The sequence below is a fragment of the Pogoniulus pusillus genome, chromosome 30, assembly GCF_015220805.1.
Source record: "Pogoniulus pusillus isolate bPogPus1 chromosome 30, bPogPus1.pri, whole genome shotgun sequence".
NCBI classification, from domain to species: Eukaryota; Metazoa; Chordata; class Aves; order Piciformes; family Lybiidae; genus Pogoniulus; species Pogoniulus pusillus.
Window position 1 is genome coordinate 2,515,166 of NC_087293.1, and position 53,294 is coordinate 2,568,459.

Consider the following 53,294-nt stretch of genomic DNA (forward strand, 5'->3'; position numbering starts at 1 on the left):
AAGAGGAACAGAAAGGAACAATGCCTTTGGCTGTAGTGTGGCATGAAACCCAGTTCCACCCTGTTTCATTGTTGAGAGCTTTGCTTGAAGTCCAACGGTCCCTGATCAAACTCTTCTCTTTTTGACTCTGAATGGTTAAATATCTTCTGAATAGTGAAAGCTCCCTGCTACTTCCCCAAAACTGCCTCTCATCTTCCTCTCAGCACATTTTCCTGAAGTTCCTTCCCTTTCTACCTAATGAATTCATGTGATGGAGATGTGTGTGATCCTTCAAGCTTTTCATTTGATGCAGAGGTAGCTTATCTTTGTACGTGAAGGCTGAAAACAAGAGCCCTAAAGAGTTCTAAATCTGATTGCTCAGAAAAGAACAAGAAATACCTTGTGGATTTTCAGCATTTTTTCACCTAAGAATGCAGAATTAATCCTTTCATTTATCTTGTGAGCCTTGTGTGTGCTCGGCTGCGTTAGCTGCCAGCTCAAGTAGTGCTTCTCCATGCCTCCTTCAATTGCTGCTTGGGCTGGGCTGACCTCTGATCTTGCTGAGTTCCTCTCTTCCACTGAGCTGCTCTTCCTCAGGGTTTTAACACTTTCCATGTTGGTATTTTTCTCTGGAGTCTTTTGCTCTGCTATGACTGACTTGATGATTTCACTTCTTTGCTTTCGCTTTCTTTATCTTGCCTGGCTGTAGATTACCTGCACCCTCATAGCTCAACTTCTGTTTGCTTCTGTAAAGCTGAGCTGAGGGCACAGCTGTGCTTAATGGAGCTGGGCCAGGCTTGGAGGCAGCTGACTCCTGGACTGCCACTTAGAGCCACTGACTCTAGGGGAAACAAGCTGGTGGTGCAGAGCAGCTGCTTTCCTGTAGCCCAGGCTAGCATCGAGGAAGGCATTGCACAGTGTAGCAGTGCTCTGTGAGTTCCAGCATACAATTTTAATGCTGACCCTGTACACACAACTCAGAAATAACAGTGGAAAAGGAAGGGTACTCTGTGGCCATGATGGAAGCTTCAGCACATCTGAGAAATAATTCAGAATTCAGGATTTTATAGCAAAAAAAGATAACCATTATTAAACCCCAGTGCTGTAAGAGAATGCCACAGAAGTTGTTCACTTGTGCTTGTTACTGAAAGGCTTGAGATGCACCTTTTAGGGATTTTTGTTGTTGCTGTTGTTGTTAGCTACAAGACTGAAATGGCTTCTTCTGGAGATGTTTTTCTGCCTTAAAACTGCAAATGCAAAAATGCTGAATATCCAGAATTTTGGGTTGAGAATCACTGATTCCATTACAAATGAACTGGGAAGGGTTTTTTGTCAAGCCTGTCTCCCTGGTCACATGATTTCAATAGCTCTTACTGAAAGGAAATGTTGACTATCAAACCCAAACCTTTCCATCTTCCTGGAAGTGTTAGAATTCATAAATATTCTAACTTGTCTTTGAGACATCATAGAGTCAAGAGTTCAAATTTTAGACTTTGTAATGCATTCTGTGTTTTTAGCAAGGTTTTTGTTAGTGTCTGTACATGTGCATAATTTTGCAGGCTTTTTGAATAGGGATGGCACAGGTGTGGAGGGAACACAAACCTTTGCAGGCCACTTACACACTCAAAAGTACTGCCGAGAAGATTGTTGCTGTCACTATGGCTACATGGTTTAATGCTGTGTTTTCTCTCACTGCAGCAAAAGTGCAATGCTCCAGGCAAAAGTGTGGGGATAAAAGAAAACAACACAACTGTGGTCATTTCTGAAGCATTCTTTTGCAGTTAACCTTAATTGATACACTGGAGTTTGAGCGCCTGTTTGGTATTTGGGGAGAGCTGTACTGAGCTGTTTTTACAGCTGCCTGGGTGACATTTCTCCAAGTATAATAACTGTTGTTCCTGCATGGCAAAGGTCTGCATAATTCACGTGTGCTCAACTTAATCACTGGTTTTCTTCTTGTGACAATAAATGGCATTGTACCACAAGCAATATATCCTGTGTCTAGTTAGTAGTGGAAATAACTATTGCTTTGCAGCTTTTGTTGCCATTGCTTTCCAGCCACTAGCGTGGATCATGTGCAGTGACAGTTGCTTCAAGACTATTAAAGATCTCTGGAGGGGGGTGGTGGTGAAAAACTGGGTCCTGAGTGATACTTGTCTGTTTTCTGGCTGCTCTACTTTGAAGCAGGTGCTGCATTAAGCTTAGTTTCTTCTGAGTCTTATCATCAATCCATCTAGAACTAGAGTGTTTCTCTGAAATTGCTCCTTCACATTCTTCCTCTTGAGAAAGGCCCAGGCTCAACAGCAGCATCCTCAGAGCCAAGGATTATAAGAGAGTAGAAAGGCTTTATTTCCCTGCTTGATTTAGAGATGCTAAGCTGTGACAGCCTTACTAGATCACCACACTGTAAAAAGACTTGTGGAATGCTGCAACTGGTTTGCTCACCCTCTACTTAACTGGAGACCAGATAAGACCACATGGACAATATGCAATTCATGGGAACTCTCTAGTCTTAAGTTCTGTCCCTCCTGGCCCCTAGTAGCAATTTTGCTCTGGCTCTGCACATAAACCAGCCCTTCCCAAAGAGGGAAGCTTTGGTTTTACTTTCTGGGTACTCAGGAGTGCAAGATATTAAGACAGTTGTTGTCCCCACCACTTGCATTTGACTGCTAGTGTGTAGTGTTAACCATACTAAAGTGTCACTGTACAAAACTTTTAATGCTGTAGAAATAACAGGGCTGAAGACTTTGCTCTTCCCATCGTGTTTATCCCTCCTTGCTCTCAAAGTCTGTAGAAAAATACCATCTTCAGTTATAACTAAATAGCATTTCTACATTTTCTGTGCACAGTTCTCTCTGCTTCCTCCTACTCTTCTCAGCTGTGACTTCTTTTACTGCTAATGGTGTTCTAAAACTGTGGTACTACAGGTGTCATGTGCTAACTTGTAAATAAAATTACTGTAAAACACACAGTTAAGTTATTTGTGGTGCTGCTCTCTAAATGTGTGACACTGTAAACCTTAGCTGTGCTCTCCTGAAGGACCAATGCATTGCAGTCAGTGATTGCAAAGCCAGCGTCTGTGCCTTTTACAAGCAACTTTTCGGTGACTAGCCTCCCCAGCAATCTGCTCCTAGTAACGAGTTCCAGACAACTACAGCACTGACAGCTATTATTTCAAGGCAGGAACTTTGCAACATGATTTGCTAGATGACAGCAAATCAACACTTATGTCAAACTGATTGTCAGTGGAGCAATAATACATTTTTATGTAAATCTTCCTCACAGTTTGTGTAGCAAGGGGAGAAGGCGAAAGTGTTCACGGGTGGAAGCTGAGGAGGAAACTGTTGCTGGGGTAGTGTTTTGTCCTTGGAGCCTATCAGCTCTAGCAAAGGACTGACTTGTTTCCTATCCAATTGAGCGGGTGGTGGAAGAGGTCTGACCTGCATAGAGAACACAAAGTGCTATGTTTTAGTTAAAAACCAGGCACATAGCTCTGCCCTGTTGCCTTCGTGGTTGGCATGCGGTCAGAAATGGAGCAGACAGTGCTCTGTGGCTGGCCCCAGGGGTGTGCAGGCAGGAGAAAAGGTAGGGAGCTGTGGGGATGTTGTTATGAACAGCATTCTCTTTTCCTTGCAGAAAGTGGTCCTGAGGAGCTCTAAGGAACAGTCAGATGTCAAGCTCTTCAGAACAGTTTTCCTTCTTGTATGCATGTGTTGTGGTGGGCCTGTTGTTGCTTGGTGTAGCAGTAGGCAAAATGGAATGTTTGAGGGTTTTCCTGCTGTTTCTTCAGAGGATAAATGTTGTGGGCAGTCCTGTGGCATACTTCAGCAAAACATTCCAATGGCTGAGTTCTCTGCAGTGACAGATAAGCAACTTGTCATTCCCAGCTACCTGAGGCCACAGTCATCTGCTTTTTGTGTATGCAGGTAAGTCACCTCCTCATCCATGCCATGGGAACAGGCTGGTTTTGAGCTGCTTGCCTGAGCAGCGGTGGGTGTGGAGGGAAGCAGAGGGGAAGGCTGTCCAAAGCACGCGGTCCTTAACACTGTTCCTGCACCATGGAATCATCCTCTGCAGTTCACTCTCCCCTGCCCTCTGGCTTCACTCCCTGTTTTTTCCTGTTGGTGCAGACGGAATGGTGTTGCTTGTCGATGCCTTGTCTGTGACCAATTAGATTTGTCTCCCTTTTCCCCTCTAAGTTCGTGTGGCAGCAGAGTTCTTTCCAACTTTAATTCTGAAATCAGTAGTTGTTTCCCCGTTTTTTGAGTGTGTTACTGGAGCTGAGTGTTTTGCTAGGCAAATGACACTTCCTGGTGAGACAGCAGTAGCAACCTCGGCAAGCACCTTTGCTTGCTTGCTTTGGTACAATGGAGTTGACAGCTGAATCAGAACAGACTCCTTGCAGTGTCATCACACTGATCTGGAAGAAACTGGTTTTAGAAAACTGCCCAGGTCCAGCAAGCATTCTGTGCTTTCATTTTAAGGAATAATTGTCCTAATGATCTGCAGTGCAAGCACAGTGATGTGAAAAGACAGAGGTCCAGTGACAGGCAATCTGCACTTGCACAATGTCTAGTTTGGGGTTCTCCTGAAACTGCCCAGGAAGGAGAAAGCAATTAAGAGAGCTGTAGCTCTTCTAAAAGAAGCTGGTGAGCCAAAAAGTGCTCTGAGGTGCTGCCTACTATTGCTAGCTATGTTCAGAGTTTAAGCAGTGCCAGGTAAATGAGCAAAGAGCAAGTAATGTGCTCCCAGCCTGCAAGATGCAGCCAGCCAACAGCTGGGCCAGGTTCCTTCATCTGCCTCAGATACTGCCATAGCCACAGCTGATCTGTAGAAGGTGCCTCTGTTAACACCTGTGGATTTGACTACAACTTCCTACTTTTATCAAGTAATTAAGAAAATTGCTTTCCATTCAAATCAGTCCTTTATAGTTGAAGGAGAAAGAAGTGACCCTTCTCTCCCAAGCAACTGCTTGAGAGTCCAGTGCAGAGCTCAGAGCCACAAAGATGATTAAGGGAGTGGAACATCACTTATGAAGAGAGCCTGAGGGAGCTGGGGCTCTTTAGCTTTGGGGAAGAGGAGACTGAGCAGTGACCTCATTCACGGTTATAAATATATAAAGGTGAGTGCCAAGAGGTTTGGAGCCAGGCTCTGCTTGGTGATGCCCAGTGACAGGACAAGGGACAATGGGTGGAAGCTGAGGCATAGGAAGTTTAATGGAAACATGAGGAGGATTTTTTCTTCCCTGTGAAGGTGACAGAACACTGGAACAGGCTGCCCAGGGTGGGTCGTGGAGTCTCCCTCTAGCTGATCCTGCTCTGGCAGGGGGTTGGACTGGCTGAGCTGTTGAGCTCCCAGCCCCTGACATTCTGTGATTCTTTCAATGTTGCTGACAACTGGACATGACCATATTTCTGGTTCTCAGCTCTCTATTGTTCTTGTAATTCTTCCCTTTATTCTTCCTTTTAAAAGGGACGTTGAGATGCTTGAGCGTGTCCAGAGAAGGGCAACGAGGCTGGGGAGAGGCCTTGAGCACAGCCCTACGAGGAGAGGCTGAGGGAGCTGGGATTGGTTAGCCTGGAGAAGAGGAGGCTCAGGGGTGACCTTATTGCTGTCTGCAACTACCTGAGGGGTGGTTGTGGCCAGGAGGAGGTTGCTCTCTTCTCTCAGGTAGCCAGCACCAGAACAAGAGGACACGGCCTCAGGCTGTGCCAGGGGAGATTTAGGCTGGAGGTGAGGAGAAAGTTCTTCACTGAGAGAGTCATTGGACACTGGAATGGGCTGCCTGAGGAGGTGGTGGAGTCGCCGTCCCTGGGGCACTTCAAGGCAAGGTTGGACGTGGCACTTGGTGCCATGGTCTAGCCTTGAGCTCTGTGGTAAAGGGTTGGACTTGATGATCTGTGAGGTCTCTTCCAACCCTGATGATACTGTGTGATACTGTGATAAATCTCCTTCACTGCAACTGTTACACGCAGTCTTTGTGAGCCTGGTTATTTTCAAGGTGTTTAAGTGAACGAGGAGGCAAATACCACATGGAAATCTTTCTCTGGAAACAGTTCCACTTCAAGTGGATCAAACACTTTCTCAGAGCAGGAGCTTGTGGCCTTTTACCATAAGGGATAATTGAGTTTATTTACAGAAAGCATATTAAATGAAACACTTAGTGGAAAGAACAAACAGGCTCCAACAAGTAAACTCTTTTCAGAATAAAATGTCCTTCCACAGTAGCTATTGAATGGAATCTCTGACCAAAGGAAAAAACCCAACAATAAAAGCAAACCAACAAACAGGTACTAGAAAGCAAAAATGTCTCAGAAGCAAAGTGCTTGAATAAATGATATTTTTGCATGCAACAGGATTGTCTGAAGATAATGACTATAACCTTGTCGGTCTCTGTGGGTAGAGAGGTGGGCAGCAACAACGAAGCCTGTGGCATTTCTTCTATAAACATTTCTGTTCTCAAATTGCCACACACCTCCTTGAAGAAAAACAGCAATTAGTTAACCAGCAGAGTCCATTTCAGCTCTTAAGGTGCTTATTCAGGACGTTCAAGTATTGCACCCAGAACAGATTCATGATGGCATCTTTGTGTTCAATTGTTGGAATTCTGGAAGCATGTGTGCTGGGTTTCGTTGGATGCATGAATCAAAGAATCACAGAATGGTAGGAGTTGAAAGAGACATCTGGAGGTCATCTAGTCCACCTCCCACCTCCTCTTCTCCAGACTGAGCAGCCCCAACTCTTTCTGTTCTCACAGCAGAACTGCTCCAGCCCTCTGATCATCCCAGTGGCCCTTCTCCGGACACTCTCCAGCACATTCACATCCTTCTTGTAATGAGGGCTCCAGAACTGGCTGCAGTACTCCAGGTGGGGTCTCGCCAGAGCGCAGTAGAGGGGGAGAATCACTTCCCTCGACCTGCTGGCCACACTTACCCGGTTGCAGCCCAGGATCTGGTTGACCCTCCAGGCTGCAAGTGCACACTGCTGACTCATGTTGAGCTTCTCGTCCATCTGCACCCTCCAAGTCCCTCTCCTCAGGGCTGCTTTCCAGCCAGTCACTGCCCAGCTTGTATTTGTGCTTGGGATGTAGTAACACTTTTTATCCAGCCTCTCACTAGAAACCTTGCCTCCATGAAAACCCAAATAAAAGCTGTTAAAGCACAACCGCAGCTCAGACCGTCAGAACTCCCCTGCCGGCTGCAGTAAGGCAGAGATGTTGCAGCGCTTGTGGTCTGTAGTCTTGCCATCTGCTGGTGGGAAGTTGCCACGAGTGCTGCTTGTGCAAAACCTCGCTGGACTGGATTGTTACCGAGCAAAAGTGATAAGAAAAATAATACCTGGAGTGTTCTGGGAAATAAAATACAAATCTCCAACGTCTGTCAAACGCTAACCAAGTGACAGTTTAGAGCAGAAATTGACCTCTGAACTGCTAGGGAATACATTGTATATGGTTCTATGTGGCAAGTTTGGGGGCTCTCTTTGTTTTGCTTTGCTTTTATGTGCGTTCCTTTTTATAGCAGAGTGAGTCTCACAGTATGTGTGCAGCATGCACTGTGACTGGTCAAAGCAGTAGAAAAGGAGATCAAAAGAAAATGTTGTGGGGGCACTAGTTTGATCATTTCCCCCCTTTTCCTCTAGTTTCTGGTGTGATCCAAGCAATTCCAATCACCTGGGATTAAAGTGCACCACCATGTTAGGGAATGAAGCACAGAAGCAAGGTGAAGCAGTCTTAATATAAGTACTAATGATAACTATTAGGTTAGCCATGATTGTCAAACTTTGTATATCCTGTTCTGCACATCTCCATATCTGCCTGCCTCTCTTTGCACATACTGGCAGCAACTCAAGCTAAAGGACTGTAGCTACAGTAGTGTAGCTTGGTCATGTGAAAAATCAACTTTCCTAAACTGCTGCTGGTGTTTTAACCCCTCCTGCTTATATGTGACTTTGCTTCTGTCTGGCAATAACGTCCAAGGGGCTCCAGAATCTTGTTTGTAGCAGCAAAGAAGTGTTTTGCAGGAGGTTTCTGGATTCTAATGCTCTGGAAATCTTGCTGGTTCTAACAGGTATTCTGAAGGCTTTGCAATGGCTTCCATGTGCTGCCTCCTGCCCTGCTCAGATGTTTTATCTGCCCTGCAGTTATTTGAGCTGTCAGAAGAGCAGACACCACTCCCCTGAGTAAATGTGAGTTATGTTGTGCTTGTGTGCTCCTGCCTGAGCAGCTGGTTCAGTCCTGTCCTGTGCCTTGCTGAGCCATGCAGAGTTGTCAGGCAGTGATGGCTGAACAGGACCTTGATAAGGATACCAAGGACTACTAAAGCAAAACCCAGGATGACAAGTGGGTTTCAAAAAAGCAAAGGGCAAGGGCACCTTTGGCAGTTACTGTGCACAGTCTGCCAGCACTGACTTTTTTTGTTTTTTTAATACACTTTTGCAGAAAAAGATTCTGCAGACTGCAGCCCACAGGGAAAATGGGTAAGATACACCTGAGCACCACTTGCTCAAATCTTCAATACTGATTGAGATGGCACTGCAATATTTGCACTTCATCTTGCACTGCCAGCCAACCTCCTGCCCCAGCACAATGCAGAACTCAAAGCAGCAGCAGTAATTGTGACTGCATGCTGTGACATACACCAGGTAACTTTCATGCACTGTGCTGGATGCTGCTGTCTGGAGCAGATGTCAGATGGTCTTACAGCTTCCTCCCACCCAGCCATTTAAAATGCTGACCATGCTGTGATCACAACAGACTGGTCACCTGATTCCTCTCCTGTCCTTTCTCTGTCCTGCCTCACTGGGCTACAAGCTGCACTGGTGACTCTGCCAGGCTCAGAAAAGAGTTTGACAACCATATAAGTACCAGAGCAGAACAGAGCAACTGTACAGCACAGTACACAGCACAGTTTGTATGCAATGTGTGCACAGTGCCTTCCAACACAATGCAGGTAATCTAGCAAGGAATTCTTCATATGAAGCTGTAGTGCAGCTGTAAACAAATTTGATTTATCAAACACATATGATGTGCAGCAAAAAGACTGAGACCTCAGTACTGTTAATATGCTACATGCCAGGCTTGAAAACCTGCACTTATTGTAAGATTTCTGAGCACATCTGCAGGGGATGTCGAACAGAACTGTAGATCTGCAGTGTGCTCCAGCTTGGCGCTTACACTACAAGGTAAGGCTGCTTTGTCGCTCGCTTCTGGGTGTCATGGATGCTCTATAAGACACAGCAAGAGAGAGTGTTCTTTCCAGGCATATTTTGCTGGGGCCTGTGACCCCTTGGGAACAGGCACTTTCTTTGTTTCCACCTTACATGGATTAGGGGATACGTCTTTCGTACTAGGACTGCCAAAATAGGTGTGCAGCTGGGCTCATCCTGTCATGTAACCAACTCTGTACCAGTTTCTGGAAACACAGCTTGTATTCTCTTGATCCCTGACAGTATTTTTAGAGGTGAATGTAATTTCCAAAGTGACAGTTAGAAGCTCTATCCAGTAATATACAAGCTGATATACAACAGAACAGAAAAGCCAGCATGCCCTGTCAGCTCACTGCCTTCCTGCTGTCAGCACTGAAGGTGCTAGAAGTGAACTACTTTCTTTTTTTGCAGTCTGACAAAAATACAAAGTTGTGCTATGCACCAAAACATGAACTTACATAATGGATCTGAAGAAGGGACTCACTGAGCTGTGGTCAGTGAATCCAGTGTTTGGTGGCCTTCTGTATTTTCTGCTCTGTGTTTTAGCCTTTCCTGTACTGAGTTCATGGTTTGGGTGGCCAAGCTGTGAAATCAGGACAGTCACCGAATAGTCTTCTTCTAGTTTAGGGATGGCAGGAAGAGGTTAGCTGACAGGTGTCTGCTCTTCCAGTCAAATGCCAGCATTTCTTTTAACGGCAACCACATTAAAAATATTTCCCTTAGAGAAGGGGAAAAAGTGCTGCCGAAATAAACACCACTCTAGTTGTGCTTATATTGTGGTCGAAACTCCAGGCAATTCTTGAAGGTAAGCGTCAGGCACTCTGCCTGGCCAAGGTGTCTAACAATGAGGAGGAGAATGAGGATGCAAACAAATACTACGTACCACGGGGCAACAGGCAATGTTTGCAGGAGTGAATCTTGTATTTAATCAGTCTCCACATTTTCCTAGTGCCAGAAACTTATTTGTTCTGAAAGCTATAAAGGAATTTCACCGTTTTATCAACACTTAAATAAGGAAGCCAGCAAGAAAACGCAACCTGTTAGAAAGCACTCAGGACAGTTTCAGCCACGAGGTGGAGCTAGTACAGTACCAGAGACATCCCACTGGCTGAAGGAAATCTTGGATGCTATTTTGTCTTTACATCCTTCAGCAGCTTTAAGAGGATTGTTCGCTTCTCAATTACTGAGATAACATTGGAGAAAGCAAACACCAGAAATATCTAGTAGGTAGAGCACAGAATTCATATATAAATCATTCTGACCCACAAATGCAAGTCTTGCAACTAATCCGATCAAGAAAAAAATCAGTGATGCTTCTTTCTTCCTTAGAAAGAAAGGCAGGAATAGGCAGGTATTTATGCTATTGAAGTAGGAACAATTTTGCAATGCCTTTGGGGATCCTAATGATGGATTAAATTAATGCCTGGCAAGTAACCAAATAAATAGATATAATCTTCAGACTGTCTAAATAAGAAAAGAACAGTTCTGTGCTTGACAGGGAAACAGATCGCTGCTGGAATCCACAGCTCAAGAAATGATTTGATAACTTGGAGCAGGATTTGAGCAGAGATAGAGAAACAACTTAGAAAATGAAAAATATGGTTTATAAAATGCTCAAAAGGATGACTTGCTCTTGTCTCTATGGTGAGTCCTACTGACTCCTTAGTCTTACAGATGGAGGAAAAGCAGATGAAAGATAAAGCTAAAAACATTTGAAAGATAAATATATATTTGTCAAGAAGAGTAATTAATGATTGAAACTGGAAATTAAAACTTGTAGAGGCAGGATGTTCTAGGATATCTTCCTAAGGGATGTTCTGGTTTAAATGACAAGTAATATCAGCAGTCACATGGCAAGTTGTACCACATGATTGCAGTAATCCCCTTGGCCCTATTTATCTGTGAAATGATAGAATATGCTTGTTCTGGGTACACAAATCTGGATAGGAAGTCTGAGTGGAAATATGAGTTCTAAAATGAGAAACACACCTCTAGGAGGAAGGGAGGGAAAGAAATAGGGTAAACCTAGCCCTAAGCCAGTAAAAGTTGTCTTTAGCCAACTGTTTTGCATGTAAGCAAGTGTAAGCAGAAAGTCTTTTTCCAAAACGTGTCAACAGAAAATTTATCTTTGCTTTTCAGCAGCTTGCAAAGCACAGGTTTGACTCCTCAGGTAAGTAACAGCTGACTGAACAACTAGCCAGGGAGGCTGCAGCTCCATGAAACAGATGATGATTCTGTATAAAGGTGGATTTTATAGCACTGAAGCTTTATATAGTTGTTTCTATTCTACAACCTTTTTCTTTTGCTTCAGAGATGTCTTCTCATTCTTTACTGCTAAATACAGACAAAGCATTTGGTTTAGTGGTCTAAAATGCTGTGGCACTCATAAAGTAGTTAGCCTGCATGTGTTGTTGTGCTGGTTTGTTGTGCTGCCACTCCTGTTTGTGTGCTAAATTGAGGTTCACGTTAGAGTGTGCTGTGTAATTTACTTACCAAGAGTCAATAGCTGGAAAACTGATGATGCTGTTTCAAGTCTCATGGTAAAGTGCAGCCTGAATCTTGCCTACAGTCTCAGCAGATCTTACTGGAGGCACATCCCAGCACCTGTCAGAGGTTCAGAATAGTTCTGTCTTTTCTGTCTTTGGATATGATCTAAACAACCCCCCTCCCAAAGCACCACTACTACTCTTTCAAACATGAGAGGGAAATTACAGAACTACCGGGCTAGCTCTAGTTCAATGGCAGCTTTTGTCCATCCCAATCCAATCCAATGTCCATTCAATGCTCTTTCATAATCAGAAATTCAACTCAAATACTGAATTCTGAAACAGGTCACAGACAAATGTTAGGACCACCTACCATTTTCATCCTGGTTTCCACCTCTAGTATGCTTTCAAAACACTATCAAACTCCATCTGTATTTGACAGATAAAATGTTTCTTTCCCATAAAGACCAACATGAAATTGATTGCCAACAGACAGTAACGTTTGGAATTCAAGAGTTAGAACTAGAGAGACAATGTTCAGCTCATACCACTGTCTAATCTACTTTTAATTAAAACAGAAATACCTTCTAATCTATACTTTCAGTATCACAGTATCACACAGTATCACAGTATCACCAAGGTTGGAAGAGACCTCAGAGACCATCAAGTCCAACCCTTTACCACAGAGCTCAAGGCCAGACCATGGCACCAAGTGCCACGTCCAGTCCTGCCTTGAACAGCTCCAGGGACGGCGACTCCACCACCTCCCCGGGCAGCCCATTCCAGTGTCCAATGACTCTCTCAGGGAAGAACTTTCTCCTCACCTCCAGCCTAAATCTCCCCTGGCGCAGCCTGAGGCTGTGTCCTCTCGTTCTGGTGCTGGCCACCTGAGAGAAGAGAGCAACCTCCTCCTGGCTACAACCTCCCCTCAGGTAGTTGTAGACAGCAATAAGGTCTCCCCTGAGCCTCCTCTTCTCCAGGCTAACCAATCCCAGCTCCCTCAGCCTCTCCTCGTAGGGCTGTGCTCAAGGCCTCTCCCCAGCCTCGTCGCCCTTCTCTGGACACGCTCAAGCATCTCAATGTCCCTCCTAAACTGGGGGGCCCAGAACTGAACACAGCACTCAAGGTGTGGTCTAACCAGTGCAGAGTACTGCTTTTTCTTCCTGAATCTTCTTTTGTAGCAGTCTAAAGCATATTAGAATGAGTCAAAACACTTGACTCTCCTATTTTAGGGCTTCACTTCTATGGTATCTCACCTTTGGGTCCTAGTTGGTGAATCCTACAGTTCCAGAGACTGTAACTGGCTGTGTCAGACATTTACACAACTGGCACAGTTATAAATCCTCTCATTAGAAAAATGCTGTTGTTAATTCTATGGAGAGAGATACACACATGGCCACACACTACAATTGCCTGCTCTGCTCTTGAGCCTCTCGAAAGACTTTCTGCAGAGATGACAGCTAGCAGGAAAAGCAGAAATGACCAGTTTCAAAGCAGAAGTGACCACTTACCAAACTAGGCGAGCAGCTGCTCACGGTCCCTGCAGCTGCTTTAGAGGACAGTCAGAGGTTCATGTATCGGCATCATTTTCTCTCCACAGCTTGGCTAATAGAAGAAACAATTTTCAGAAACAAATATGGCTGTCACTTGATATCCATTTTCTGCTTAAATCACGTGCTTATATCACAATAATTCTTTTTGCTTGCCTTATATTTTTGGTTAACGTCTAGAAGTCTAAAAACCACAAAATCTGAACCATTATAAACTCCTAGCACTGTTACCCTGCAGTCCAAAATTTGTAGAGAAAGTAGATACTTAAGTATTTATAGAATCAAATTCTGGAGAAAAATGAAACAGAATAAAATAAAATAAGCTTGTCTACTAATGGATGCTGAAACTCCAAGCTATTCTAGCTAATTCCCTGATGAGCTTCTCTGCTTTAGGTAAGACACTTGTATATCTGTCAGTCTGAATATCACAACAGTTTAGTTAACATCTGGTTTTGCTATTTCGAAAGTCACCCAAAAGATAAGGGTAGAACATCCCCAGTGATGGTGGAGATAAAAAAGAGCACTTCAGATTTTGCAGCTGAAAAATCACCCTCTGGAGGTGTGTGTTTCATTGCTCTGGTTAAGGAGAGAATATATAGTCCTGAATTAGGCATCTAGCGTTGGGTGAGAGACTATTTTTCCACCTCGCAGCCATTTATATGGATATGAACAGATGCCTACATCATATCAAAATCATTATTTGTTTGATTCACAGCCTCCCAACAAGTCCCTCTGCCTGTGCTTCACTTGAGGATAGCTAGAGACATCCAAGTATTGCAGGACAGCAGATCATACCACTTGATGTTCCCTGATCCACTGAAACAATTGCTTCACTGCACCTTTTCTGGGTTTGCAGGTTTTATGCTGGTATGTATAGAACAATTTAATACTTACTCCTACTGATTTAAAAATTCATCCCAAATGAAAAGATTCTGATTGATTTGCTCACCTGAAATACCTCTCTATACATGCAGTGCCAGACAAGTAGCTAAAATAAGTTGTAACAAGTGCCAGTATAATTTCTGACCTAGCAGCATGATGCTGCTTTGCAATAATGCATAATGTGATGCTTTCATATTATATAATCAGAAGTTTGATATTAATTTTGTCAGCTATTTCTGTATTATACTCTTCAGGCCAGCTGCTGCCATGTGCCAAGTTATAGACACATATTTCTTTTCCTGGGGGAATTTTGGGGAACACAATGTTATGAAGTAAGTGTGGAGTAAGTGGGAAGAACAAACTTTTTTTTTTGTTCTCCCCATTACTGAGTTCACATTTATGGCAAGCATATAGGGAAAAAAAGATGTTTAAAAATCCTTCTTTCAGTAGTCTTCTTTCAGCTAAAATGGAGAACAAGGAGCTTGACCATTCTAAGATCAGTCAACAATTTTGTTAAAGTTTGGTTAAGATTCTCAAAATTTTGAGGCTTAGCAGATCCTGAAGAAGCAAAGGAAGGGATTATCCTGACATTCCTGCTCAGTTTACAAGCCTTTAATGGTCTTTCCTGCCTCTACCTGCTGTGTTTTGAGTTTGTTCTATTTTCAGAATGGCTTTTTATGATTTTGGATAAGATTCACCTACCAGTTCTACTTCTAATGTACAGAACCACAAGGCAAATGATTCCATGCCATCTCTCCAATTCCCTTAAAGCAGTGGATTCCAGAGCTACAGACCATAGTCTTGATTTGAATCCTAACAAGCAACAGCAACACCAACCACTGCTATTACAGAATTGTATTTAAAGAGAAGTGTCACAATACAAAGCTCATACAACATGGGCAAGAGCTGTCAGTGTCAAAATCAGTCCCGTTAAAATGGAGTGTGATATAACTAGGACACTAATCAGGATTTAGTAGTAGAATACCATCTACTTTACTAATCAAGATCAAAACTCCACTGTGCAAGGAACACTTCACCCTAAGAGTTAGCAATTTAAACAGTATAGAAATTGAGATGCAATCATTTAATTTCCTCTGGGCTTGTTGTTTTAAGTTATTTCACTGTTTCAGTGGACTACACACAGTACCTTTCAAGTGCATCATGCTGTATCAGAGGTTCATTCATACAAGTAACCTTAACCTGTTACAGAAAGCACTGAATATATTCTTGGCATGTCTATATCTTAAGAAAAGGAGGAAAAAAAAGAGAAAAGAGAAAAAGATGGTATTATAAAAGTGCAGCTTGTGTATTTGTTACTAGGGAAACAAACAGCAAAGAGAAAGAAACCCTCAGTGTCCCTGTCATTTGGATCTTTCAGTGGAGAAGCAGAGCTTGTATTAAAACAATGGAAACATTGTTCAGCTTTCAGAATCCTTTGCTGTCCTCACTGAATGACAGACATTTCTTTCTCTTCCTTGTCCATCTTGGAAGCTCTGAAAAGGAGAGTCACTTCTACATACACAACTGGACTGCTTGGGGGACTTTTTGTAGTCCCCATGTACATTTCAATTCCTGCTTCTGTGTAACTTGGTCTGTTCCTCGCACCTAATCAGGACCACAGCATGTCTCTCAAGATAAAGAGGAGAAACCTGGCATTGCATTCACACCTGCAGAAAAGCATGTAAAGCAACACGAGCTATTCTGAGTTGGCGTTTTGAGTTGGTACTGGATCAACGAGACTTGAGACAGTGTGAGGCACTGCAGCACTTGATGCACCTGAGCACCGGGAGCCTGTGCAGCTACGATCCGTGAAGAGCAGCGCTGCGCACATGTGATACTGTTGCCTTTGAGGTTCGGGGGTTAGATATTTGCCACCGGTTTCAGTGAACCAGCGAGGTGTCACTTCACCTAAGTCGTGACTGACCGGATTGATTCGGTCATGTCAGTCATGACACCTCACTGTGTTGTGGGTTGGGAAGACTACCTGCCGAGGTCAATGTTTTTACTGTGACTTTCTGCTCATTACTTAATATTCCTTGTTCCTAATGCTCAAAAAGAGGATGAAAGTTGGAACTATGGTAAACATACTGTGGTATAGTGCTTGGAACTTGTAAAATACAGTGTAAGTACCAACTATTGTTAAAAGGTCAAAGCAATTACTTCTGAAGCATACATGCAGAACTATTTGTATAGGCAACTGTATGGCGGCTGCATAATTAGGGTATAGAATCACCCGTATCAGATGACAACAGCCACCCAATCTAGTCAGGTATCTTTCAACTAGATAAAGAAGGGTGGGCTAAGAAGTCTCTCTTGTCAAGGGAGGGTAGTAAGGACCCCTCCAAATGAAGAAACAGCATGTTAAAATGTTGTAAAAGCCCTTTATGGGATAGTTTTAACGTTTAATAAGCTGGAGCTGTTTTCAAGAAGCATCTTGAGATTTATGTACTCTTCTGTATCAGATTTCATGTAATTTGTCTGCTAACCTCTGCTACGGCCCCACCTCTTTGTCTGTTCAGTTATTATCTTGCTGTATGTCTTTGTATTACCTAACTCACCTGTGGGAAATGGTTAAGGAAGCTTTATTCGGTGCACTCTGAAGTGTAGCTAAGTTAGAATTGTCAGTGGCATCCTGGCCTGCATCAGGAATGGTGTGGCCAGCAGGAGCAGGGAGGTCATTCTGCCCCTGTACTCTGCACTGGTTAGACCACACCTTGAGTGCTGTGTTCAGTTCTGGGTCCCCCAGTTTAGAAGGGACATCGAGATGCTTGAGAGAAGGGTGACGAGGCTGGTGAGAAGCCTTGAGCACAGCCCTACGAGGAGAGGCTGAGGGACCTGGGGGTGTGCAGCCTGGAGAAGAGGAGGCTCAAGGATGACCTTATTGCTGTCTACAACTACCTGAGGGGTGGTTGTGGCCAGGAGGAGGTTGCTCTCTTCTCTCAGGTGGCCAGCACCAGAACAAGAGGACACAGCCTCAGGCTGCACCAGGGGAGATTTAGGCTTGAGGTGAGGAGAAAGTTCTTCCCTGAGAGAGTCATTGGACACTGGAATGGGCTGCCCGGGGAGGTGGTGGAGTCGCCGTCCCTGGAGCTGTTCAAGGCAAGGTTGGACGTGGCACTTGGTGCCATGGTCTGGCCTTGAGCTCTGTGGTAAAGGGTTGGACTTGATGGTCTCTGAGGTCTCTTCCAACCTTGGTGATACTGTGAGACTGTGATACAGCTACCAACAATACCCAGGCTATGGGAAACAATGGGGAAATTGCAATAAAACCCTGGCAGGAAATAGTTTCTCACAGACCTTTGTTTCCTGCTGTTTTGTCAAAACATATTTCTTCTTTATTGTGCAAGTATGACTTTTTTTGGGTACACTTCTTCAAGAAAAGTCATTAATTTGCCGTTTAGAAGAAAGAAGCAACTGTCAAAAAATGGATAAGCATGTAAATGATCTTTTTCAAATGGATGGGCAGAATGAAACCAGCACATTGTTTATTGATTGTGGCCTCTAGCTGAATTGTAACAGTTTCCGTCTCTCTAGCATTCTGTGAAGCATCAGGGCCCCTGCAGGGGAAAACTGATGGAGATTGGGTGTGGGGGGAGGATGTCACTGCTGACAAGAAACGGAGGTGAAGAAAAATCAATTGGTGTTGCATTTATGTAGCATGACAAAGGAGCCCTGCCTCAGGGCACAAGCATAAGTGACAGCTTCTTCACAGGCTTCGCCGGTTTCCATGTCTGTACTCTCGGTCTGTGGCAGTAGAAGGGTACAGCCAATATCAGCTGGGGGAACACGATCACTGCCAACAGACCTCAGGTGCTTCGGAAACCACTTGTATGCGTGTTGTTGATTTCCTTAACCCTCTAAATCGTTCTTTCATACCTTAAGACCTGAATACATTCTATTTTTTTTCCCTAAGTAACGGATTCTTACCGAAACTCCCTCTCCGGACACAAGTGCGCTGACCTATCCTACTGATCTTTCCAGCTCCAACTGGGCTGTTTTTCTTAATGCGTTTTCCTACAACACCGAACTTCTAACAGACGCTTGCCGTCCTTCAGGCTTTTACCTACTTTCAGCAGAAACCTGGAAGATAAATACCCTCTGAAGAGCACAGAGAAGTCTGAGCAACCCTGTACCGCTTATTGCAGCGACTTCCTATGACAGTCTCTCTGAAAATACCCCGGCATGAAACCACAGCCGAGCCGGCTGCTTCGGCGGAGGGTTTACCTCACGTCGGCTTTATCCCCCGCCCCGAGCAGCCCGGCTTTCCCCGCTCTCCTCCGCGCTACAGACTCAGGTCGGGCCACAGCCCTCAGCGCGCAGCGGCGCCGCTTCCCGCCTCACCGCGCCGCGCGCCCGGAGCGGGGACAGGCGGGCGAGGGGAGGGGGGCGCTCGGTGCACGCGCCGCGGAGCACGCTCTCGCCCGGCCTGGCTGCGCGCACAACGGCTGGCGGGGCGGGGCGGGGCGAAGGGGAGGGGTTGGAGTCGGGCCCCGCCCCCTCCGCGCAGAGCCGCCAGGGGAAACGAGGGAGGCGGAGCTCCGCGCGCCCCCAGCTCGCGCGCGCGCCCCCCGCAGCTTCTTGCCCCGCCCCAGGGGCGTGGCGGGAGCGAGGGCGCGCGCGGCGATTGGCTGGCGGCGGCGGTGGGAGCGGGTTTAACGGCTGCGGCACCCCCGCGCCGGGGGAAACAAAACAAAGGCGGCGGCGGGCCGGAGGGTGCGCGGCGCGGTAGCAGGATGCCTCGGCCGCCCCTCGGCCCTCAGGGCGGCGGACGTGCGCCCAGCCCGCTCCTATGACCGCTGGCTGCCGCCGAGAAGGTACCTTCAAGGCGAAAGAAGCCACCCCCACCGCCGCCGCACCTCCCCTCTTTGTTTTTCGATGAGGGCCCGGCGCTGAGCCCTTGCTTGGCCGCTACGTGAGGACAGGGGGTCCCGTCTCCCCTTCTGCCCTTGCCCCGTACGGGAAAGGGGCCTGGGAACGCGCTGCTGTTCGGAGTCCGGGCTGGGGAGCGGAGCCGGCACGGCGCAGCGGTGAGTACCGGAGCGTGCGGGAAGCTGGCGCCTTCCTTTTCTTGGGCTGAATTTTTTGGGGGGGGCTGGGGTGTGGTGTACTCAGATGATAAGGAGGCAACTGCGAAAGGAGCCCCGCGTTGCGCCCCCGGTCCGGGGGCCGCGATTTCCTGTGTGCGCGGGGCGGGGGGCCGCCAAGGCAACTTTGCTGGCGGGAGGAGGGCTCGGGCGCTATTTATAGCGCCTGGAAATGACGGCAGCGCTGCCTGCCTGTAGTCTCCTCGTTACAGGGCGGCTGGCGATGATTTACATAATTGAGGGGGGGGCGAGGCAGAGCTCGAGCTGAGGTCCGGTGGGTTCGTCGCTCGCTCTCAGCAGGTCCCCTGCCCGGGGTCTGGCGGGTTGGAAGAGAGCCGATGCGTGTTTGGGTGGCCGCGCTTAGCTCTTCCTCGGCAGCGTGCCGGTGGTCTGGGGAAAAGGAGTCGTTCTCATGCCCGCGGGGCTCGCTGCGAGTGGGAGAGAAAAGCCTACGGCGTCACCCATCGCGGCGGCTTTGCGCTCCGGCCCGAGAAGAAAAACGTAAACGTGCACGGAGCAGCTGCTCCCTCCGGCCAGGGAAGCCGAGCGCTCTCTCTCTGCCGGTTAACTTTATCTTTGAATCTTTTCTCTTGCTACTTCTCCGTATCTAAAATGAAAGCGAAGCTCCAATGTATTGAACTTTGTGGTGTTTCCCCTGCTGAAGCAACCAATGGCAGCTTGCTAAGAGTGTCTGCATAGGCTTTGTCCCGCTTTGTGGCTCTCCGCACTGAAGCCCGTTTTGTCGCTCCTGATGTTTGAGCCCAGAAAATACCACGACGCATCCTTTCTCACACCTTTTATTTCTCCGCCGCGCTTGCCCGCGGCTCCGAGCAGCGGTGTGGCTGGCTCTTGCGGTTCCTTTCCGCAGACAAGTAATCCACTTGCGTTCGTTTGCCCTGCCCGGTAGGCAGCTCATTGAGCGAGCGGATCCCGCCGCCCCCGTCGCCTCCCCCCGGGGGTCCCCCCCCGCCACGCTTACCGGGGTGTTTGTTTACACATCCGGGAGCCGCGCGGGGCGGGGCTGCCCCCCCGCCCATTGGCCGCCCGGCGCCCCGCCCCGGTGACGTGCGGGCGGCGGGACGCGGCCCTGAATTAATTACGCCCCGCACAAGCCGCGGTGGCGGCCTCTGGGCGTTCGGCACAGTCCCGAGGTGCGCGGCCCTCTGCGAGCAGTCCTTGCGGGCGGGCTGCTGGGACAGCTCCCCGGTGCCTGCAGCGCCGAGCTCTACGGCCCGAGTGAGGGGGGCGAGAGGTTTGCTTGTGCAGGGTCCTGCTGTACCGGGTCTTGCAGTACCGGTCGGTGCTTCCAGTGGTTCCCGTTGGTCCGTCCTAGGCCGGTAGGTAGAAATACAAGTCACCCGAAACAGAGGCTGGACAGCTGTTTAGGAAGGACAGACGGCATCGTGTCCTCTTGTTTTGGCAGTGAAGTTTGCCGTTTCTTTCAGCTTGTTTCGATCTTAGGAAGCGTAGTTGCGGTGTGCGTGAGCAGAGCACAAACCCTGCTCTTGCACGTATGTGAACAAGGTAGTTGTCTCAGGTTTGTACACGGCTTTGCACAGAGTATCGAACAGCTGCGGAACCTGCTGCTGCTTATCACCATCGGAGGGAGTGTGGCTGCATTTCCTCGCCATAGAGCAACGATGAAACGGTTCAAGATTCCAGACAAGTTCTGTAGTTCTTACAGCGTGTATCGGAGGTTTAGGACTGCCTTCTCTTTGAAGGGGGTTATGTCAAATACAGCTTTATCCAAAGTTTTGAAATTCTTTTAATTTCTATAGTTGAAGGACTCAGTATATCGAGTCTGAAAGAGTCCAGATTGCCATTGAAAGTGTGAATTAAAAAAGTTTCTAGGGATGCCTGGCAAAGGATATATTTTCCTCATATTCAACTTGAACTAATTTAAGTGTGGAACTCATATTTCAGTTACTGATCTTCGTTCTGAAGCCCTGGGGTTTGGTTTTGTTTGCTTCATTTCTGTGAACTTAAAAAGACACAAATGCTGTTTAAGAGCTCAAGCAAGAAAGCTCACATTTAACTTCAAGGATTATAATTCTTGGGTTATCTTTCTTCTGTAAACTATTACCTCCAATAAATATGGCTTTCATATCTAGCAGTTATATAAGAGTAAGCTATTTTCTCCAAACACTGCAATCATTCTTCCCTTTGCAGTTACAGTTCTTTGGACAATCTTTAAGCATCAGTCCTTCATGTTAACTGGGTTAATATTTCAAATGCATTAATATATTTCCCTTATCAAATGTATTTCCTCTTCAAGGAGTAATAAAAGCCCTCTCTTTGTGTAGGTATGCTCTTTGGATGGCAACTTGTTCTCGTTGTTGCTTTGTTGGTTTGCATATGCTCAGTTGCATGTTTTGTTTATGGCCTTTGTGATTCTTTGTGCTAAGAAATTTTCTCATAGCAAGTCCTTCAGTAGTTCTTGAGTCCTGCTGCTGTAATAAGCTTAAGATTGAGGGGGGAACACCCAAACCCTTTAAATCTTGCTGTAGTTGTCTCTTGTGCTAGGCTTGCTGTACAGATGACTTCCTTTGCTGCACCATGCCTGCTTCCTACAAGTAGTCTTTATGTGGCTTTCATTATCTGCTCTATTTGTATTACTAGTATCCCACTGCCAGAGGAGTGGTTAACTGCTGCCCTGCACACAGTTTACAACGGTGATAAGTGTTTTGCATGCTCGTTTTTAGTAGCTGGATCAAGATAGTGTAAATATCTTACATTGGCTCTTGTTTCTGTTTGTGCTATTGACCTACTCCATCAGTCACCTGATAGCTGATGACATAAGTGACTGTGGCAGTGTTCATGTTGGGATTGCTCATTACCCTGACACATGTGGTGTGGTAACTGATGGCCTCTGACAGACTGCTGGGTGTTGTTGCAAATATTTAGTATCTGTAGTTTTCAGGCAGTCTCTTAAAAGGTTTGCTTTCCAGCATAGCAGGGAGGGATGGCCTTCACTGCTCCTGTGTGTAGTGTCTGAAAGGCACTCTGAGGGTTAAGCATGCAATTAGGTATTTTCTGTGTAGAATTCAGCTCTTTTTCTACCTGACTCTGATTTTCAGTAGTACCTATTAAGACTGTTCTGGTCAAGTGAGGAAGTGTCTAACTGGCTTTGATTAGCACACTGGTCAAATAGGCTTTTACCTAAAGGTGTTCTTCTGAGCTTGAGAGCTCAGAAGAAGGATCCCTGAATAAGGTAGCAGCATCTAACAGGGTACTTGACTTAAAGCCAGATGTGATAACAGCAAGAGTTTTGCTGAAAGCTTAAGAGCAAATATCTGTTCTGTTTATTGTTGAACACAGGAGGTGATTTCCAAGAAGCCTTGTCACTTGCTATATTGGAACTGACCACTGGAACTTCAGAAATAATTACCTTTCTCTGATCCCCTGCCTCTGATTTTGTTTCTGCATGGATTTGTTAGACTATACCTGGTAGATTGTAGGAAGTGCTTGTGTTCCCTGGAGAACTGGGTATATCTCCTTAGTGTTGTGGAGCAGAAGCCATTGGTGAAACAGTTTCTGTTACTTTGTTCAATGGAACTGGAATTATGCAGCTTCATGTGAAAAGAGGGACTGTAGTGCAGCCAGACATGGGCTCTGAATATCACTTTGCTTTGTCTAGAGTTGTTGAATGACAACTTTATTTTGCCTTCTTATAAGCTGCTAATTGTTCTGCTCTTCTCACCTACAGGTGGTGACTGTTTCTCTTCTGTTATTTGTGTGGAAAGTGCCACACACACTCCAGAACAACAACGGCTTTTGCTTGCATATTCCAGTGTTTCTTTTGTCAGCGAGTTCAGCAAAGTTGTAATTCTTCAAGTGCCAGCCCTGAGCTGAGTGAGGAGCCACAAGCAGAGATGGTAAAAATGACAAAATCAAAAACGTTCCAGGCTTACCTGCCAAACTGTCACCGAACCTACAGCTGCATCCACTGCAGAGCCCACCTAGCCAATCACGATGAGTTGATCTCCAAGGCAAGTGGTTTGTTTAGAGACCTCATGAATTATGTCTTAACCAAAGTGGTTATCAGTGTATCGATGCTCCCGGTAGATAGGGGATGCAAATCAATATGTACTCCAAAGTATCTTCCCTGGGTTCACTCTTGGGTCATACATGTTGTGTCCTGAGGACTGGATACGTTCTGGAAACTTGAATGTGACAAAGGCTGATCTTGTGTATTCTCCATATTAGCAACCTCTGTCAGGTAGGTACTGCTTGTAGCTGTCATATCTGAAAAGTCTGCTAAGGAAAAGTGTCAGCAGAAAACATTGATCTCTGGATAGGGAAAATGATTCTGGTTATTCCAGATAAAGATGCTTTTATGACCTTCAAAGTAAAAAATAAACTGTTTCCAGAATGTTCCATTTCTGTTATGGAATCTAACAAATGTTTGCTTCTGCTGTATACCAGTTCTTAAGGAATGTGATTAGTCAGAGATGTTCAAAATGGTTGGACTGTCTAAACTCAAGCTTAGAGGTCCTTGAAACGGGCTGAGCCTACCCTTCTTATCTGTACTAGAAGAAAGCAAGATTTGTCATGTATGAAATATGTAGGAGAAGTTGAAGTTTGTGATAAATACTTCACAGACTTGTTCATTCTTTCCCTCAATGAATCTTGATGAATTTGCTCTTAATGGTGTCCTGGAGGAAACAGTGCAGTTGCTTTTCAAACCTCTCCATACAAGTTACTTTCAATAGGACTGATTCATCAAATAAAATGCAGTGGCAAACACTTGTAACTTACTTGATCTGTTGCTGCTGTCTGTGTTCAGCACTATTAAGGTGATGCTGGTTTTGAGAAAATGAATGAGAAAAGAGGATGCTGCTAGTTCTGAACTGGCATTTTCTTTGGCTGAGGAGTAAGTATGTTTGCTTTTTCCTTAAGAGGCAGTCAGGGAATGATGGGGTTTCCCCATGCAGTTTCTCTTGTGTAACTAATATTATTGATCTTACAGATCTCATGACAAATTCTTGGTTCAAACAGTAAAATTTGTGATAGTCCTTAGTGTTGCTTACTGCTTGCTTCTGCTCTGGTTTTAGTCTCTTCCCCTGAACAGTTTTTCTCTTGTATGTGTATTGAGACATGAAACTTCAAGTGTGATGCATCAGCTGTGTAACAGTGAGCTAGCTACATACATAAAGTGGGATGAAGAAATTCAGAAGGACTTGTATGACTGCTATTAACTTGAGAAAACTTCCTTATAGTCATTGTTTAAGGTCATCAAACCAAGAGAAACAGTCAACTAGTAGTGTGAATGTGTTTGAATTTAATTTGCATCCATGCTGGTTTCAGAGCTTGGTCTTTTTGGCAGCACTGGATTTGAAATGACAAGCAGTCATACCTTCATCACTCACCACCAAAAATGAGGAGGAGAGGTTAATCTTTCCTCAGCTTCACATTATAGATGCCTAAAGGAAGAATAAGACTTTGCTAGCTGTGTCTCTTGATGTATAAATCCATCAAGAAAATGTAATCAAACCACATGTACTTAATAGGAAGCTCTTCTTTTAATGAACTTAGGCTTTTGCATGGTGATTAAATTGCCACAGTTAATACATGGGCCAGCTCTCAAAGGTTTTGGGAGTTCTGATCAGCAGAATATATTGAATGTGTTCTTAAGCACATCACCTGCTTGCATCAACTTCATAAACTTCAAACATTAAAAGAAATCAATTATTCAGCTTAAAGAATTTAGAACTCTTTCATCTATCTAGTAAATACAAACATTAGGAAGCTGTTTCTAAAGGTGTTGAGAAGGGCATTAGATATGGATCCTGCTTTATTTCTTGCTTTCCTAATTTTGAGCAAAGGCATCACATCTTACAAAAGGTTCTGTACTTGCATGTTGACCATATGCTTATTTGACAGCTGATCCTTATTCTGTCAACATAACATTTCTTGACCTTATTTTACTGTCTAAATCTGTGTGCTAATGAGAAATATATTTAAATGTGAGGTGCATATTTTTGTATGTTTGTAAAATAAAGAGAACATTTCTCAGCTATTGTACTTGTATTTGGACCATAGCTTTCTGAAAACTCATCTTCCTTTAAGTTTAACTTGGACGTATTCCAGCATTGGAGAAGTTCTTCTGATGGAAACAACTGTAAAGCAGTTGGAATCAACTGGGTACAGTTGGATCATTAAATTAGTGCTGTCCTGAGGGTGGCAGGAGAAGTGGAAGGAGCTCAGATGTGATTTGTTTGAAGTGGAAACAGGTTATGCTAGAAAACAAACTGAAGAAGTACCACAGACATGTAGATGGCTGTAGAAGGACTAAAAAATGGCTGTACCTTCCAAGTTTTTCTTCTGAAATGATCTTAAGTGCTTTTACTTATGCACATTATGTACATTAAACTCAGGGTAATGAGCTTTTAATACTTAGACTCAGAATATCTAGAACCCTGGTGATTGTAACTACCCAGCTGCAGCAAATACTTAAGCTGCAGTGTAACAAGTCAGTTCTGTACAATCTAAAGTTACCAAAGAGCAGTGCAGTTCCTGTGCTGCTTTAGATTTATTGATGGACCAGAGAATTCTACTATTCAATATAGATTTTTCACCCCTCCACCTTATTTAGAGGGCTTACCTGAAAGCTAAAGCTGTGCATAAGATACAATTAAATATGGGTTTTGGTTGCATCTTTCCAAATACAATTTCATTCTAGAATCACAGTGCCACACATTCTCTTTGGCAGATAAAGGTAAACAGTGTTTGGTACCCAGCTGCTTTCTTTTGGGTGTCCCCTCAGCCCCATTATTTTGTGGGTGATGCATGGTGCACTCAAATTTTAAACCAACTACAACTACCTTTCTCCTGTGCTTTGATGTATGAGTATTTGTTACACCTGACACTGTTTCCAACTTCAAAAAGAAAGGCAAGCTATGCTATGAAATGAGTGATGTTTCTCTTAAATGGCCTGTCATGGAAAAGCAGAGTGCTGCATATGTCTGTCAATCATCCCTTTGATTCTGGTCCTCAGAATACCAGACTTCAATACTGATTTGCAGTTGTTCTGCTCTTGAGCTATTGATGCCAGCTGTCTGCCAAGGATGGCAGCATACTTGAATCACCTTCTCATTTTATTTCTTCTGTTTGGAGCAGCAAGATCAAGAGATGTACCTTAGACTTAAATCATAAATTCTCTTCAGTGTTTCCCTTGTGCCCTTTCTGGTGATAAATTGCAACCTAAGGGTCTTAGCACTGTCCTAAGAAATAAGAATGCAGACTACTAAGGCAATGTAAAAATGTGCTACCTGTGAAAGTGAGTTCATCATTGTCTGTAGCTTTAGTTTCCTCTGCCACTCTGCAAGGACTGAATGTGTTGCCTCCTGTTGAAATCAACTCATTCCTACATAATTTCAATCTGTATGACCTTGTGCTTCCTGCATCTAGTGAGGAACCTGGGGAAAGGTGAGGAATGGGAAGAAGGCAGAATGGTCTCAGAGTAGGAAGTCAGCAGCAGTGGAGATGTTTGTACAGCTGAACCCCTTCACAGCTATACACAGATGCCACAATTTATAACTCCAGTGACCCTAGATCAAATCAAACACTGGTTTGAAGGATACATGAGAGAAGTAACAAACCAGATTACTTCAAAATTACACTTACTACACTTAGAAGTGGTGTTAGGTGCATCATAGACACTGATTTGCATTGTTAACAAGTCTGGATTTTCTGTGTCTTTGGCAAAGACTTCAAAGTGGATGCTAAACATTAGGAACAGCCCCCAAACTAATTAGAAGGACTGTACCAGTCTTTATACAGCAGAGAAGTAACCTCTATCAACAAGCATCCACAGACCTTAAGAGCAAGGCAAAAGAATTGGTGCCATAGGAGGAGATACTTCGATTTGATATGTTCAAATAAAAAAGCAAACAAATGGTATAGGGTAGCAAAAAATGCCAACAACTTAAAAATTGGGCATAGTTAAGTTTTGAAGAAAAAGATCTGTAAGACTCTTTGAAGTCCAGGGAAGGTTGCTGCTTGTGTGGCCTGTGTGAAATGTTACATGTATGCTGCTCTTAAAATGGCTCTAAAACAAGTTTTGTGAAAGGCTTACCTGAAAGAGCTCTCTTCTGATTTGTTTGTAAATGGTAGAGAATGTGCAGGGACTATCAGCAGTACCTTCTGTAGGAGGCAATTCTTAGATCATTCAAGTTCCTAAGCACTCCAGAATGTCTTGCACCCCTTAAGTTGCACTGGTTGGTTAGAAATTCAGGCAGAAACCAGCAAAGGAGAGGCTGAGGGAGCTGGGATTGGTTAGCCTGGAGAAGAGGAGGCTCAGGGGTGACCTTATTGCTGTCTACAACTACCTGAGGGGAGGTTGTAGCCAGGAGGAGGTTGCTCTCTTCTCTCAGGTGGCCAGCACCAGAACGAGAGGACAAAGCCTCAAGCTATGCCAGGGGAAAGTTAGGCTTGAGGTGAGGAGAAAGTTCTTCACTGAGAGAGTCATTGGACACTGGAATGGGCTGCCTGGGGAGGTGGTGGAGTTGCCATCCCTGGAGCTGTTCAAGGCAAGATTGGACGTGGCACTTGGTGCCATGGTCTGGCCTTGAGCTCTGTGGTAAAGGGTTGGACTTGATGGTCTCTGAGGTCTCTTCCAACCTTGGTGATACTGTGATGCTGTGAAATTACAGAGAAATACAAATCCCTAATAGAAGTCTTTTAACTTAGTGGTTATGTTGCAAATGTTAGTGTTTAGTTAAAAGACAGAGTTGTTTTACGATGTGCCTGGGTGCTGGGGATGGAAGAAAAGCTGCATTGCTTTGTAGAGATGCCTTCATAAATACTGCCATTTGTTTTATGCCATTCATTGCAAAGCATATCTGACCAGAAGAAGAAAAAGTCACCTCAAGTCACAGATGTGTCAGTATTTTCAAGAGCAGCTCCTGCATGAAGGTGTTTAGATAGATATAAATCTGTTAGTGATTTCATGGGGAAATCCTTGCCCCTTATGGAAGAGGCTTGGGGGCTAAATTTAGTTTTCTCCAAGGCATTTGGTTATGTCTGCTGTTATATTATTGATGAGAAAGAGAAGCCTTCAGCTTAAATGCCAAAACATTTTTAGCCTTCCTTGGCAATCTGTGGTTTTTTTTTCATCTTCCAGTGTTTAACTGATGAGTTCAAGAGGAGGTTTTTTTTTAAGGGTTTATTGTTTTTAAGCAAATATGCTGGTCTTAGCTTGGCTTAATTTGGTAATCCCCCTTTGCTTATGATATAAGGAATGCTTGGAAAGATAGTTGTGCCTTTTGTATGCTTCAAAGTAGGTTTTGATCCCTGCTGAAGAAGTTAAGAACAGGCCTAATTCCATGATTACTTCTTTTTTTGTGTGTGATTTTTTTTTTTCCTTTGGTTTTGTGTCATTTGGGTGTTTGAGTGTTTTTGTATTGGGCTTTGTGTGTGTGTGTGTGTGTTTGGGGGTTTTTCTTTTGCTGGTGGTTTTTTTTTCTCTTGGGGGAAGAAACTAGTCTTTGGAAGAGAAGTGATCTTTGGAAAACATCCAAGAATAGATTCATTTGAAGGCTTAAGGGAGCTAGAAAGTGTGCAGGGGAAGTATGAGTGTTTTGACATAATTGTTTCTGAAATCCATTCAAGATGCTGTGTAGCTCAGGGTAACTTGTCCTGCCTGACAAAGTCTTCACTTCAGGAAGTATAATTTGCCAAATTTTCAGGCATGCAGTTTTTGGGGTGGATTTTTTGGAAGGATATTCTTGGCATATTGAACTTTATAACTTGCTTTGTTAAAATGCTGCTTTGCTTCTAGTAACACCTGCCATATCTTTAATACCTAGAACCACAGAATGGTTTAGGTAGGAAGAGACCTCAAAGCTCATCCAGTTCCAACTCCCTGCCACAGGCAGGGACATTTCTCACTAGAACAGATCACTCAAGACCTCATCCAACCTGGCCTTGGAACACCTCCAGGGAGGGAGCAGCCAGAGCCTCCCTGAACAACCTGTGCCAGTGTTTCACCACCCTTACTGTAAAGAACTTCTTCCTAACATCTAGTTTGAATCCCCCTCTTCAAGTTTAAACCCATTAACCCTTGTTCTGTCATTACAAGACCTTGTACATGCTAGGATGGCAGTTTTTCTGTGGAGCATGATCTCTGGCCATGCAGTCTAATCCCATCTGTAGGGAATAATTAATTACATAAGCCTTTTAGTAGCTTCCCTTCCCCCACCCATGCCTTTAGGTATGCCTTAGAGCAGTAAGTACATGTTCTGTTTAACTGATACTTCCTTTTCTCCTGGATGAAAACAGCTAATCCTGGTGTTAGAGGTAATGATGGGTTTACTGTAGGAGCACAGATCATATCTAATTCTGCAGGCATGTACTAGTGTGTAAATCAGATGTTTATGAAGGTGCTTTACTATGAAATGTATTGATGACAGAGGTTTGGCAGATGACTTGGAAAAATGCCAGTGGTCTTGCAATCAACTGTTGTATAATTCCTAAGCACAGTGGAACAGTTTTGCTTGCTCTGTCAGACGTTGTAGATACTTTCAGTGCTGCTGAAAGAAGGGAAAACTGGATCTTGTAGATCTTCCCATAGGAATGGACAGCTAGACAGTGATTCTCAAGGGGAAAAAGCTCATAAATGAGTGGAATATTATTAACTGAGGACCATTAAAAGGCAGACTTAGAGCAAATTTAGTGTAACTGCCAGTAGTAGCTGAACTGATAAACTAACCAGTTTACCATCCTGGTTTTCTAAGTTAAATTCCTGATTGATGCAAATTATTGTTCCCAGTTGGTCACACTTGCCACTACCTTCTAATTCTTCTCTACTAGGTAGGACGTATTTAACACAGTTTTAGTAGAGTGTTCTGCTCTAGTTATGGTTCATGCAGCTGTCAGTTTTGGAAGGGCTCAACAGATCTTGCAAAGGGAAAGTTTGCATTTGCACAGGTCATGTTTGCTCTGTAGAAGTGCAGTTTGTCTGGAGACTGGTTTGAACAGTTATGCCTGTTTGTCCTTGGCACTGCCATTTGAAGGAGTCTCTTTGATTTCCTTTGAGGAGTTGACACACAAGGTGTTTAACCTAACAGTCTCTTCAAACTCCTATCAGTGTAACTCAATCATGCAGTGCAGAGTGTGAGAAACTTAGTGCTGGTAAAAACAAATACTTGTTTGGCATTAAATCATTTTTGATTCTGGTTATGCAAAACACTCTGGGTATTGCTGAGTTACATGCTTAGCAAGCAGTTCAAGTGCCAAAATTGAGTTGTCCTCTTTTCATTTCTAGTAATAGGATGCATCAGGGAGCAGAGCTTTGATGATAAATCTTTCTTAGACCTGCTAGTAGGTGGAACTGTACACATTAGTCAATATTCTGTGGTCAGGAGAATGCCTGTGTGACAGATGTATGCCTTTTTATATTGTCTGGATACTGTTTGCAGGGGTGGGGGGGGAGGGAAATCTCAGCTGTGGATGTGAATAAGAAATGATGACTGCCAAGCTTTGCCAAGTGAAGAAGTCCACAAGAAAAACTAAAAGACACAGTAATTTAAAAACTGATTTCCTTGCAGCTCTCTTCCTTCAGTTGGTGTGTAAGGGTTGCACACATGAACTGGCATCACTGACAGTGGTGCTGTGGTTGGATGCTGGGTTTGTTTAAAGGAAAATCTGAGTTGCCTGGACCCAAATTCTATGTTTTGGAACACAGTAAGACAAGTTGCTAGAGGCTGCTGTCAGGTTATCTGTGAGTGATGCAAACATGCAGGAGCTTACTCTTCACAGCTGGGCAAAGAAGCAATTATTCCATGGCATGTAAATGTAATATTTAGCCTCTAAACCTGTTTGTAGGTAAGAAAGATGGTATCAAGGGAACCAGCCAAACTCTGCTAACAGGAAGCCAGAGAAGCTGGGAATGGAGGAGCTTTTTGCAGTGGGATGTTTGTGACCAGGTCTTCCTTTGAAAATCACTGCAGCAGGACAGGTTCTGATTTGTGTTGTTTCTGCCTCCAGTTCACCCTCATAATACTAAAAATTAGAAGGTAATGGGAATGGCCATTTCTCAGGGGGAAAAAACCTAGGAGAGTACAGTGTATTGCAGGCAACGAAGCAAAACATGCAGGAAAAGAAAAATCATCTTTGAAAATACATCAGAGAGCAAGAAAAACTAAAGCAGCATTTTCTAACCTGTCACTTCTGTTTCATTTAGCTAAAGGTTTTTGCAGCCTCTGAACAAACAGGGGAAGAGCTGCTTTTTCTGCTATTCCTGGCATCCCATTACTGCCCTCTGCTTAAGTTTGAGAAACTCAGGGTCAAAGGAGAGCTTTTATTAGGTGATTCTATGTCAAGACTAAACATAAGCTTGGCAGAAATAATTGTGTAACATAGACTTCTGACTGTTGACTTGTTCTGGAGTCTTCTTCTTTCCCAGCCAGCTGAGGAACTTCAAGTATGGCATATATGCAGCTTAAAAAGTGATGGTGTAGGACCAGACAAAACCTCCACAATAATTTGAAGGGATTGGCATGTGTAATTGAATGTAAAAAGAGAAACAAGCTGATTATTCATTTAACAAGAGAGAATATTTCCTGGTGCAGTTTGAAGAAGAATTTGTGAAGTCTGGCTCACAGCATAGAGTTGTTCAAGCCAGGAGAAATGGCTGCAACTTTGTACATTGAAGACTTTTTACAATAGTCTAACAAAGATAGTGCTCATCCTGGCTCTGAAAGCTCTTTTCTAAGGTATATGGAACAAGGAAGTTCTGCTTTTATTTTTTAATGAACAAGAAGACCTTTAAAGGTTTCCTTCTTTAATAAATTTTGGGGGCTGCACAGCTGTAGTTATCTCTAAATTCATATGTGGCTGACTTGGCTTAGCTACTCACTTGTTACTGGGCAGTTTTTGAGAGTGTGTATGTGAATAGTTTTCTGCTTTCATCTGCAGTAAGCAATCTCTGCTCCCTTACTGATGGTGAGACCCTGGCTGTAGCTTATCCTGTAGTTTCTGCAGAGCAGGTTTTGTACCATTCTGCCAGTTCTGTGATGCATGTTTAAGTAGCTCAGGAAAACAGAAACATCGCTGATTTGGGGTTTTGTTGTCATAGAATCATAGAATCAACCAGGTTGGAAGAGACCTCCAAGATCATCCAGGCCAACCTAGCACCCAGCCCTATCCAGTCAACCAGACCATGGCACTAAGTGCCTCATTCAGGCTTTTTTTGAAGACCCCCAGGGACGGTGCCTCCACCACCTCCCTGGGCAGCCCATTCCAATGGGAAATCACTCTCTCTGTGAAGAACTTCTTCCTAACATCCAGCCTATACCTACCCTGGCACAACTTGAGACTGTGTCCCCTTGTTCTATTGCTGGTTGCCTGGGAGAAGAGGCCACCAAAGGTAGGTGTAAGGATTCCTTTCTGGCAGAGCTCTGCAGGCCCTCTCCTTTCAGGGTTAGTCGTAGCTGAAGTTTTAGTTTTTCACTGTCTGTACTTGTCTGCCCCCTTGCCTTGTGAAAAGTAAGGCTTGCAGTTCTGGCTAGTGGAGAGAGTACCTTTTCTTGTGCACTTGCTTTAGGTACAGAATGAAACTCTCCACTTACTATTAGCACTATATGCTAAAGTATAGAAAGGGCTTTTTGGCTTGGAGAGAAGACTGAGAGGTGACCTCACTCATGTTTATAAATAGGTAAGGGGTGAGTGTCAGGAGGCTGGGGCCAGCCTGTTCTCAGTGATGCCCAGTGGCAGGACAAGGGGCAGTGAGTGGAGATGGAGTCACAGGAGGTTCCATGTGAACCTGAGGAAGAATCTTTTCACTGTGAGGTTGTAGGGGCACAGAACAGGCTGCCCAGGGAGGTTGTGGAGTCTCCCTCTCTGGAGATGTTCAAGAACTGTCTGGATGTGTTCCAGGTGATCCTGCTGTGGCAGGGCAGCTGGAACAGATGAGCTTTTGAGGTCTCTTCCAGCTCCTGACATTCTGTGATTCTAAGTATTAACACTATAAACTGTTAAGAAGAACTTTATATCCCAGGGTGATATTTTAAGAGTATCTAAGGGCTGTAAGTAACTACGTTGTTACCAGTGCTACCTACAGTAGCCCAGAGTCAGGGATTTCCTTGTGTTCATTTTCATACATACTCCTTTTGCATCTGTTTTTTACAAACTGCTCTGAGTTCCAGTCCTGGGCCCCTCAATTCAAGAGAGATGTTGAGATATGGAAGGTGTCCAGAGAAGGGCAGCAAGGCTGGGGAGGGGCTTGAGGATAGCCCTGTGAGGAGAGGCTGAGGGAGCTGGGGGTGTGCAGCCTGCAGAAGAGGAGACTCAGGGCAGACCTCATTGCTCTGTACAGCTACCTGAAGGGAGGCTGTAGCCAGGTGGGGTTGGGCTCTTCTCACAGTAACCCAGGGACAGAACAAGGGGACACAGTCTCAAGCTGTGCCAGGGGAGGTCTAGGCTGGATGTTAGGAGGAAGTTGTTGGCAGAGAGAGTGATTGGCATTGGAATGGGCTGCCCAGGGAGGTGGTGGAGTCACCATCCCTGGAGCTGTTCAAGCAAAGCCTGGCTGAGGCACTTAGTGCCATGGTCTGGTTGATTGGCTAGAGCTGGGTGCTAGGTTGGCCTGGATGAGCTTGGAGGTCTCTTCTAACCTGGATGATTCTATGAGTCAAGTAGCTAGGGTACAACAGCTTCTGCAGTTGTGTTTCTAATCATTACACTGGCAAAATACCTTTTTTGGTATCAAGTGACTTGTAATGATAGAACTAAATGCATGCCAGAAGAAGAATCCATTGCAGAAGTATTCTTCTGCCTGTTGTTTTCCATGCCTAATGTTAGTAAAATAGATCTAAAATATTCAAAATGAGGTTTTGCCTTCCAGAAGCCTTCCACTCTCATCTGCCATAGCTTTCCAGACAGGATGAGGAGTAAAAAGTTTGAACTGGAAGAGAGGAGATTTAAACTAGATGTTGGGAAGAAGTTCTTTAGTGAGGTTGGTGAGACACTGGCACAGGTTGCCCAGAGAGGTTGTGGCTGCTCCCTCCCTGGAGGTGTTCAAGGCCAGGTTGGATGAGGCCTTGGGTGACCTGTTCTAGTGGGAGGTGTCCTGCCTATGGCAGGGGGTTGGAACTGGATGAACTTTGATCTCCCTTCCAACCCAAACCATTCTGTGAGTCAGGAAAATTGGTTATTGATCTTCAATACTAGAACTGCAGGAATTCTTTCAAATTCACTGTCTCTTCAGCATGGATAAAATTGATAATTTTCTTTGGAAGTAGGTCAGGGAAGGAAAGTCCTGGAGGAAGGAAGGAAGGAAGGAAGGAAGGAAGGAAGGAAGGAAGGAAGGAAGGAAGGAAGGAAGGAAGGAAGGAAGGAAGGAAGGAAGGAAGGAAGGAAGGAAGGAAGGCAGTGAAGGGACTTTTTTAGAATGGGATTCAGTATGGAAGAGAGAAAAAAGAAAATTCCTTTGCAATGTGTTTGTGTTTGAATGGGGAGCAACTGCCAGATAATTCAGTACAGAAAGAACAAATCAACAGGTGAAAGCTGTGAAGCCTGAGCTAGGTTTTGAATGTTTTACCTATGGCTGGATCCAGTCTGCTTGCAAGTGTTGCCAGGGTATTTGTAGCTCAGGGCTGTCTGATCCATAGGTTCAGGCCTCCAGGTCTTCAGTAGCATTTGCAGAATGCACAGTTGTAGACCTGCTGGTGTAATTTGGTACAGAAGGAGCAAAGATGTGGTTCACAGTGCTCTGCAAGCCAACCTCTAGGAAGTGTGGTCGATTAGGAGGATTACTTCAAAATGCTAATTTAGATCAAGCCAAGAAAGCCTTTACAGTCATCTTTTGTCTGTAATCCCTTAGGGATGCAAGAGATTTGGAAATGTAGGTCTGTACTTGGGCATTTGATGAGAACAGTTGTTTATTAAAATAAAGGCAAGCTTATGCACCCATCAGATGCAGTTCCTGAGAAGAGTGTACTGGGTTTATGCTTGGTCCTGTATCTCATGGTGCAATGAAATGGAAATAAAGCATCTTTTGGGTGCAGCAGGAGATGACAGACGAGAGGGAAATGATTCTCTTAGAGTTGAAAAGCAGATTAGTTCAATTAGCATGAAGGATGTCTAGGAGAATGAGAATTGATATCTTGCAGAGGGGCAGGAAAGAAGTAGTTTTGTTTGCATTGCAGGTGCCTTGTTTTGAACAGGAACACTTAACAGAACTGTTGCCACAAATCTGTCGTGGGTGAAAACGTCGAGCAGGCTTTCCTGTGAGGAACTGGTATAGAGTAATTAATCTGGAATAGCTTCTGTCTGATGTTTAAATGCTTACTAACACATCTTGCTGGAACTTCCAGTTTGTTTGTAGGGGGGGGGGAGTTGTGATTTTTAACAAGTGCAATATTTTCTTTTCTCTTCTCATGCAGTCCTTCCAGGGAAGCCAGGGGCGAGCCTACCTCTTTAATTCTGTGTAAGTATCTTATCCTGCTTATGCACACTACCTACAGACTGCAGTGTTTTGGGTATGATTCATAGGTGGGAAACAGAAGGAATTCATGTAGCTGTACTTTGCTTTATTCTTTTTAATGCTGGATTTACTCACCAGCAATAATTCCTAAAGAGCTACTTAGCTAATTCCTAAGTATCCCCTTACACATATTAATTTATCTTGTGTTTGAAGTAATTCTGCTAATAGCTGCAAGTTTAGGGGAGGATGTTAATGTGAAATTCTTTCTGCTAATAGCTGAAAGTTTAGGGGAGGATGTTAATGTGAAATTCCTTTTCTGTATATAGTGTTGACTGTCTTGAGTAAGAGTTGCTATTCTGAGGTACTCCAAAAGTCAAAATACATTGTTTGGCTGTAAATTTGCTTTAGGCAACTCTACTGTAGACTAAAGAAGAATTTTCCAGCATGATAGTTAAACACATGTACAGGTTAATATTTCAGTAAACTTGGTAGATCTTAAATGACCTTGAATATGGCAAATATGCTAGAGGCAAAAAGGTCTCTGTGATCTTATCAAGCCTAATATTTGCGATTTTTAGGCACGTCCTACCCATGATAAAAGGCTCTTTGAGTCTGCTAATGGATGTATTAAGTTTCCAATACTCAGGCTTGTATTTTTGTCTTCACTTTTCAGCAGTTTGTTGAGTTGGCAGTATTTTGGCAAAAGAAGTGCAGTTAAGTGTCTTAGTCTATTTTAGGATAATGTAACTGCAGATGATTTGAGTGCACATACTTGAAATACTCATAGTCTTTCAGTGGTGACTTGGGACTTTTAGTATAATTGTAGTAGTAAGGATCTGGTAATACAATAGTTGCAAGGATCTGGTAATAAAGTGGCTCCTGTATAATGCTGCCTGAGAACTTGGCTTAGTCTTGCCTAATGTTTTCTGCCTGTGCTTCATGCAGTATTCCGTGGGGTGTTTTGTTTTGATACTGCTGTTGGTTCACCATGGCTTTGTCTGCTGCTCTGTACCAAAGGATTTTTTATGAGGCTTTATTTGATGCTGCTGTAGTGGAGTTGGTGTTAAATTCAGCTGACTTACTGGGTACAGACTTCCATTCAAGAGGTCTCAAAGTGAAGAGAAGGCCAAAACTGCAGAGGTGTCCAGTTACTGTTGTGTTCTCTGCAGGTTCAACTGTTTAGCCTGTATTTGTTGATGGGAGTAAGTGGGCACAGGTAACAGTTTGCTGTTGAGGCTAGCCACTTGAAACACAAAACCCCTTTCTTGTCCTTCAGAGTTAGAGAGAAAGTCACTTTCACAGCAGTGAATAAGTTAGGCACCTTTTCTTTTTGCCCAAAATATTGTTTCTCCTCTGGAGAGAAGATGGGTAACAGCTTGCAGAGGAAACTCTCTTGTGCACTTTATCTAAGTTCTTTTTTTCTCCTTTCTTTCAGGGTGAATGTGGGCTGTGGTCCAGCAGAGGAGAGAGTTCTTCTGACAGGTTTACATGCTGTAGCAGATATCTATTGTGAAAACTGTAAAACCACTCTTGGATGGAAATATGTAAGCAGCATATTTAAGTCTTTGATTTGTGTTTGTGTTGAAGCACAGATATCTGAGTAGGCACCTATGGAATCAGAGAATGGTTTGGGTTGGAAGGGACCTCCAAAGGTTTTCTAGTCCAAACCCCCTGCAGTCAGCAGGGATGTCCTCTGCTGAGTCAGGTTGCTCAGAGCCCAGTCAAGCCTGACCTTAAAGATTTCCAGGGATGGGACCTCAGCTGCCTCCCTGGCAACCTGTGCCGGTGTCCCACCATACTCATGTTAAAGAACTCCTTCCTAACATCCAGTCTAAATCTGCTCTTCTGTCATTTCAAGCCATTGCCTCTCATCCTATCCCTGCAGGCCTTTGCAAACAGTCCCTCTGCAGCCTTCTCGTAGCCCACTACAGATACTGGCAGGCTGCTATTAGGTCTCCCTTGGGCCTTCTCTTCTCCAGGCTGAACAACTCCAGCTCCCTCAGCCTGTCCTCATAGTGGAGATGTTCCAGACCCAGATCATTTTCATGGCCTCCTCTGGACCTGCTCCATCAAGTCCATGTCCTTCCTGTGCTGAGGACTCCAGAGGTGGAGCAGACAGACTCCACAGACTTCATGTCTCCCCAAAGCACAGCAGGAGGATCCACTCTCTCCATCTTTGGCCACGCTGCTTTTGATGCAGCCCAGGCTGCCATTTGCCTTCTGGGCTGCATGTGCTCATTGTTGGCTCTTGTCCAGCTTCTCATCCACCAGCACCCATAAGTCCTTTTCCACAGGTCTGCCCTCAACCTCCCCATCCCCCAGCCTGTATTGATAACAAGGATTTCCCCCACCTAGTTACAGGGCCTTACCCTTTAGCTCAGTTAGCTCTAGTGCTTTTGTATATGTCAGACTGTAAGAACAGTTCTGCTTCCCTACATCTGCTGGAATGCTGTAGTAGATGATAAATTATTCGGGACTGCAAAACAAGCATGGGCTGTAGGTGCTGTTAGAGCTGATACTTCTGTAATGTCTTGTCACAAGATGACCAACCACATACACTAAACTGGGTGGAAGAAATTGTCAGAGTGGGGTCTTCCATTTCTTAGGTTGCAAAAGTTGATTTGTGTAGTAGAAATGAATTATGATAAATAGTCTTGAGTGTGTTCATGCTGCTTCCAGCTAAGGTGATCTTGGTTCTGTTATTTGAAAAGCTGCCTGTGTACTTGCACAGTTACCTGTGCTGATGTTTCTGGTGTGACATGTAGGGGTCTTGTTGGTTCAGTAAAGCTTCTGATTGTATGGAAAGAAGTTGCCCTAATCCATTCCCTCTGATGATTAATACAGAGGAAAGCTTTGGCAAAGGCTCCTGTTCCCTCTTCTCATTGCTCTGGACATAAGGAAACTGAACACACCTAACATGTCACTTCCTAACTTTCACTTCCAAAAAAGCCTTAAGATCTCCTAAGCAGCAAGAGAATATGGAAATTTCTGAAGCAAGTTCTGTCAGAAGTGGATTTGCTGATTCTGTTTATGAGAAGTATGCTCCTGTTGTCAACTCTGTTCATCTTTCCTCTCTCTCCATAGTGTAACTAATGTGGGATATTAACTGGAATGTCTCCTGCTTTGTGTTTTTAATGTGAGTTTTGATGTTTAAACTACTTAATATTCCCAACTTAATTCAGTGTCTTGATTTTTCTGCTTTCCAGGAACATGCTTTTGAGAGCAGTCAGAAATACAAAGAAGGAAAATTTATCATTGAACTTGCCCACATGATAAAAGACAATGGCTGGGAGTGAATCTTAACCTTTTCCCTTCTGTTTGGACATTATTCTGTGGAACATGCTTTACAAAGACTAATGCAAAGTAAAGGAAGAGCTTGGCTAGAGAATGGCCCTGAGAATATCACTGAACTCTGAAACCTCACAAACGAGTAGTGTTAGTGTAAGTGGCTATTTCAGGCCATGTTTGCCTTTTCTCCTGGTGTAAGTTCCCTCTTTTTGTACGTGTATTATTGTGTGAACAGTTGTTTTGGAACATTTTGGATGACCTTTTTCTAAACTCTCAAACTAGAGAAGCAGTTCACTAATTGCAAACGGATTTTACTGGTTAGTATCTCTCTGACCTATGCCTTTAATGCTACCTTCTGCTGTGCATGCTTCTTGCCTAAACACCTACACTCCAGTCCTGTAGAAGTTCTGTACCTGAGCAGTCTGAAAGAATGTATGGGATGGGGTGCTTTTTTATATGTAGCAATTTCTGATGTGTTTGGCAGTGAAGAGGATGCAGTATTGTAGTGATTTCGTTTTTCAGTTTCAGTGTACCACAGCCTATGTACCATCTCGTAGGTGAATTGGTTAAAGGTACAGTGCTCACTTCAAAACAAACCAAAACCAAACCTCCAGTTGCACTGACTAAAGTTAGCAGGTCTCAAGTTGTTGGGAAAAGTTCTGCTAGAGGTTTGGTGTCTTAATGAAATAACCTTGGAAGGATTTGAAGTCAATAGTCCTATAGAATATGTTCATTTAAGACCAACGTATTTGCTTAAGGAGTTTGCTGGATGAAAACATTCTAAAAATCATAGCTTGAAAAATTAAAAGGCAGAAAAAAATATATGCATTCTATTTTGAAAAAAAAGGAAAAACAAAAAAAAATAGCTGTTGTATTAAAAAAAAATAAAAGAAAAGAGTTTTGGTACTGTACCTTTGCCAGTAACAGGGACTTGTGCAGCAGTGACGCTTTATGGCTGGTTCCATGTAACTGTATAGTCCTAATGCACTGGACAAAGAGGTTGATAGCAAGGAAACTTGTTGAAGTATTCTGCTTCTGCTACTACATTTGAACAAACATATTTATTTTTGTGAGAAATGGCTGGAGCCTATGACATGAAAATTACTTATAGCACCTGGAGGAAAAGGAGGGGTAATAAGAGGGAAGGGAAGTTTGACTCAGTTTTTCATAATAGAAGTTTTTAACACTTGGGGGTGGGGAAAGGGTTTCTTGGTTTGCTGGCTAAATCATCCCCAAGTACCTTTTGATAATAAAAACGTGTATGAAACTCAGCTTCTCCTTTCTTCTCTTGCTGTTTCTTAAATGGAGTGAGTTAAAGAGAGAAACTTCTGCAGCACGGACGCGCGATGTTAGCTGTTGGCATCCGTGCCTGCAAATTCAGAGCGACTCTGAGTTCACTGCAGACAGATCTCCTAACTTTATTTTCAAATTTAACAGCCTCTGAATACTTTTTATACTGTAAACCTTTTAATGCTTAAGGAGGACAAAATGTTTGGGCTAAAAAAAATACCCTTTAACACTATAGAAGTACCATAAGTGAACGATATGGAAGCCTTTGCAATACAGAATCGTTTTCTCTCAGTACCAATTCTAATGTGGCACCTGCAGAAGTAGTCATAGGTGCCGTGGCTGCTGTTGTGTTTTAGGGACTCTCTGATAGGCTTTCTGAACTCTGCTGCACTTTATAGATTTTGTCCTACATGAAAAAACCTTCTGCCAATGGATAGGGGCAATAGGAATCTTTGAGACTAACTGTCCAGTGTTTCTGTGGAGAGGAAGAGAGAGAAGGGATTTTGCCCACGCGTGCACGTTCTCTGATGCAGACTGGCTGCGCTGCCTTCCTGATGCTGTTGTGATCTACAGCTAGGAATTGAAAATGTGAGAATTAGAGAAGCAGTTCAAGCTGCTGGGTTTCAGTCCAGAGACCTCAGGTGGTACAGTCCTGTTGAGTCTGGATTTGTGGCTTAGCTGTTACTACTCGATGTTTACATCATCAGGCTTCAGGGTCTTCTTTTGAGCGATGTCACTGATGCAAGGTGGGCTTTGCTGTTGCCTGTCTCCATCTTTTTGACCTGGAATTCTCTGAATTTAGTTTTCCTCCATTGTAATGTAAGTTGCCAACAAAGGAGGCACTTAAACTGCTGTCGGCAAAAAGGCTGTGTTGACTTCAAAGTCCCCTTGCAGTGTTTGTGGACGTGGCTTCAGTGAAGTTTGTGTATCTGTGGGCTTTCCTTGCTTCCTGGCTGCAGACTTGTTGAAGCAGTACACTGGACTGAAGACAAAGGTAATGACTGCTTTTCAGCAGAGAGCTGAAATGAAAGAACATAGGTAACATTAAAGGCTTTTCTCTCTCAATCGGGGAGTTGGGCTGTCTTGCTAGTAAGCTAATGCTGTCTGTAACAGTCTGATTCTTACTTAGAAATTCAACCTCTTTCTTCAGTGCATTATTTGTATTTCAAACTGGACATTTTCACCAAAACCTTAATTAACTTTGATGCCAAAGGTTGGGACTTCGTCAAGTGCTTAGCACGTAGAGCTTCAGACTACTGGCATGAAGAGTTAATGATCTATATGCGATGCTTGTGGCTTGTAAGAGAACCAGACAAAGCAATATTCTTTTTGGTCTTTTAAGAGTGGATGCTTTTAAGGAGCAAAGAGTAGATCTAGTATAGAATTGCTATTTCCTGCTGCCACATTACAGATCTGGAGGCTCATCCTATTGAGGGAAAATGTGAATTTTCTTCCTGTGTTGCTTGGCAGCATCGATGATTATTTTCTCCCCAAGTAAAGACATAGAGAGTTCTTGTTATTGGTTTTGGTGAAAGTAGAATCCAGATAGCAATGGCTGCTGGCTGATGTGAAGAGGTCAGTCTGGTCACTGAACTCTTCAGCAGTCATTTGACAGAAAAATAAACTTACTTGAAAAAAAAACAAAAACTTACTAAAGCATTTTCCCTCTAACCAATTTTTGTAATATATTAAAGATTATATTTAAAGTTTGTATGTGTTTGCTCTGGGCAAGTTTACTTCCCCTCCAACTTGAGCACTTTTGTTACTTGTACTGGTTATTTTTATTGTTGGTCTTAACATTTATTTTGTATTTTGTTTTTTTTTTTATAAACTGTAACAAAAAAAAAAAAAGCTTTTGTGAACCTTTGTTTCTTGCTGGCTCTTTCTTGGACCAAATGAACTGACTATGAGCTGGCTTAGAAGAAATGTTCATTGGGATGCATAGGAATTTGCTAGCAAAAATGTACTTGTATTGAAAGTTTTTTATTCCTCTGAACCTCTAAAGCCACACCTGCCCTAAAGTAATTGGATGTGAGTTTAGTGATCAAATCTGAGCACACATTCTCTCTCTTGGTCCAAAGCAATGGCTGTAACAATGGGTTCCAGGACTGAGCCTGCCTCCAAATGCTGGGCTCGGTGGTCACTCCCAAGCACCTTTTTGAGTAATAAAAGGCAGTGCTGCCATCTCTAAAAATTCGGTTCAGTTGCAAACTTGCTGTGAAATAAGCTGCAGAGTGTGGTGATGGATTGCTGACACATCAGCCTAGCCACTCGTGCTGTGTGCTTTTAGCAGTGTAGTGTCAGTTTTGTCTGCCAGTCAAAAGGGCCAGCACTTGAACTCCCCTCTGTTCACTGTGAGCACTACGACAGACTGGGTTAACGAAGTTCTGATTCCATCTTAACTTCCCTAGGCCTAGGATGGTGGAGAGCCCAAGTGGTGTGCCTTGCATGCTGGCAGCGTGTCACAGTCTGTGGGTGTGGACAGGGAATAGAGTTGATGAAGTTTGAGTTCAAATCTGGCCTCAGAGGTTCTGACATAGTCACTGCCATGCCCATATCCAAAAGGTCTTCTGCATTTCTCTTGGTGTATCAAGTTAATGCAAGAGTCTGTGGATGCTGTGTACCATCTCTGGTGGACTCCCCTCTGAGTAATGCTTGTAGAGCTTTTTCTGCACGTTCATCTCAGCAGTCAGATTGCAGCAGTAGTGACCTACAGTCTCACAGACCAAATTTCAAACATCTCCATTCTGTGATAATGGCTGAATGGAAGAAGCTGTCAAATTATTGTTACACTTTCTGGACACTCTTGCAACTTCATTGAAACTCATGTTAAAAGCCAACCAGCAGTAGAAACACTGCAAGAAGAGGAGAAGCTTCAGAGGTTTTCTTTTCAAAGGACTGTTAGGAATGGTTTAAAGCCTAAAGCATGAGTCCTAAATGGCAGTTGAGTTGTGCCTCATTGTTTCTTAAACTCTTGACAATGCTTTCTTTTACAGGTGACATGGCTGTGTTGCTGTTTTGTCCTAGCAATACTGTACATCATTTGTTGTTTCACTATATTGTATCTACTTGAGGTATCACAATAAAAGCTTTCAATTGTTTTGTTGAGTTACTTGTTGGTTTTGTGCTACCTTTTCTTGCTTACTCTGCCCACATGAGGTTTTCTGTCTACTTTTTGGTCTCTTCCTTTGCACCCTTCATAGAATCAACCAGGTTGGAAGAGACCTCCAAGATCAGCCTGTTCAACCTATCCCCCAGCCTTATCCAGTCAACCAGACCATGGCACTAAATGCCTCATCCAGTCTTTTCTTGAAGACCTCCAGGGATGGTGCCTCCACCACCTCCCTGGGCAGCCCATTCCAATGGGAAATCACTCTCTCTGTGAAGAACTTCCTTCTTGGCACTTCCCCAGATGAATCCCAACCAGTGGAGCAGAGCAGAGCGCTTCTGAGAAGCAAAGCAGCTGTGGATTAACTGAGGCTGGACAAAGTAGTTCCTTGGCTGTGAGGCAGCTCTGCTGAGCCATGTAATTGAGGAGCATTAGCTGCTTCTCTTCTAGTGAAGGCTGATCTGACCTGAGTGGTTGACTCATTCATGTCTGTAGTACTGCTGAGTAAGATTCAAGCTGAGGTTGCTGACTGCAGAGCTGAGGATCTGACATGTTCTATGGTCCTGGTAGCAGCTTCCTCTAAACTTCCATTTTGTATAAACCTGCTTGCCCCAAAGATTTTACATAGTGAAGGCCACACATTATAGGTTTTGCAGGACTTAGTGACATAATCATAGACCACACTGAGTGGGAAGGGACCTTCAAAGGCCATCAAGTTCAAGATGGGTATTCACATGGTCTGATTTGTGTGGTTTAGTCGTAAACAGCATAGTTTAACTTCCCTTCCTGCCCAAACAGACTTCAAAGGTGTTTAATTTAAGCAAAGGCAGTGGTGGGACCAAACTGGGCCTTTATTCAAAGTGGCATTTGCATCCTGACCTTGCCATGTACAGGTATGCAAATTCCATCACAGCATGGGACACTGTGGGGAATGTTATTTACTCTTCAGAATACCTTCCTGACATGATGAGCGATGATCATCTTCTTTATTTCACACCTGATGTGAGTTAATTTAAGATTAACTTAACTGGGGCTCTTCAGCTTGGAGGAAAGTGAGAGATGAGCTCATCAATGTTTATCAATACATAAAAGGTGAGCGCCAGGAGGCTGGAGCCAGGCTCTGCTGGGGGGTGCCCAGTGACAGGACAAGGGGCAATGGGTGGAAGTTGAGGCATAGGAACCATGTGGACCTGAGGAAAAGTGCTGTGAGGGTGACCGAGCTCTGCAACAGGCTGCCCAGGGCAGGTGTGGAGTCTCCCTCTGGAGATACTCAGAAGCTGCCTGGATGTGTTCCTGTGTGATCTGCTCCAGGTGATCCTGCTCTGGCCGGGGGGGGTTGGCTGAGCTTTCGAGGTCCCTTCCAGCCCCTGACATTCTGTGATTCTATGATTTACAAAATCATTTATGAGCAAAAGCCTCCAGTTTGGGACCTGGAGCTGATGACAGCACAGCAGTGGGGTGTGGGTGTCTGGAAACATTTTCTTGCTCTTCTGTTTCAAGTGCAGAATGAAGATTGCAGTGAGTTGAACACCAGCCTGATTGCTGCTGCTTTCACTACCATTTCTGGTCTGCACCTGTCTGTGCAAGATTCGTGTCAAAGCTGGTAGGGTTGTGCTTTGTGGCAGGAGACAGAGCATTAAGGTCATGTGCTGGATTTCTTTAGGTGTCTTTGTCCCTAGAAGCAAGGGTTCACCTGTGCAGGCACCTTCAGGCCCTGTGGGTGCTGAGTGGTTTGAGAGTAGGTCTGAAGAAAGGGACTTGGGTGTATTGGCTGAGGAGAAGCTCAATGGAAGCCAGCAGTGCTCTCATGCATCCCAGAAGTCAAATCATGTCCTGGGCTGCTACATGGAGGACTGTGGCCAGCAGGGCAAAGGAGGGGATTCTGTCGCTCTCTGCTGAGACTCCACCTCCAATTCTGCCTCCAGTTCTGGTGTCCCCATCATAAGAAGGGCACAGAGCTGCTGCAGTGAGTCCAGAGGAGGGCCATGAAGATGATCCAAGGGCTGGAGCACCTCTGCTATGAGGGCAAGCTAAAGGAGCTGGACTTGTTTGGCCTGGAGAAGACTCCAGGGAGACCTTAGAGCTGCCTTCCAGTACCTGAAAGGATACTGCAGGAAAGCTGCAGAAGGACTTTTCATAAGGGGGTCGAGTGATAGGACAAGAGGAATGGTTCAGGCTATTGGTTTAGCCTGGATATTAGGAAGAAGTTCTTCAGTACAAGGGCAGTGAGACTCTGAAAGGGGTTGCTCAGGGAGGCTGTGGATGCTTTCTCCCTGGGGGTGTTCAGCACCAGGTTGGATGAGGCCTTGAGCAGCCAAGTCTAGGTGAGAGGTGTCTGTGCCCATGGCAGGTGGGTGGTTGGAGTAGATGATCTCTGAGGTCACTTCCAATCTGAGCCATTCTGAAAGCTCATTTTCACTGTGAGAACAGGGAAAGTGCTTACTGAATGTGGTAACACTCTGGTTCTTGGTTTGAGCTTTGGGTTAGGTGTCATTCACACTTGCTGTGTCCAAACTGTGACACAAGTTCTCTCTCCACTCAAAGCAAAAGCAAAGGAGCTGTGGGTTGGTTGTTTTCTGCAGGAAGGGTTGTTTTAAATGCTTTGACACTGAATGACATCACTCACAGAGGTACAGCACTGGAAGTGAAACCCAACTGCAGGAGCTCTGCGCAGTGTCTGGGCAAACAACCTCTTTTTCCCCCAAAACCTTCTTTAAAAGCTCTCTAGAAGTCAGAGATCTGGCGACAGGGAGCAGGGCTGCCAAGGGTGAGAGGAGCTTGTTTTGCAGCTGGGCTCAGGGGAGGTTGCTGCATTGGGGTTGCAGATGTAAACCATGTGCTTTTGAGGGCTGGGGGGGTGGCTTCCCGAACAAACACAGTTCCTAACCAAATAAATATCGAGAGACTTCTCTGCCCTGCGCAGAGGGAAGCTGCTGATGGTGTCAGAGTGCACTTTGGGTGTGCTGAGCTGGAGCTGCTGCGGGCTCAGGCTGTGCCGAAAGGCACATGCTCGGTGCCACAGTGCCAGGGTTTGGCAGGTATGTAGGGCACTGGGGCAGGAGAGCTGCGGCTGCCTCTGCACTGCTGGCAGAGCACTTCTGCCCCCTCGGAAGAGAACGAACCTGCAGAGGAGAAGTGACTTACAGCCTGCCCTGCAGAAAGAGTGCGTGTGAGAAATGCATGTTTGATCCGATCAGTTAGTGGCAGGGGGCCACAGACAGGGAGGAAGGGGGCAGAGCTGCACTCCTCCTTGCACAGCCATCACAAAAGCCTACACTTGGCTTAAGATAACAGCAATAAATAATTAGAAGCTAGAACGATGGGTGGAGGAGGGAGGCAGGTGGAAGAGACAGCCTTTGGCATGAGCAAGCAGAGGACTAGTTTGGAGTTCACGGAGAGGACACTTGAGGAAGATCCCTTACTTCATCCCTGAAGACCACCAGAGGGACCACTGGGTAAAAAGAGACATGTGTGGCAGAGACACCTCCCATTCTTAGAACTGGTAAGGAAAACCCAACCTGTTCTTAGCATTAGTAATGAATCTGTAATAGAATAGGGTATAGAAAGAGACAACTGAAGGCAAAGTGTGTGCATTGGGGCAGAGCAGAGCCTCCCCGCGCACCCAGCCCTGTGCATTGTTGATTCCTGCAGCTCTGTTAAAGCCCTAACTTGCATGAACACAAGTTTATGCCTGTTACTTATGACAGGCACAGCCGTGGGAGCAGCTGGGGTCCCCTGCAGCAGCCTGCTGTCAGGTGGCAAGTGAGCTGCTTTTGGTGTGCCCCGTGGAGGAGGCTCTGCTCCAACACCCTGCACACTGGTGCCAGGCACAAGGCAATGCCACTGGGTCAGGCACTGCCTGAAGCCAGGCTCAGCTGGGAACCCCACAGCTCTCCCAACAGCTGTGCTCTGGGGTGGGAGACTGTTTCCAGCCATAATCTCCTCACAGGCCTGAATTAATCATCTGTGCCCACTGGTGGGCCAGTGAGCCCTACTGCGGTGGGTGGCATGCTCCACTTGGTTACCTTGTACAGCTGCTTCTGCTTGTCTGCTTCAGTTATCTTCCCTGCTCTTTATGATACTGATAACAGTCCAAAGTCTGCAGCTTTGCGTTGGCTTCTTGTGGCTCCCCTTCCCTCCCCTCCAGAAGGCATTGCCCCAGGAGCTGCAGGGGCACTTGGTGGGCAGGCATGGGACTGGTGTTTTGTGGTGGGAGATCCACTGCCAAATCCAATGGAGCCTTCACTCTTCCACCCTTGCCCAGCTGGGCCAGCAGACCCAAGCCCAGGGGCTCTCGTGGCCAGCCCTTGTCTCTTGAAGGCAGAGGACAGGGCACTGCTCTTTGCTGCTGACCCAACCCTGCTCTGCTGATTGAACACCTGCAGCCAGTCAGGGCCTCACTTCTGTTTCTCTGGTGTGACCTTCTGCAGAAAATGAGCACCAGTGACCTGCACCTCCACAGGCCTCCTGCAGCAGAGGAGGCTCAGGGCAGAGCTCATTGCTGTCTGCAGCTGCCTGCAGGGAGGCTGTAGCCAAGTGGGGGTTGGGCTCTGCTGCCAGGCAAGCAGCAACAGAAGAAGGGGACACAGCCTCAAGTTGTGCCAGGGCAGGTCTAGGCTGGATGTTAGGAGGAAGTTGTTGGCAGAGAGAGTGATTGGCATTGGAATGGGCTGCCCAGGGAGGTGGTGGAGTCGCCATGCCTGGAGGTGTTGCAGCCAAGCCTGGCTGGGGCACTTAGTGCCATGGTCTGGTTGCTTGGCCAGGGCTGGGTGCTAGGTTGGGCTGGGTGAGCTTGGAGCTCTCTGCCAAGTTGGTTGATTCTGTAATTCTAGGCCACATTTAGGGCCTCTGCCCCCAGGCTGGCAAAGCCCAGGGACTGTGCTTCAGCAGCTCTGTTTTCCCCTTTCTCCTTCGCCTCTGTACTGAAACATTTCCCACAGCAAAGAGACTAAAGACACAACTCAATGCCCTTTAATTACCTACCCATAATATACAACCCCAGAAAGTTTCTCACGTCATTCTGTCAGTGTTTACTAAAGCAGAGACTTTGCTCTGGCAGACCTCTCCTCTGCTGCCCAACGCTCTGCTGAAGGTTAACAGCTCCTGTGCAAGGTAATGATTATCCTGCCTCGTTTGCTCAGTGTTTCAGAGCCAGAACACCTAAAGATGACTCCCCCTGGACCGGCTGCGGGCAGCTGGTGAGGAGCAGTGCAGAGACCACCAACAGGCCTGGCAGAGTGCAGTGCCCCTGCACCCCCACCCCTGCCTCCTGGCAGCCCTGGCAGAGTGCAGTGCTCCTGCACCCCCACCCCTGCCTCCCAGCACACATGGCAGAGTGCAGTGCTCCTGCACCCCCACCCCTGCCTCCCAGCACACATGGCAGAGTGCAGTGCTCCTGCACCCCCACCCCTGCCTCCCAGCAGCCCTGGCAGAGTGCAGTGCCCCTGCACCCCCACCCCTGCCTCCCAGCACACATGGCAGAGTGCAGTGCCCCTGCACCCCCACCCCTGCCTCCCAGCAGCCCTGGCAGAGTGCAGTGCCCCTGCACCCCCACCCCTGCCTCCCAGCACACATGGCAGAGTGCAGTGCCCCTGCACCCCCACCCCTGCCTCCCAGCACACATGGCAGAGTGCAGTGCCCCAGCACCCCCACCCCTGCCTCCCAGCACACATGGCAGAGTGCAGTGCCCCTGCACCCCCACCCCTGCCTCCCAGCACACATGGCAGAGTGCAGTGCCCCTGCACCCCCACCTCTGCCTCCCAGCAGCCCTGGCAGAGTGCAGTGCCCCTGCACCCCCACCCCTGCCTCCCAGCAGCCCTGGCAGAGTGCAGTGCCCCTGCACCCCCACCCCTGCCTCCCAGCACACATGGCAGAGTGCAGTGCCCCTGCACCCCCACCCCTGCCTCCCAGCACACATGGCAGAGTGCAGTGCCCCTGCACCCCCACCCCTGCCTCCCAGCACACATGGCAGAGTGCAGTGCCCCTGCACCCCCACCCCTGCCTCCCAGCACACATGGCAGAGTGCAGTGCCCCTGCACCCCCACCCCTGGCTCCCGGCAGCAGCTGCTCGCTCTGGCAGCAGCCAGCCAGGCCTGCTCAGGCTGACAATTACATGGAGCCTGCACTGAAAAAAACCCAAACCTCTCAAAATAGCAATTTCTAATCTCCCTGAAGGCTCTTCAGCTGGTTTGTAATCCAGCAAAGCTGTCTGCACTGTAACGTGCTGCGAGTCCCAGGCCTTCATTAGGAACCCCTCTTGATTGCAGCATTTCCTGGGTCAGGAGCCTGCTGGCAGCACTTCCCTGGGCAGAAACAGCTGCAAGTACTCCTTGAGGTGGATCTGAGACAGTGGTTGATGCCATGACCTGGCTGCACCTTGCCTGTGAGCACTGGATGGTAATGAAGGCTCAGCTCATGGGCAGCACCAGCTTCTAATTTGAAAGCAATCTCTGCTCTTCTGGAGGCAAATGCAGTGGCTGGTCCCATCTGTTCCCTTTCGTGTCAGATAGAAATGGCCTGACCATGCACAGGAGTCAAAGCCTCCTTGGCCACATCACCAGAAGAGAGGTTTCGCCCCTGTACCTTGGCTAAATTCCAGCTGGGATAATTGCATCTTGCCCACAGGCTCACACAGGATGTTGGGGGTTGGAAAGGGCCTCCACAGATAGAATCATAGACTCAAGCAGGTTGGATGAGACCTCCAAGATTATCTAGTCAAACCTAGCACCCAGCCTGGTGCCTCATCCAGGGACAGTGACTCCACCACCTCCCTGGGCAGCCCATTCCAATGCCAATCACTCTCTCTGCCAACAACTTCCTCCTAACATCCAGCCTAGACCTCCCCTGGCACAACTTGAGGCCGTGTCCCCTTGTTCTGTTGCTGGTTGCCTGGGAGCAGAGCCCAACCCCACCTGGCTACAACCTCCCTTTAGGTAGTTGCAGAGAGCAGTGAGGTCTGCCCTGAGCCTCCTCTTCTTCAGGCTAAACAACCCCAGCTCCCTCAGCCTCTCCTCACACAGTTTGTGTTCCAGGCCCCTCACAGCTTTGTCACCTTCCATCAAGTCCAACTCCTGCCAGAGCAGGACCACAGACTGTAGCTTAGGTCTCACATGAATGCATCCAGATGGGTCTTGACAGTCTCCAGCGAAGGAGACTTCCCCTGTTGGCTCAGTCTCCAGGGACCAGATGCTCTGGAGAGGTGAGGAGCCGTGACTGATGTGGGTAGCATGGATACAAGTGTGTGATGCTGGCAGGATCAGTGGGGATCTCTCTGACCAAAGGCGCTAGGTAAACGTGAAGGCACTGCTCACAGACTGTGCCAGTGTCCTCACACGTGGCTCCTTGGGACACACTGTGTCAGTGAGGCCCTGGGCTGCTAAATTCCCTCCTCCCGTGGCAGGTTTCAGAGGCTCCCTGCAGCCCAGGATGATGTTTAGAGTTTGAACTCTGTTTGAAGAGATGCAGGCTCCCAGAGGAGCTCAACTGGAGGGTGTCAGAAGGATGGTGGGGACACTGACAGGGCATTGTCCCGGTGCTCAGCGGTATCTTGATCACCTGTGGGGAGAGTGCCAGGGCTGAGCCCCATCTGGAGAGTTGCTTTAGTGGTTCCAGGTCTATCCAGCTGTGCCATGTACCCTGGTACCCCCACCCAGCTGGAAGAAAGTGCAGCAGGATGGGGAGGTGGTAGCGAGCTCAGCTGGATGGACAACACTTTCCTAACACCTAACCCTAACCATAAGATACCTCTAACCTTGAACCTTAACCCTAATCCTAGATCCTAACCCAAACATAAGCCTAACTGTAGCTTCTAACCCTAATGCTGGCCTTAACCTGTCTTTAGCTGTGCCTAGAACCCATCTGAAAATGTCTGTGCCTGGACTTGCTGGGGTGTGGGGTGTGGTCAGAGACCTGCCTGGCTGTGGGCAGGTTACAGGATGTATGCTGAAGCCCACAGTGGGCTGAGGACCATGCCCTCTGCTCTCCAGCACTCAGCACCCTGCTACCACCTCTGCATGGTCCTGAACAACACTGCCTTGGTATGAGCTCTGAGTGGCATCTGCTTTGGCATTGCTGTTGCTCTCTGTGCCCGCTACAGACTTGATGTTAATGGGAGGTGAAAGTGTGTCAGGGGTGCAGAGGCAGCTGAGCCAGCCCCGTGCTGGTGTTGATTCCTCGACAGAGCAAGCAGCCCTGAGCTGTGAGCAGGGTGCTTCCAAGCCCTCATCCTTGGAAAAAAACACATGCAGGCTAAAAAAATTCACTGTAGCAATCAGGTCAGGCTGCAGCAATGTGTAACTTGTTCTGTTACGGGTTGGCTGTCGCAGGACACCTCTGCTGACCTGCCTGCTTCACCCACTCTGCCCAGCTCTCTTTTGTGTAAGACAGGCACACTACAAGTTGCTGTCTGTACCTTCATGGGCTAGTCAAGGGGTACAAAGGTGTTGGTCTTGCTTCTGTACACCTCCAGAGTTGAGAAGCTGTGAGAGTGTGGAAGGGTAAAGGTGGAGATCTGCTTCTGAGCATCCCAGCCCCAGACACAGCCTTGGCTGGGTGTGGGGAGCACCCTCCCACAGGGCAGGTTTGGCGACCAGGGGACAAGAGCCTTGGCTCCAGCAGGAGTGCCAGGTTCCTGACTGATTCATGCTCCCCTGAGCACTGACCCTCCCCTCTCTGCCCCGCGCCAGGAGGGCCCTTGGCTGGGCACAGCAGCGCTGAGCTGGGTGAGTTCCTGTCTGGAAAGGGTTCAGGTGCCGCCAAGAGGGTTTTGCTGATCCTGCAGCCTGTGATCTTTTCCCTGGCCTTGAGACACCTCTTGAAGCCACTCTTGGCCCCGTTCCCTGCTCCTCCATCTCCAGGACAGGCTGCAATTGCCTCTTGGCAGGACAGCCCTGACCTGAGCTCTCCGGCTCCCAGCAGATTTCCCCAGGCCTTGCCGAGTGCTTGCAGCAAAACCCTGATGATTTGCTCTTGACAGCTCAGCTGGAGTAAAAAACATGTTGCTCTTTACTTCTATTCTTAATTTTGGTTCGTTGTTGTTGTTTTTTTTTCCCATCTGACCGAGGCTGTAAATAACAATGCAGCAGGAACAGCTCCTGGGCTGTAACTGTCAGCTTGCTGCCCTTCTTTCCACGGCAAGTGCCAGCCTGGTTTCTTGCCAGCCCAAGGTCTGCTGACAAAGTGTCTGGCAGGGATGCGGCCAGGGATTAGGGACAGTGGGAAGGAGCTGTGCTCCCTCGGCCCTCGTGGCGATGGGGACAGAGGACGACACCCAGCCCCTCGCTGCCATTCGGCTGCCCTCCTCCCCTCCCCCCGGTAGCCGGTGATGGAAATCTGGCCGGAGGAGATGCAACGCCAGCACAGGCAGATCGGGCTTCCAGGCCAGTGCTTCGGGATGGGAATTTTGCAGGCATACCTTTATTCTGGAAATCAGAAGATGATTCCCAGCCTTCCCGGTCCTGTGGGTGGAGAGCGTCGGTGGGGCAGCACCTACTGCAGCCCCGCAAGGCTGCACTCGGGAGAAGCGCCATGGGGTGGGCAGAGGAGGAGCCGGGAAGTTTGCCTCAGCCCTGCCGACCTGGGGCTGCTCTGCCTTAATTGGTTTCTTTGTTTGCTCTGGGTGCGGGTCCGGCCCTGGAGCTGAGCTCTACCTGGACAGTCCCCACCCCGCAGCTGCTCAGCATCCCTGCAGCCCCGGCGGCTGCGCACCTCCTGGAGAGCGGGGGGGGAACACGGCAGCGCCTTCAAAAGAGCCCCTCCAGGTTCTGGGCTCTCTAAGTACCTGCTCACAAACAATCAAAGCTGTCAAACTTAGTTAAGGTCTTCCTTCTGCGAGGTCTGTAGCCACAAAGCACAGCGGAAAATGAGCTTATTCAGCTGAGGACTCGGGAAGAGGCAGCTCAGGACTGGTGGAGATGGAGCAGATGGAGAAAGCAGAACTCCTTCACCCAGAGGGAGGCTAGTGATGCCCAAATCAGGAGAGGGAAAGGCCATCATTCA

At 46.1% G+C, this 53,294-nt stretch overlaps 1 protein-coding gene across 3 annotated transcripts; it reads left to right on the forward strand.

The window, feature by feature from the left end:
• Positions 1-18,758: 18,758 nt before the first annotated feature.
• Positions 18,759-43,301, forward strand: YPEL1 (yippee like 1). 3 transcript variants are annotated; one of them, XM_064169038.1, is made up of 5 exons: positions 18,759-19,128; positions 22,892-23,174; positions 35,571-35,614; positions 37,047-37,155; positions 38,818-43,301. In XM_064169038.1, the coding sequence occupies exons 2-5, from the start codon at positions 23,058-23,060 to the stop codon at positions 38,905-38,907; spliced, it is 360 nt and encodes a 119-aa protein (XP_064025108.1). In that variant the 5' UTR covers positions 18,759-19,128; positions 22,892-23,057; the 3' UTR covers positions 38,908-43,301. The 3 variants fall into 3 exon arrangements, with proteins under 3 accessions (XP_064025108.1, XP_064025109.1, XP_064025110.1); XM_064169039.1 differs by lacking the exon at positions 18,759-19,128 and adding an exon at positions 20,279-20,522; XM_064169040.1 differs by lacking the exon at positions 18,759-19,128 and adding an exon at positions 21,345-21,488.
• The last annotated feature ends 9,993 nt before the right edge of the window (positions 43,302-53,294 follow it).

Coding starts and splice junctions, on each gene's coding strand:
- YPEL1 (XM_064169038.1), top strand. CDS start 23,058: ATGGTAAAAATGACAAAATCAAAAACGTTCCAGGCTTACCTGCCAAAC. Junction 23,175..35,570: donor ACGATGAGTTGATCTCCAAG/GCAAGTGGTTTG, acceptor CTTCTCATGCAG/TCCTTCCAGGGAAGCCAGGG. Junction 37,156..38,817: donor CCACTCTTGGATGGAAATAT/GTAAGCAGCATA, acceptor TCTGCTTTCCAG/GAACATGCTTTTGAGAGCAG.